The 72,089-nt window shown below is 43.8% G+C and overlaps 2 protein-coding genes across 2 annotated transcripts; both read right to left on the reverse strand.

Annotated features, from left to right (window-relative positions):
* Positions 1 to 35,635: 35,635 nt before the first annotated feature.
* LOC115312896 (piggyBac transposable element-derived protein 4-like) lies at positions 35,636 to 37,369 on the reverse strand. The gene has a single exon (XM_029971840.2). It carries the CDS (start codon positions 37,367 to 37,369, stop codon positions 35,636 to 35,638), a length of 1,734 nt encoding a protein of 577 aa, XP_029827700.2.
* A 1,378-nt stretch (positions 37,370 to 38,747) lies between these two features.
* Positions 38,748 to 41,032, reverse strand: LOC120845203 (tissue factor pathway inhibitor 2-like). Its single transcript, XM_040217012.1, has 3 exons — positions 40,966 to 41,032; positions 39,796 to 39,966; positions 38,748 to 38,779 (listed from the first exon to the last, which is right to left on the reverse strand). The coding sequence occupies exons 1-3, from the start codon at positions 41,030 to 41,032 to the stop codon at positions 38,748 to 38,750; spliced, it is 270 nt and encodes an 89-aa protein (XP_040072946.1).
* Between the last annotated feature and the right edge of the window lie 31,057 nt (positions 41,033 to 72,089).

Raw genomic sequence — 72,089 nt, forward strand, 5'->3', positions numbered from 1 at the left:
AAATAATTTTTTTATATTATATATCAACAATTTTTCTCATTATTCTACTTCGTGATCAGCGGTTTTCACACCTGACTTCAGAGAAAAAAGGAGCGCGTATTTATGGCAAGACGCCTTTCGTATGTGCGAGCAAGCTTCGTTTAAATCTGTCTGGTGGAGGTCTTTTTTAAATAGCTCTATATCCTTAGTTTTTCGTGTGGTCCATTGTTCGCTGAATCACTTTGGGTGGATTTGATTTGAGAACAAAAAGGTTCAGCCTCTTTTTGAGCCAGTTCATGCGACGGGGCCAAACTTTTGTCAGCTTTCCATTAAAGAAGCACACTGGGACAGTACATATTAATGTGGCGTGCACTGATTGGCTCGCTGGGGTTGCACCTTTTGCCGTTTATAATGTTATGATCGAATGGAATATACAAAGTTTTTCATCAAAGTTTTGCCAAGACTTAGAAAAAGCAGGTACACGCCACATATGTGTCAGACCAGTGCACTTTGTTTCACAGTCATCTTGAGCAAGTCAAGATATATTACCACGTCCCGCTGAATAACTAACCAAGATGAATTTGCGTTTTTGTAACAAAGCATGTCCACAGCATGTCCAAAAAAATACCATTATGCCGTTTTTGTCTAATTTTCGTTGCACTAAAGAAAGCCCACCTAATTTTCAAATATTTTCACGTGCTACTCACAATTGAACTGCACATCAGTGCCCTTAGTCATGTAGGATTTTTTTTTAAATGTCGCTCGCTTGGATTGCGCTTTAAAAAAATTAGACACAGAAACGCTGCCTTGATGAAAACAACACGATGAGATATTCTGCAACACGCTCTGGAACAGATTTCTTAGAGGCTTGGAGCGCAAATTAATTTTTAAAAAGGTAGCTAGTCATTCTGCATGAAGTAGACAGTTTGGCACATTGCAAAACGAATATTGACTCCTTCAATTGGACTGTGGACAACTCTGGGCTTGTTCCACATGTGTAACATCCATCCGCATTTTTTAGGTCAAGGCATTAATTTGCTAAAACACCTTGTAGAATCGCACACAGGTTGGAAAGACCTGGAGAAAGCGGCATTCGGACGGCATTCTCGAACCCAGCTCGGAACACGCTTGGTCAAGTTCTGCCGAGCATTGCTCAAGCATCAGCGTTTTTTACTAGTAATGATTTGTTAAGCTTGGTCCAATGTCGACCTACTGCTTGTGAAAGTTCCATCATCGAGAGTTTTCAATAGAGAAGGAATATTTTACATTATTTATTTCTAATTAATATCTAATTTTCACTTGGGATTAACAACAAAAAAAGTTTCATGACGCATAGCACCGTTTGTCCTAGCCTCGCATTATTTGAATTCGGATATAAATAACTGTTTCACTAGGTGTGGTCTTGTAACTGCCACAACCCCTTGACAATATTCCTGTATTTCATAGGGCTTTCACACCTAAGGTCACATTTGATGAAAACGAATAATGTAAGCGTTTTTGTAGTCCATGCTTTATTTATCCCAAGCACATTGTTGCAATTATATATTCCAGCCTAAAAGCAGACATCGTCTCCAGACCTAGTGTCGCTGGGCACTTGCTGTCTCCCTGAAAGTAAAATATTCATTAAAACTTCAAACAACTTATATATTAGACGGGCTCAACTTACTCGCGCTACACACTAGAAAATTGCGCACACGGTGTAAACGAGGAGTTCTATCGTGTATATCTTCAAAAATGCTGTTTACACCACGCTTACTAAAGACAATGCAAACAGCACTTGCTCACAGACGCAGGTCTGTCTAAATGAGATTCTGGCAAAGTGTGAAATAAATAATTTCAAAGGAAATATATTCCTACTAAACGAGTAGAACGTTTCAGGGGTATACATCACCGTTCATAATTACCAACAATATATTGTACTCTGGCCGCGCTATAGAACGTAACAGATACTCAACAAAGTTAACGTCATTGGGTTCATGTTTGAAACATACAATTGGTGTTTCGTGCTCAGCTTACCTAGCGAAAAGCTGAGCACATGTTTTAATGTTAATCGCAGCTAGTGCTGAGGTTTCAATGAAAAAACGTCTCTGAATTTATTCTGCCCTGTATGTCTAGCGTATTAAAACCATCCGCACTACAACTGCAGTTCGAACGTATGGGCGTGGTTTTAGTGTAGGCCATAACTGATTAATTGAATCTTTGCTAAGTAGAGTTTCATTTTTAAGAACGTTTTACTGCTCTACGTAACCATTTTATTTTGCCTGATGCGAGTTCTCGACTGTGGCTAAAAGGCTTTATGTGCTGATATCTTCTCCTTATATAAATAGACAACAAGGCCCCCGAAAGCAAATGTAAATCGACATCAGTCTTTGTAAACACTACCAAAAAGTTCTCGCGATAAACGTTCGCTGCCTTTCTTTTTTTTTTAACATTTTAAATGATAATAAAAATAAAACTTTGGCGAACCTGGTCGCTCTCGTTGGATAAGAGATTGGATTTTTCTGTAAGACAATGGTTAATTTAACTAACTTACCATTCGCCGGGAGATCAGACTTACGAAGTGTTTCGTCCTGCAAGTACACATAGGTTGGAATCAACAGAAGTGAGGTTTGAATCATAGATATGTGCCCTATTCGCGGATTTTTTTAGAAATAAGCAATGCTCGATGGCGCGGGCAACTGTTATTACAGTACACTCAAATACCGGTGCGGCTCGCCAATGGAGATTGTGATGCCGGGCGCGTAGACAACGCGCAGACATCACGAGTTGTAAAGGTAGAAAGTCGCTGCAGCCCGGCTAGCTTGACAGAAACTCTGCCCGCCGTTCACAGCTGTTCACAACGCTGTTCTTTTTGTTGCGTTTTTTTACGCGCCGATTTCTTCTGTTAGCTGACCATGATTCCATAGTTCCCTGTGTTTGATCAGAATGTCTCAAATTTGCTGTGTTCTGGCTGCGCGGATGGTGGACACGTAAAGGTAAAGTCAACAGACCGTAGGAGACAGCGAAAAAATATCTGCTATGAAAAAAAATTACGAAACTGCTCCGTTAGAATCTGTTTCGACTTTTTCTTTTAAGCGGGTGTATTTCTCTTTGAGCTGGTGACCACCCTAGAGGGAGACAAAGACAAAACTGCTCTTCAACGGCCGTTGCCATCTTCACGCCTGAGGAAAAAAGAAGCAGAGTAGTCCTCGAAACGTTGGGTCCCTGATCCCAGCTCGTTAACTCTACAGTTGAAACTATATATTACCTGCGCCATTGCTTTTCTAATTAGATTGAAAAAAAAATACTACATAATGACCTTGAAGCTGGTAGATTATTACTACTTTAATTTTATTATAGCATGGACGGGAGTCTTGGGCGATTTATATTACCAGTGTTTCGGCCTCCTTGAATCGCCCTTTTCGATCGTCCGATATGTAAGGGAAGATGGCGGAACTTTTCATTTATATTCAGTAGGTGATGTCCCTTTAACGTCGAGGTAAACATATGTCCATTCAGGCATACACTTTCTCAAAAACTGTATATAAAGCGTCGATTCGCCGGGGAGTTGCTGCTGCTGAGACACAGAGCGGCAGGATAAATATTAAAACACAAAGCAAACTCACAGTATGGACATTCTTTTTGGCATTTTTCTTTAGTCGGGAAGTTGTTCGGGCCACTGTTGCAGCCACTTTCTTCTTCACATCTACCAGTGTCGCTACTGAAGTAATGCTGAACCGTCACAGTAGCATCGTTCTCGCAAATTGTTTGAGGTCGGGGTGCTCGACATTCTTCCTCTGAAAAACGTTTTTTTTTTTTTTTTTTAGTTTTTAACATTGCAGTTTTATGATTATTTTACTATCATACAATAAGAAACTTTATATAGCCCCAGGCGTACAATATCATACTTTATCATCTTATCTGATAAAAGAATATGATCTGATAACTTCAATAGGTATCTTCTTTCATATCTTACAGCTGAACACAAGAAAAAGCAGCGTCCTTTAGAGAAGGTAGTTGGGGAAAGTATAACAGGGAGGCATTACTTTTCAGAGAGGAAAACAACTTACGTGAAATCAACCAGCAAAAATCGCCATTACCTTAAGCGAAATCTTATGTTTTATATTAAAATTATAAATAAGAGGTGTCCCACCGCCCATTTCATATTTGAATTTAAGGAAAAGCGTTGACTTTTCACTCCAGGGTATTTGGTGTCCTGATACTGTATTGTTTAGCCATACCCAGGCAATAATTAAGACAACTCTTTTGTTTGCGCTGATTGCAAACACTAGATAAACAATTTGTGGGCAAACCAGTCACACATTAGTGCTTTTGCGCCATGTCAAATGCATTTCTTTGGTACCAAATTGGGACACTCCATCTTCTTAATTCTTCCCATTAATATTGTTTGTAGATGTTGCGCATAGTTAGTTGAATGCCTGCTTAGCAGAACAATATCATTACTAAACACTGTCTGTTGTCCGTTAACAGGGCATTTGTACTTTCAACGTCGATCCCCTCACGGTTTAACCTAACAGGTGTGCAAAGTTCACTAAATATTCATATTTCTTCTGATACGAAGACAAATCGAACAGAATAAGCATACCATAAAATCTAAGCATGAAGTACTGAAGCAATCGCATCGAAGGATCGGCTAGAGCAGATAGCAGTGCGCCTCTCAATCGAATACTTTTAGCATTTTATATTATACAGCACGATATGTGAGTGCCAACGCACTTTTTGCAGAAGAGATAATTCATCTAAACTGGTCGTGGGGATGTATACTACTATGCATACACACTGGCACGTAGCCAGAGGGAGGGCCCATTGGCCTCCCCCCCCCCCCCCCCCCCCCCGCCCCGAAATCTTCCATTTTGCTGGAGCCTCCTCTCCGCCCTCCCCCTCATACAGCATTTTGTCATGGGCGGGTCCCCCTTCGAAACAAAATCCTGGCTATGTGCCTGCACACACAGTATCTCTATTAAAAAGAGAAGCAAGTAGTTTTATGTCTTAAAGTGGTGTATAGAAACTAAAGTGGCCTATGATTGTTCAGGAATGGGGTTGCAAACCTTAAGGGTAGAAGCAACTTGAGAGCGTTAGAAGAACACAATGTTCTCTTTTAGAGGGAAGACTCACCAGAAATTGCAGAGATGAGCAGGACTGCAGAGAAGACACAGATGACTGCAATGGTTGCCTTCATCTTGAACGATTGACGCTGATGATGCGTAACGAAGTCCAGCATGTGTTTATATAGCCCCTTGCAAGCTTAAGGAGGGGTTATTTTAATTTTGTCATATAGTTATTCACGCACCTGCAATGACGTCTACAATAATTGTTATGCAGTTTTCTCGCAAGAATCAAATATGACATAACAATGCCTCGTGTTGCTTGTGGCAGAAAAACATTCGTTCATTACACCCACGCTGAATGTGGACAATCCTTAGTGCGTCAGAAGTGGCAAAACTTATGAGTAACTACCCAAAGTACGTAATGCAAGTTCTCGATGTTTCTTTTCTGTTTTAATACACTCAGATTAAAGCCTTCGTAGATAAGGTAATGATTTGGTTGAATACGTATCGGGATGCTGTTATTTTCGGGGGAAGAACGAGGTGTTTTTACCAACAAACAGCACTGGATTTTTTCTTAGTTGAGTGAACCCCTATGGCCATGGCTACTTATGAGGCGGATATTCTGCTTAGCTGTAGGCCAACCACAATACAAATGTTCCATGATTATTTTCAATGATATAAAAATATTTTAGCACTTAATGAAATTGCGCGCGCAAAACAACGAAGAACGGGTGAGAAGAAATACACAGGACGAGCACTGCATGATCTCCCCCGGGACATTCCATGCAAAAGAGACGTGGCGATTCTTTTATATCTGCAATTAGCACAATACCTTCTTATGAATAAAAATGAACTCTAAAGTAACACAATTATATTTTTTGTAAAAATATTAGTTTGGCTTTTACTGATATGCTCTAAATTCCGGAATTTTGAGAAAAACGCAAGTAGTTAAATAAAATTGTTAAGGAAACTTAAAGAACCACAAAAATTTAGGTGGGCGCCAAATTGCCTAATATTCCCAATCTTGCTATCAGTACACATACCATAGGACGCCATTTTGGGCCCAAAAAGAAGGTAAGAAATTATTTATGAGAGATATATTTTTATTCAACTTGAAGCTGCGGGTAGCTAAAAGTTTTTTTTCGTCTTTTGTACACTTCAAACGAATAATTGAATTGATTCTGCTAAATTTTCATAGACATGTTTTGTTGCATTTAAATTAAATGACAAATCTCTCGTTTCTACAGAAACCGCCTTAAAGGGTAACTACGAAGAAAAAAATTGTTTTTTAACAGCCTAACTGGGACAAGCCTGTCACAGAACAAATATTGCACAAAAAAAAAAGAACTTTTAAAATATTTACGTCACATGACGTAATTTACTTGGAGTAAGAACCTCTCCACATTTGTAACTCCCGCTCTTGTAACCAGCGCGGTGGAGTAGTACGCCCTGCCCCTTAAGCGCCATACGCACATTCGCGTTTGAACGCGTTTGAGTGCGTTGCGGAGTCCTTGCGGCCAGGCGCAGTCGCTTGCGGACCGACGCGCGCCTTCCCGCAACGCTCGGTAGCGCGACGCAAGCGAGTAGAGACTCGTTCAACTTTCCGAAGCGTTGCGGTGCGTTCGGGCGCGTTCGACCAATCAGAAGCCGAAAGAGGCGAGGGGGTGACGTGTTCGCTCGCCCCACCCGGCCGACTCGGCGAGACGTATCCGGTTCGCCGGTCAAAGTGCTTGCTTTTGTCGTTTTGGGGAGTGGTGGAGACTGTATTTTCCAAGGCTGCGATGGTCCAAGCTTTACAAAACGTCGGGGAAGCCGGCGAGAATCCCAAGATCGAACGCTTCGACGCTGTCGCCGTGCGCCGCCATGTTGCCTTGGATTTCGCTTACTATTGGTGAGCCACTAGCGACGATAGCGCGTTCTTATTGGCTCTTGACTGCGGTTGACTGCGTGTCAACGCAACTGTGCGTACAAGTTTGGCGCAAGCGCTCCTCGCAACGCAACGCGTCCGCTTGCCGCTACGGAACGCACCGCGCTCAAACGCGAATGTGCGTATGGGCCTTTACCCTTAGGTTTGATCTTGGATTGACTAGGCTGCGGAGTCGTACGCAGCGTCGCGACTTCCGGGGTGAGGGGTAGGGTGTGGAAAAGAAAGGGAGGGCAGGAAGGTGGGGATAATGCCGCCGATGTACGCTGGAAGCTAGAGCCGGTTTGCTTTCGTTGCTTTTGTTTGGTCGGAGAAAATGAAAATCTGGCAACAACTCACATTGAACATAGCGCCTGTAGTGTTTTGGTTTGACGGCACGCGAGAAGCTCCGTTCGGAGTTTGTTGTATCCTTTCTGTTGCCAGCCCTTGTGATGTTCCCGGAAGTAGGAAAGTATCATCAGTAATCGTCGTATGTGCTTTGAAAGCAAAGGTAATCACAGGGTCCACGAATGCGCAATTCTGTTTATTGAACAAGCTGAATACATTCGCTTTTTGAGGAAGCTTAACCTTAAGTATGCACGGCTCTGCATCACGCCCTCACTGTGTATTTCCCCCAAAACATCAAAACCATAAGACACATTTCAATTTATATAAAATCTAAAGTCCATATTTCTTGCAATCTTCAAATCAGTCACAAATACATCAAACACTGCGATTAGTCTCACGCATAAAGTGATAAAAACAACTGAGCGTCCCACGTAGGACCTTCAGTGTCAGGGATGACACATTCAGCTTTGAAAATCGAAGGGATAACAGAAAATCAGCAGACCTGGGACAAACTAGTCCTCTTTCGGTTGCTGTTACGGCATGGACCGTCACCGAGGACGCCGAGAAAGACAACGTAACAGCCCTAATAAAGGCTTCACCAGAATACCTAAGCATCTTATTCTCGTTTAAGGAGTTTAATGATATATATTCCCCTACCACTTGAATATCAACAACCGAAGCTTTACTATATTTTCTCAAACTAAATCTGGATATCTTACTTCATTTCCAACAACCACCCTGGGCTAATCCGTGACAATTCATCCCTCAACTCTAGGCTTTTCTGCCACCCAATTCGCAACACAGTTATGTCGCTCCAGTCTCGGCGCATAGGTTCTTGAGCATACCTGGACAACTTGCGTATGTGTCTCGGGGAAGAGACAACCAGCCCTGCAGCGTGTATCCTTTGCCCGGCCCCTCGAACATCTTGTCTTGGTCGGGAGCGCGTGGCCTCGAAGGTTGATTAGATCCACGCACTGCCACCCAGTCAGAAACAGCGGAGGGTCACGGGTAAAGGACGTTACCACGCTCGAACGTGCTTCCGCCAACCCCTTAGTATCCACCATTTTCAACAATTGGCCTCGCCAAAAGTGGCGTTCCTGATTCCTTGTCTCTATAGACATATTTTTAAACTTTACATATTTCACTGCCCTCTCTACCTCCTCACTCCAAGTGTGCATGGACACAAGGCTCCTCAACATTGCATCATCCTTCTCAGTCACAGCCAGCACCCTGGCACACCGAATACTAGGGATCATTGTCACAAGACAATTGACCCCGAGGCCGCCGTCCCCAACTGCAGCATAAAAAAATGCCAGCGGTGTGTCCCGAGCAACGAGGTAGAGGGGCTTAGAGTGATAAACCGGAAGTTCGGAAGCGGCACCCCCCGGATGCCGCCATGTTGTACGCAAATGTGGCCACTTGTCACGTGACCTCCCAAGAGCCGTGACGTCACCGGTAAGATGGCAGCGCCCAGAGCTGGCGCATGCGCGTTTGTTTGGTGCGCGGTAGACGTGATGTGCAACTGCTTTCCGACGACTTCGGGCTTTTTCGTGCTCGCTGACGCAGGTACAATGTGAAAATATGAAGGAATGAGACTTTATACCCTTTCTGCGCAAGATCACTCTGGATCATCTGGATATTAACACCTATAAGACAGCATTAGCCGTATCGTCGTACCGGTGCTTGGTTTCCCGGATGTGTTCGAGGATCCACAGAACTTTGAGTGTTGTAAGCCTGAAGTTTTCGCATTCTCCTAGCTTTTTTCGAACGCTGGAATGTCTGAGAATCGACGCGAAATGTATGCGTTGGACTTATGGCCCAGGGAAATTTGTTTCAGCCCTAAACAACTGCATAATCGTAGCAACTTTTAGAGAGGAAGCTCCTGAAAAAGTTGAAAAATGTTGACTACCATCCCTTGCAATCTCTTCAATAGACGTTTTTCAAAAGTGTGGGCCGTCTATACTTTGTTTCACCATAACTTGGAAAAGGGCAACCACCACAGCCCCCTCAACCCAATCGGAGTGACGGAGTGAAGGTGTGTGACAAATCTGTGCAAATGAGCACTGTGATGATATGTTGTCGTGTGCCTCTCTCCAACGTACATACTGACTGAACGAGACTGTAGCCTTCGCTGTTTGCCGAATTGTGATGAAACGGGTTACAGTAACTAGAACTTTAATTACCCAAGGCCTTCATACTTTGGGCATTTGTTCGACAAGAATGTTATGTCAGCCATAACTGTAAACTTCGCTCAGCACCTATTGGACTCGAATGCTGAATTAGCCTTCGACGTGCACTGGGACCCATTCGTGTTCTTTACGACGAAACAAATTGGTGTCATGTGTTGCTTGATGGGATTTTGTAAAGGGTCTATTGTGTCATACGTATAGGAAGTGTCCTGCTAGATAACAATCCATTCGTACTATTAAACTAGATGCTCAGATGTGTGTTTGTTTTTGCACTCAACAAGTTGCAGCAATATTTATTTCTTACGAGTGTAATATTTATTTTCGGTAGCTGTGCCCGGTTTGTGCTAATTAATGTCCCTGTGCCTTGATGTTATCATGTGTGTACATTTAAGTATCCTCTCTGCAATGCCTACAGAGGCCCTTCAAGGAACTAAATTAATAAAGAACATTTTCACATCACTGGAGTTGGTTTTCGGATGCGCCACATGTTGAGAAGTGGAACGAGTGCAGCCCAATACAACCAGTCTGCCAGTCTGGTATGTCCCATCTATTAATATTAAGGGATCAGAGATGCGGGTTTCCTCAAAAGGCCCAGCATGTGTGGTGAACATAATTCTTTGTGTAGAGACTCCGAAGGCATAAAGGCGAGCGGAAATATGTTTATCTGGTTAGTGTATTAAATATGTTTATTTCCACCTAATTTCATAAATATTGATTCTTAGAAAATGATTCCATAATGAGTTCTTTCTGCGACAGTCTCGTGTCAGGCGTTCAGTCGTAGTACCTGTGGTCCTGGTTGTCGCATGACGCTCCTGCAACGTCTGTGTTCAGTTTGGTCGAGTGGCAACTTTGATCAATAGGTGCGCTCTTGTAATAATACGTCACGTGCGGCCACTGAGATTTGATGCACTGAAGCTGCAGAGCTGGCTTCCAATCAGCAAATTATCCTGGTAGTTCTCTGCGTCAATGCAGCAAGCTCGGGCATTTAGTGCTTACGTGGCTGTGACTTTTTCTACACCGTTGACTTGATGACTGGCAACAATGTTTGTTTGCTATTCAAGAAATTTCACTTCCACTTTATAATAGTTATATTTTCTGCATTCCGTGACCACTGCAACTTGTGTAAGTCTCGTGTGGCAAAGTGAAGTCGGGTGATGCTTGGTGTCCAGTTTTGAGAACAACCAGCCATTCTGTTTCTTCAAGTCACTCAGCGGCATTCTCCCTCAAAGATTTAAATTGTGTGCTTCGTTGCATGGACACAGATAATTCGGGTCAGCATATTATTAGGTATTTTCCTTGGACACCAACCGACACCAAATCAACTGTCCTTGCATTGCCGCTCACCTGCTTTGTCGTGCTTTCCTCCCGTCGAGGTGATGGGGATCAGGAGCTTCGAAGTAATGTCAGCACCAGGGGCAAAGGCCACCGAAGATAATCCTCAATGTCCCGCGAACGCTCCTCGAGACGTGGTCGAAGGTCATTCGGCACAAACTCTTGCAGGCCAATTCATTGGTACGGGCACCTCAAGTAGACATGGTCGGCCTCATGCAGTGGTAGCAGAGTGGTTTTCCGTCGACCATTCAAAGCACCACCATTTTCCTCGGTGTACTTTGTCCAGTGAGAACCTACACTGGTTCTTTCCGATGTTGGGAATGCTTCGGCGTTGGGGTGTCTCGTTGAATTGGCATCGAATACTAACGGGTAGCCGGTGGTGGACGTCATGACCGTGTGGCATAAGTTGCCCTCGGTTCGTCAGATGCCGCTTTGCTCGAAGTCTTAATTTAAATTTCCTGTTGAACTTGTTCCGAAACAATCTTGATAATCAAAATAAAAGCTGGGAAACTAATGCCAGAAAGTAGCTTCCTGATCTCCTCCCGGACAACATTGTGGATGACGTTGCGGATGCCTGGGAGTCTGGCGTCGAAGTTGCAGCTGAATGACTCGAGTGTCGAGACGCTGGGGAGTTGTTGATAGTGACAGGCTCGGGCCTGCTGTGTACATTCAATGTTGGAAGACTTGGTGATATGAACCCTTCGACTGTTGTCGTGGGGTTGCGTACAAGGCTGCCGAAGGTGCTGTCCTTCACATGAGGGGCATGGGATTCTTAGCTATTCCACATTACGTTGAGGATTTGTGGTTCTCAAACCAGTGCCTGACAGTTTCTTCCACGAGAAGTATAGGTTCCGTATGAGCTGGTTGTCTGTCCACCCACTGTGGCGGGCAGCACGGTCATATTGTTCAATCCAGCCCTCGACGCCTTCATATACCATGCGTGAAAGGGCGTCGGAGTGTGAGGTGCGACGGGCCTGCAAACAATGGTGGGAGTGGACGCAATTCGCTGCTCCAGGCTTGTCATTGTTGGCTCAGTCAGCTACGGTGTTTTTGTCAAAAGACCGAATTCCGGTGGTTCCTGCTGGTAGCAGCGACCGGCTCGGATTTCAGGTTCTTCGTAGTGTATTTTCGAGGTTCGTCCTTGTGGTACTTGCTCGTCTTGCGGTCTTTCTGCTGGGCTCGGGACAGGACTTTGTTTACGGCTCGGCGGGGGTTTAAGACGCGGGATAGTCCGCCACCCGTGTCCCGTTATCGGGCAACGTTATACCTACGTCAGATACCACTTTGAACTCTGAAGTCGCTTTCTACCGGCCTCATATGACGGCTTCCGCGTCTGAAAACAACTCGCCGAGACGAACGACAACCAACAAAGCATCCGACAAGCTCCGGCGCAGCTGGGGCAGCCGCTGCATGGGCGCTGCCATCTTCTCTGTGACGTCACGTATTTGGTTTGATCATGTGACGAGTGGTCGAATTTGCGTACAATGACAGCCGCCTTAGGGGGGTCACTTTGGAGTGCAGACCGGAACCTCGGTTTATCGCTCTAAGCCCTCTACCTGGTTGGTCCCGAGGTAAATGGAGGAAGACCCTCACTGCGGCTCGAATTCTACGGTCCAGTGTAGCCAAAAAGGCCTTAGATTTCACTCCCGTAACTAAACCGTAAATAAGACGTGAGCCAGGTAAAACACCAAAAGAATAATCTTTTGTTGGGCTTCTGCGGTGTCTTTTCCAGTCTCGAAATTAATTTCACAAAATTTATTTCCTTAAGCCGAATCTCTCCAACAATGAATCTCTCCGACAATGAATTAAAAAGGAACTACACTCTAAGAAAAATTTGAGGAAAAAAGTAGCAACGGGGCGTCTTCCTCCCTTCTACTGACGCGCCCCCAAGCAGACACGAGAAAAGGGGAGGAACGAAACGTTTTTCTCCTTCTCCAGGCAGACGGGAGAAAGCTTTCGCCCTCCCCACTTATCCTTTTTCGGTTTCGTTTTTTTTTAGCAGGTCGCGCACGATGTTTAATAAATAGCTGTTGAGTTGATTGAGATTCAGCGGCAGCGAAGGCCGCCAGTAATTCCGTCTTCCAGTCTAAACGTGCAGAACATTTTGGTTGCATTTACGTTTTTATCACTAATTTTATCAAACGAGCAAACGAAGCCACTAGAAACACCGAAGTTCCGGAGCAGTACCAGCAGCGCCACGTACGCTGGGTAGGATGGCCGTCTCCGGATTGCGGGACTCACACGGCACGGAACGGGCCCAATGCGGTGATCGTATGCTGCAGGTGCAAAAAATACATCATATAATGTCTTTCCGGAAGTGATATTCCAGTATTGCTTTCTAACTTCTAATAGCAAAGATGGTTTGTTTGAACTAAAGCCTCGCTTTAAATTAAAGCTTTGGTTCGAGTGAAGCAATATAAAGTTTACACAGAGCCGCAGATTTTTTATTGCTTGGCACACAAAATGTGTTTGTGTTAATTTAGATTAGTCTAGAACTATTTATTACATGCATTGTGGCCCTGCCGAGACAAGAGAAATTAAAAAGAAAGACTCGAGCGACAGGAACGCATCAGCGAAACACAAGCAGAACGAACATTTCAATACCCAGCGAGATGAGCTCAGAACCTATACAAAATGCGTCGTTATGTTAGCTTCACATAAATATAGTGAATAAATTTGTTGAAGGTGAATAGACTCTAGATATACGTTATTGACAGGCATATAAAATATTACATCGATAATCTACTTCATCTAAAAATATTTTGAAATTGTGCTACTATTTAGAATGAAATTCCACCAAGATCAAGTCTAGAGAAGTTTTAATTGGAGTCTTAATAAAATTTGATGTAGAACTTAATTTAAGCTTAGTAGCTGAAACTGGTTTTTGGACATTATAATTTCTCCAATCCTTCTGCGTTGATGGATTATTTCACGCAACCTTTGGAAACAAAATTTGAGGAAACCGCCTTTTTTTAATTTGTGTAGCCAGAACTGGGCACAATCCCTACGGCATCAAAATCTTCAGAAAAAACAAAAACGCTGCTAAAGAACAATCCATTTTTTCGTGACGCAGAGCTTAGGAGCTCTACGTCGTGATAAGCTTCTTGCACCTGGAGATCGGAGTCCAGAAAACAATAAGCATTGTTTTGCAATACGTAAACCAATACGTGAAACGTTCTCAAGGTGAACCCTGCTCGATTCTTGTCAGGTATGACGCGCTATTTACGATTCGAAGTACATGAAACATTATATCTTTTTTTTTTTTACAAACACACGGCGAGGTAATACTAACAATGTTTCCTATTTCGAAGTAACTTTGACAACAATGGGCGCGGGCCGAGCTGCTATGCCTTGATTGAAGTAAAGAAAAATTTAAAATAGGGACTACCTTTACTGGTGGACATGCCAAAATTTATAGAAATTATTTACTCAAAAGCGCTTCCCACACAAGCAGTAACGCATGCCTTCGTTTTAAATTCTTTCTAACCTTGGTTTTAAATCTGGCTAAGTGGAACAAGGCAACGTCGTTCCGCTTTGAGATAGACACTAAACGTTTTGGGTGGTACACATGACCTCGCAGCCAGTTTCTATCAATCTTACTTTTTGTGTACTAGAATGGCACATGATGATACTACGCGCGTGTTAGCGTGTAACTTGCTGATACGGGATTTAGCGAACCCTAAAATAACATCTACACATGACAGTACACAGCCCAATCCCTCTAGGGAACCATATGTGAGTTAGCTCCAGAAGTTTGCTTTTCGCTAGCCTGCTAAAACTGCCAAACGAATTAATTTTTTCAAAACATATATTTTTTTCTAGAAAATAATTTTATATTTGGTTTTCTTCATTAGAGCCGGTTTACGTGACGATTATTAGGTGGCAGGAGTCACAAAATAGCTGGTTTTAAGAATATCTAAGAGAAACTGTGTGAATAATCATGTAGGACAGCTGAAAGGCTGTAGCGCAAAACAAAGCAACGAGGCACACCCCGACACGCGTGCTCGATATCAATTGAAGCATCGCCACTACATTTTGTTCCATACCTTCTATAGAGACGACCGACCAGGTTGATGTCCGAAATCCAACTGGGCTTTTTATTCTAATCCCCTCGCGCTTCGACCTTCTCTTCTTTTTCTAGAGATGTCATAGTGGCGCGTGGCCACAGGATTCCCCTCCAGAAATCAAGGCTAATAGGCTTGTATTCTGATGAAGGCAGGGGAGTTCTGGCGAAGGTGGCGCGAGGGAGGTGCGCATGGTGTTTAGGGGGAATCCATGTCGTGGGCTATGAACGATGGAGTCCCAAAGTTGCGAGCTGAAGAAGCGATGCTATAAATACCACGAAACCTGCTTGATGGGTCGACCAGGAAGATGTGGTACGCTGTTGGCGAGTGTGGGGCCAGCGCAATCCATAAACGCAGGTTTTATGCGGTCGGCCGCTACAACTTTTTCGCGACCGTTGATGTCCAGCGTGAATGTTTTGGAAGACCGCGTCAGAACTTTGTAGGGACCATTGTACGGTGGAGTGAGGCCCTTCTTTATTCCTTCCTTGCGTAAGAATGCATGGGTACAAGTGGTAAGGTTTTGGCTGGTGAAAACCTTTGGATGAGCTGGTTGGCGTGGTGGCACAGGTTGCAAGCGACGAATGAAGTTTCGTAACTCATCGAGATACTAATGAGGGGTAGGGGCGTTGCCGTGGTCCGGTGTGGGAATAAAGAACTCGCCCGGTAGACGTAATGGTGAGCCACACCAGCTCTGCTGATGTAGAGCTGAGGTCCTCTTTGAATGAAAAGCGTAGACCTAGGAGCACCATGGGTATGTGGTCTACCCAGTTAGCTCGGCCTTCACGTGCTACGATGGCGGTTTTGAGCTGCCGATGTAGGCGTTCCACCATGCCGTTGGCAGAGGGGTGGTAGGCCGTTGTGTGGATGTGGCGAGTTCCTAGCAACTGTGTTAATGATGAGAATAAAGCGGACTGGAACTGTTGACCTCTGTCTGTTGTGACAATGGATGGACACCCGAAACGGCTGACCCATATGTTAACGAAGGTCGCCGCAACTATCTGTGCCGTAATGTCTGGAATCGGCGCTGCTTCCGGCCAACGAGTGTAGCGGTCGACACATGTTAGAATGTAGGTGAAACCGCGGGATGGAGGAAGAGGTCCCACAATGTCAACGTGGATATGATCGAAGCGGGCATCTGGGGTGCGAAATGGCATGAGAGGTGTGTTGGTATGTCGAGTAATTTTTGATCGCTGGCACGAGAGACACTGTTTAGTCCAATCTCGAACGTCAGTGTTCATCCGTGGCCACACGTAACGTGCACCAATAAGGCGTTGCGTACCTCGCACGCCCGGGTGGCTGAGGCCATGGAGTCGTTCGAAAATTTGTCGACGTAATTTGGGAGGAATGTAGGGTCGGTTGGTCCCCATGGATATGTCGCAGATGACTTTTGTGGGACATTGTGGGAAGAGTATCTCTTTCAGCTGCAAAAACGTGGATGTGTCTCGGAGATGCTGAAGTTCAGAGTCTTCCTTTTGCGCTGCAGTCAGTGTCTCCAGGTCGAGGTCTACGCAGGGCGAGGACATAGCCCCGACACGTGACAGGGCATCAGCCGCTGCGTTATCTTGTCCTTTGATATGACGAAGGTCGACGGTATATTCTGAGATGAAAGCTAGGTGTCGAATTTCCCGTGCAGAATAGGCGTTGTGGTTACCTTTAAAAGCAAACGTCAGCGGCTTGTGGTATGTTAGGACATAGAACTGTCTTCCTTCGAGGAAGTATGGGTAATGCCTCAGAGTTAGGTATATGGCTAGCAGCTCTCGCCCGAATGTACTGTAGCGTGTTTCTGCTGGTTTTCACTTCTGGGAGAAAAAACCTATGGGCTTCCACTCGCGGTCCAGATATTGCTGTAGCACCGCGCCTACAGCAGTGTCGGACGCATCAGTTGTAACGCGAGTATTAGCGTCTGGCCGCGGATGAACAAGAAGCGTTGCACTTGCCAGAGCGTCCCTTACCGATGAAAATGCTGATTCAGCGTGTTCGCTCCATGGTAGAGGCGCTTGGGGGCCGTTTGTGGTCTTTAGAAGATCCGTTAGTGGTTGCAGGAGGCCGGCGCAGTTAGGTATAAACCTGCGGTGAAAGTTGACCAGGCCCAGAAATTCCTGAAGTTTTTGGAGAAAAGTGGGGCGAGGAAATTCACGGATTGCCTTAACTTTTTCTGGAAGAGGCAAGATTCCTTGAGGCGTGACGCGGTGACCTAAAAATTCCAAGTCGTTGACCCCGAATTGGCATTTGCTTGGGTTGACGACAATGCCTGCTTTTTGAAGTCGATCGAAAAGCAGGTGGAGGTGTCGTTCGTGCTCGGCCGGGGTTGAACTGGCTACGAGGATGTCATCGACATAGGCGAATATGAAATGGAGCCCTCAATGAACCTTTGAAATGTCTGGGCCAAATTCCTCAGACCGAAGGGCATTCTGATATATTCGAAAAGGCCGAATGGGGTGGTGATAGCTGTTTTAGGGCTATCACTGGGCGCCACAGGAATTTGATGGTACGCCTTGACTAAGTCTATCTTGGAATAAATCATGGTTCCAGAGAGGTTAGCAGAAAAATCCTGTATATGTGGGAGAGGATATCGGTCGGGCACTGTGGAAGCATTGAGTGCCCGATAGTCTCCACACGGGCGCCAGTCATTTGGATCCTTTTTCGGGACCATGTGAAGTGGTGATGCCCAGTTGCTAGAAGATGGCCGGATGATGCCTAACTGTAACATGTGTTTAAACTCTCTCCTCGCGATCTGCAGACGCTCACCAGCGAGTCGACGAGGTCGCGCAGACACGGGCGCACCTGTTGTGGTGATATGGTGCATGACTCCATGTTTTACAGAAGACTCCATGTTACATGGTCTTGTGATAGATGGGAACTGGGCAAGGATGGCTTCATACGCTGATGGAGCCAAAGATCGTCGTATTGGGGAAACTGTCAGGTTTGATATGATACCCTGAACAGACAACGTTGTGGTGGTATCAGTCAGTGTGCGGCTGCTAATGTTGACTGTAATTCCGAATTGATCCAGGAAATCAGCGCCTATTATGGCCTGTTGTAGGTCCGCGATGACGAATACCCATCTGAACGTCCGCCTGAGCCCAATGTTAATCGTCAGGGAACGTTGACCGTATGTTGCTATTGCGGAGCTGTTGACTGCCCGAAGAGACGGTCTAGTCGGTTGTAGCTTGCGGTCAGCAGGGGAAGCAGGTAACACGCTGACCTCCGCGCCAGTATCCACGAGGAACAGGATGCCTGAGAGAGTGTCGCGAACATAGAACAGGCGGCTGCTGGGTTGGCCGGGATCACTCGCCGCCCTCAGTGTCGGGCCTCGGCATTTCCCATCCATGAACAGGGGTAGGTGCAGCGTCTTGCTTGGTCACCAAAGGTGCGATGGTACCAGCAGATGGACCGGCCACCGGAGTTGGTAGTGCGGCGAGAGGGTGATCGGCCACGAGAAGAACTGCGCGGCCTTGATCGATCTGGTCGGTCCTGGGCAGGTCCGAAGGCGGCAATTGCAGCAGCCAATTGCTCGATTTTCGATTCAATTTTGGCGGCGGCCGTTTCCCACGATTGTGAAGCAGGTGTTGTGACTGCACGAACAGCCGGAGCGGAGTAGTCAGCGGTTCGGTCTGCTAGTATTGCGAGACGATCCAGCGACATGTCGTCTGCAGCAGCTAGGATCATTCTCATGCCTTCTGGTAGCTTTTGTAAGAAGAGCTCACGCAGGATTGCGTCATGACCGTCGTGGTTATGTGAGCCGAGCAGTTGACGCATCTGATGGAGGAGCTGCGACGGCCGGCGATCACCAAGCTCTTGTGCGGTCAGCAGCTGTTGGATCCGTGAGCGCTCTGTTGCCATTGTCCGAGTCAGGAGGACAGACTTTAGATGGTCGTACGCGTTGTCGGGTGGTGTTTGCGACAGCACGTCGTCTATTATGTCTGCAACCTGGGGTGGTAGGCTGGCGACGACATGGTAAAAAAGGGATATCTGCGTAGTGATTTTTCGCAGATGGAAGTGCGCCTCCACCTGTGTAAACCAAACCTGAGGGTTTTTTGGCCAGAATGGTGGTAACCGCAGAGGCAGAGTTCCGGTCACTTGAGTCCCGCTTGCTTCGTCAATGTCGCCGTGTGGTTGAAGGGTGGGTGGACCAGTGTTGCCAGGTTGGTGGCCGGTCGTGCCGCTAGTGCCCGGTTGTCCTTCGTCGGTCATGATAGAGTAGTTCGGTTGATCACGTCCGGGTCACCAAATCTATAGAGACGACCGACCAGGTTGATGTCCGAAATCCAACTGGGCTTTTTATTCTAATCCCCTCGCGCTTCGACCTTCTCTTCTTTTTCTAGAGATGTCATAGTGGCGCGTGGCCACACCTTCCAACATACCTTACCACATATAGCGAATATTTACTCAAGAGCGATTGTTTTTACTCAAGCTCGAGACGACTATAATACGTTGTGGGTTTTCAATAAATGTTCCTAGCAAAACGGACTAAAATGTCCGACAAAAAATAGGACCAAACGCTGAAAAAAAAAACAAAAAAAAACAATGATACAGTAGTGTTTTTCAGTAATTGAAAGGCAACTCAGAGCTTTAATAGTACTTTTTTTTTGTTAAACAAGTTTCTGAAAATAAATTATGTATTTCGCGTGTTCCAGTAGAGGCGTTTCACGTGGCGATGTGGCTGGAAGCGCAAAACAGCTGATTTTATTAATACTTCAGGGGAACTGTGCGGATATTCATGTGGGTCAGCTCAAAAACTGAAGCACAAAAAATAACAAAAATATCGTTCGGAATCATTATTTTTTTAGGGTAGCCAAGCATCTGTCATGAAAGAATTACCTTAGATTTGAATTGTCAATTACCATTTTTAATCAATGGATTAAAGTAACTACATTAAAGTACAGAAATCAAAAGTAATGTTGCTTGAAAAAGCATGATGTATATTATATATACTAACGAAATTGATTTATTATTGTGAAGAAACTAAGATTTACCCTGGGTGGCCTTACTGTTTCTAGACGAACAAGTTTGCGTTTTTGCCTTAGGAAATATATTGTTGAAATTGACGTAATGCCTTCATGTTTCACTGAATTGTGTATTCACTAAAGCGTTGAACGCCCGCTCACAGCGAGCTCCACAATTTCCGTATTAAAGATATATACTTTTTGAGACCGGGAAAACGTGAAATCACTTGTATTTAATCTATCTTTGGAGATATATTAATGACAGAACCTGAAGAAATGACCAAACTTACAAAAAATATCTGGTTGCTACTGAACAGAGTTTGGTATAACTCATTACTAAAATGTTTAAATCGCAAGAGATGTAGCGTGCTTGAAACAGTGGATAACCTTAGTCTGATGCTCGGCAGTCGTCAGTCAGTAACGTGCGAATGAAAGAGAAGGCAGAGCCCACAATAATGCACGCGAGGTTTAACCTAATTCTTTTTATTCGAGGAACTGTTTGAAATGATGGAACGGGAAGGACGGATCATGGCCGTCCCTTAGAGCGATTTATTTTCACTCGCTCTCGTAAACATCTGTAGTTTTGTCCAGTGTGTCTGCCCTGATTCTCAAACATTCGGGAGCCTCACAGTGCCTTCCTACTCGTCTGGTCTTGCAGTGAAGGTTAATACACTAAAACAGCCCTAATTAAAAGGCGTAATTTAAATCTGGGAATCCTCTCCCTTTATAGCAACAAAAAGAGCTTAATTCTTAGGCAGAATTTTTGTCACTTTTGGTCCTTGTCACTTCCCTTTACTTGGTACTAGAATTGGTTGTATATATCCCCGCAAAAAAATAATGATTCAAATGATATCCTGCAATTAAAATATATAATTGTTTTTGCTCGCTAGTTTGTCTTTGTAATTGTAAAATTGAAATTGTAAAAACACGACCTCTGAAACAGTGAGAATTTCAATCTTCAGTGCGCTCCATTATGCATGAAAACGTATCTAAAAATTTGTACGGGTCGATTTTTTTAACACGTGAAAGTTACATATCCAGCATTCTTTGTGGTGGACGTCTCTGGCGCTGAAAAACACCAGTGCGTGACCACGATGAGAAGGAACAAAATGATACAGGTGCGAAAGGGTCCGAAAATCAGGGTCTAATAAAAATTCTGTATTGTCCCTTCACAATTTGTTTTATACGTATACTTGTTTTATGCTCTTTATCTGTTAGGGTTGACATTAAAGAGGGCAAAAGATATGCTCCGGATATGATTCCGGTCCAAGGATTACAGCCACGCAGTATTTTATTATGAGCCCTCACTCAATCTGCCACTGTGCATTCATTCTATCTGAGTATAGGCTGAGCTTTAGTGCCCAGTCCATAAGCCGTACACTACGGACTTACCCCAAATGACGACCACTATTTCAAGTGTGTGACCGCATTAAAGGGGCCCTGCAATCATATTTAAGCGTCTACCTTTTTTGCGGTTTTCACGTCTCTTGAAGTTCGGGCAAGCCAGCGGGCACGGAGAGAGTAACTAAATATCAGTGCGTCATATTTTAACCGGACGACGCGGAAACCTCCTCCACCGACGAGGGCGACCCGCGGTACCGAAAGCGCGCGAAATGTGACGTCTTTGGCCTTGCCCTTACTACTGGTCAGAGCCACTAAAAGCTTATTTTTAGTCAAAATACAAACTATAAGTGGCGCGAACCGTTTCAATTATTTATAAAAGTAGTTTCTGTTCAGTAGTTTAGTTTAGAAAAGAAACGAATGCAGTTTGTAAAGTACGGAAACAAGAAATGACCCGTCGACATACCCGCCACCAAGCGGTGGAAAAGGCGGCGCGTACTAGAAAGTAGTAGTGGGATCTGGCGCCGGCACGGAAAGGTACCGGATGTACGCGGCGGCGCTGCGGTCGTATCGACAGGGGGATCCGACCGGCTCCGAACGTTCGGAAGGCCTTCGGTACATTCGGCGAGAAGCTTTGTCTTGCGGTTTGGCCGTTTCGCGGTATGCCAGCGCGAAGTGTCCCCCATTCTGAACTGAACTTTACCCCATGTTTGCTGTCGTTTGTGGCCAATGATGTGTCATGCCTAATTAGTGTTTAATCGCGCAGCAAATGCAATGAGAGCCGCTCTGGCTGCCCGCTGCATACAGCCTATTCAGAACATGCATTAGTGGCGCCCTCTCGCGCCGTCGACACGGAGTGCGGCAGCCGTGAGCGCTCGCTTAGCTCACTATCCCTCCTAGTTCACGGCCACTCAAGCAACCAAGGACGTCATGAGGGAGGTTATTTTTTTGCTTGTTTTTGTAATTTTAATTTGCCTATAACTTTTAAAATAAAGCGAATTTCGAGGAAAGAAAAGTTTCACTGAGTTACTACGTTCAGTGCGCTCAGGTTCGGTGCAAATTAAAAACCAGTAAAAAAGTCCTTGAAGGGCCCCTTTAAGGTACAACTCTGCAAAGAAAAGGCAGGAAAAAAAAAAACACTTTTCTGCAAGTGAAATATTCTCGTGGACAAATGCGCCATTAGTAGGTCAGTAGCGTAATCGCTGGTGCCTGTGAATTTGCTGTACCGCACACAACACATGACGTTAAGGTTGTCTGTTTCTAACGCCTTAAGCGTGCTGTTAATATTTTTTGAACCTGTTTCAAACAAGATTTGACTCTCCGAGGGCCAGCGGATAATTTACGTATGTGCTGCCGCCTCACGAACATTCGCTCTTCGCAACCTAACAATGTGTTGTTATGCACCGAAACAACAACAACAACAAAAAAAAAAGCTTTAAGCATATTGTTGGGAATAGTAGCACAAAATGTAAATTTGATAATCGAACACGGACTTTTTTGCCAAGAGAATCCTAACCGTTTTTGAGATTTCTGTTTGTATTTTATTTGTGCAGCGAGCCCCATTGACCATGACGTTCTATATCCGAAATGCGAAAAGCCGCCTGCCCAATGCCTTGGAGATGATTTTACGGTTTACACTTACAACAGGACAAGGGGATGTTGGCCATCTATACTCTTTTTCACCCCAACTTGTGCACCGGAGGCTCCACCTCTACAGGCCGCGCATTGGCCAGTCACCGTCACACCACCACGAAGCGCTCCTCCGCCATTTTTGAAACAAATATAAACAAAAAAGTGTCTACAAAGAAAAAGTTCTATACGAGCGTCGTAATCGTGATAATCCAATCATCTTAAATAGGGCTTATGATGTAGCACGTTTTGAGCTATAATTTTTCATATGTCCAAATTTATTGGTGTGATTCTTTTTAAAATACGAATCGCACGCAGTCGCAGCGTGGTGACTGAGGCCCTACTGACTGCGTTCGTTTGTTCACGGAAGAGTGAGTCGTTCACAAACAGAATTGCTTTCTTAATAAATCCAGCACTCCCGACTTAGCTAGCATCTTTTCTCAAATAAAACAATTGTACCGTCAAACTGTCCACTTAAACGGCGCAAGACTTGCAGCCTGAGTGTCTATTTCTTTACTTCTGTTGAATTTACGAACGCGTCCGCTTAACTCGGTGACGTCATGTTGTTGTTGTATTCGGGGAATCGAATGCTCGACGCGCTCGGCCCGATTGCGTTCTTCTTCTTCTGCGTGTTCAGATATTTTTTACAACTTTATCGTTCTGTTTTATTATTCAGCGTATTTCCTTTGTGGATATCGTTCAGGTAGTTTCCATGGCTCCATCCTCACCGCCGTCGAGACGTAAGCCAGCCGCCACGACACCTATAAATTTGTGGAAGAAGCATCGGCAAGGACGCAAGCTCTCGAGCGATTGCACGCCGACGCCGCTCAAGCCGGAAACGAGCCCCTAAGAGCTGCGCTCTAAAATATCAACATCACAATCGCGTATAACATTATAGGCAGACTGCATACGACACAACGGCGATGATTCACAAATTCTAGTAGGATCAAATGTTAGAAAATGGCGACTAGCTGTGATTGGCACTTGAAAGTCTAAATTCATGAGTAAATTTTCAGTATTAACAGTACCATGCACTACCTTATGAAGAAAATGAATATCTCTAACAGCCCTCCTCGTTGATAGCCATTCAAGGCTAAATAAAGGCGGCAACGAATCGTAACTAAAAAACAGTTTCCGTCCAATGTATCGGTCATGAATAATTCGCCTAAACCCCTTATGCACACGCTCAATGATTTCAACTTGTGTTAAAGATAGTGAATTCCAACTAATCGAACCAAATTCAAGTCCTGAGCCAGGGATGGGCAAAATACATGCAGATATGTATCGAAATACAAATACAAAATGCTTCGTCAAAAATGTATTTAATTACAAATCTAATTACATTTGCAAAAAAGAATTTAAATACAAGATACAAATACAACCAAATGTATTTGGTCTCCTCCAAATACGTTTCCAAATACATTCCTCAAAATTTGCGTCAGCGACATCAGGGCACCTGCAACGGGTTTCTGCGTATCTCATTTTAATTTTGCATCGTACACTCGGGAGTTACTGAGCGAGGCTCTAGTAACGTAATAGAAATATAATCACACAAAATGTAATCAGCTTGGTTGTAATAGGTGAGAAAAGTACAGAGCTTCAAGCAGCTTTTTTGTTGATTACATCTTGGTATAGACCAACAAAGAACCGAGACGACCAAGTCGCACAGCACTAGCTAGAGAATTTTTTATTGTTGCAACTCGCACCATTTACGAAAATCTGGACGAGCCGCGCATTTAGAATGTTCTAGGCAAAAATATGGATGGAAATCAGGCTGTAAAGCATCACAAGTTGTCACAGGCACTTAATTATTTAGGCAGTCTGCTGGTGAACGTCGATTTCGTCACTATTCTTGCTTTGGACTAGCACCGTAATCACAAAGTTAGTAAACACTTGTGCTTGATTGAGAGACAGTTTTCTTCCTGTTCTGGACAGTGACAATAAATTTGAGGGATGTGTTTTCGCCCAAAAAACTGTATTTAATTGCAATTGTATTTGAAATACCCACGTTTTAGTATTTAAATACACACGTCAAATACATAACCTAATTTGTAATTAAATACAAAGGCAAAATACACAGCGTATTTAAAACACGTATTTCAAATACTTGTATTTGAAATACTGCCCATCCCTGTCCTGAGCGCACAAGGCTACAATATAAACGCACTACAGATAATGGTGAAGTAAAAGAACTCGATAAACGTGTGATCATTTCCAACTTTCTTATCTCTGATCCAACGATCTTAGAAACGTGCGCAGTGAATGATAGAGTACTATCAATATACACGCCAAGGTCTCTTACCAGAGATACACGATCAATCACATTCCCCTCGAGCACGTAAGAATAAAAGAAAACGTCCCGCTTTCTCGATAAGGAAATCACTTTAGTTTTTTCAGGATTTAGCGGCAAAGCATTTTTTTTCACACCACTCAGAAATTGCACCAATATCAGTTTGCAATAGAGTACAATCACTATGGTCTTTAATACATAAAGAGAATTTTATGTCGTCAGCAAAAAGAAGGACGTTTGAATGATTGACGCATGATACTATATCATTTACAAACAAAATAAACAACAGTGGTCCCACGTTCGAACCTTGGGGTACACCAGAAGTTGATGTAAAACACTTCGAAAAAGAGTTGCCAAAACGAACAGTATTACTGCGTAAACTCAAGTAGCTCCTGAACCATTCATAAAGTTTTGGGCACATGCCATAAAAAGAAAGTTTGCAGAGGAGTAAAGTATGATCTACACGGTCGAAAACCTTCGACATGTCAAAATATACGGCATAAATTTGGACTCTGTTTGTGACTATCGGCACAGAGAAATCTAGAAAAAAGCACAAATTTGTTTCAACGGACTTTCCCTTTAAAAAACCATGCTGAAAAGGACTAATTTTTTTACTGAGATAATTTGAGATCCGGTTATGCATAACCATTTCGAAAACCTTCGCAAAACCGCACAATAACGAAACGGGACGATAGTCACTAACTAATGACGGATCACCAGCTTTGAATATGGGCACAACTATAGAAGACTTCGACAAACTAGGGAAAGCCCCCTTCATGAGAGATATGTTAAATATATGTTCCAAGATGGAAGCGAATATATCGGAACAAGCCTTAATAATAAAATTGGGTATACCGTCAATTCCCGTTGAGAACTTAAGTTTTAATTTTTTTATCGCCTCAAGAACTTCTGAGACATCGACAGTAAAAGCAGATAAAAATTCTGTGTTGTTAATGTTGTCTGATGCACCGGCAGTTCTAAAACTAGAATAGTAGTGACTAAAGTAATCAGAAAAAACATTAGCTATGTCAATTGGCGAGGACAAATAGCCAGTTGATTCACGTAAGCATAAGGTTTGTGCATTGTCGCGCATGTGGTTTTCAGCATAGCACCAGAATGTGCGAGGTTTTTTGTTTTTTTTCTCCGGTTAAACTCTTTTCAACATTCGACGAGTGCAATAGCTTTTCCTTTTTATAGACTTTTTTCACCAAAGCACGGTAAACACTGAATTTATCGTACCAGACGGTTCGTCCTGTTTTTTTATACATTCGATTACAGTGAGACGTATTTCGAAAAAGGCGTTTTAGCTCTCTAGGGAACCAGCTGGGATACTTAGGTGTATGTGCTTGCTGTTTCGGAATAAAAACGCTCATTGCAGTACACACTACCGTAGTCAATTTTGTAGTGGCTGATTCAGCATTTTGATCCGATAAAACATCAAACCAATTATGCTGAACAAGACTATCGTAGGAACCGCCATAGTCTCCATTTCGATAACAAAGCGACAACAACTGATGATTTGCACGGGGCCTACATGACAAACAAAACTGAACTACAAAAGGAGGATGATATGCATCGACAGGCACCAAAGGTATAACAGCCGGAACAAGATACTCTATAAGTGCATTTGATAAGCATAAATCAAGCACGTTATCAGCAGTATTTTTGCAAAAGTTAAACTGCGTAAACCAGCAGAAATTTGAAAAACAAAGTAACCATTCCGCTTTTCTAGAAGTAACACTATTCATATGCGACACCGCTCCAGTCGACCAATCAATACCAGGAAGGTTAAAATCTCCATATATTTGTACTTTGTATTTAGAAAAGTCAACAGTATTACAGAGGGTCTCAAAATGGTCAATAAACGCAACGTCATCAAAAAGTGGAGGGAAATAATAGTTTCTTATCAAGTAGTGGAAACCGTCGCTGGCAGGAATTTCCACCCAAATACACTCGGCATAGGCTTAAAAATCATCTCTTCGAAGCGACTGGACAGCACCGTCAACAGCCACCCAAATCCCGCCTCCAAATTTTTTACCCGTGTTTGCATAGTCGCGATCTCTCCTGTGAACAACGTAGTTTGGAGGAAAGTATTCAACAATAGATATTCTGTCACAGAGCCACGTTTCTGTCAGACAAACTAAGTCTATATCAGTTGAAAGAATACTCTTCATCAATTCCGCTGCTCTTGTTCTTAAGCCACGAGCATTCTGATAAAAAAAACCTTAGGACATAGATGCATCGTCGTCTAAGCTTTCTGTCTCAGGTACATATAAACGAGTCCTGTCAAGTTTGCCATAAAACTGATGAAAAATAGTCCCCTCAGGCCACACCTCAGGGACGTTTAAACTATCAAACAAAGAGTAGTCACACTCGAGATGAAAAGACGCATAAGAGTTAAATTTAGGTTGTAGCCGCGTGACTGTTAGAGACCTGACACCAAGACGGGGCTGGACAAGGTCTCTTATGTCATCTGCTGTCGTTCGGGGATGAAGTCTCAAGAGAAACAATGCCTTAGGTTGACGAGGAGCAGACGTCACCTTGAGTGTCCTGGCCGTTCCAAGCTTCGGTGGATTTCGCTTCTTTTTCGCTACCATGGTAAAACCGTCGTCCTCCGGCACATCAGGCGTTTCATGCCAAGAAGGATGTGCAACCATAGACACAGCAGCACTGTGGCTGGCACTTTCCTTGCTAGGAGCCGGTTTCAGGCCGGAGGTTACACTTGCTGCTGGTGAATCGGGTACAACCGATGAAACCCTCGAGGATGCCAGTGCCGCTGAGTATGAGCCGAGCGGAGCCGATGCAGAAGGAAGTCGATCAAGCATCCTCCTGTTCAGCAACGTCAGCTCGGAACGCAATAGTCGATTTTCAACCCTTAGGCACTTTACCTCTGCGGTTAGTGCGTCCAACGTGACAGTCATACTGCTGAAGAACCGAAGAACATTAGGGGGAAAACACTTGCCGCTAAGTTGGTCGGCTGGCTGCGGTGACGGAGCTGAACCCCATTGAGTGGTTTGGTTGGTATCCATGTCACATTCTGTTGAATTTCGTCGTTGCCGGGTACAGTCCTTGCATCTAAAGGCTCTAGCACCATTTTCAATAAAGATGTATTCTTCCGGGCCGATGTTCAGGCATTTGCAGTGGAAGCGCCGGTTGCAACCAGCCGAGCAGATTAGATATTGCTGTTTCCCATAGAAGCGAGCATCACACGTGCCACATACGCCCATCTCGGGAGCGCCGTCAGACACGTCAATCGATTAATCGGAAGGTTGATCGACCGATCGCCGAGCCCTAAATAAATCGCTTTCCCGTAGCACGTGGTCGTTGGGGGGCCGAACATCCTTGGAATGTTTGTCATAACAGACCCATTAGAAGTATGCCAGTCTGTGGCAGAATGGCTCGCTCATATAATTATTAAGGTCTGAATGCTAATTTCCACAAGGCGACGCAGGGCGAAGCCGGCAATCATATTTCGCATTCTCGCACTTTCACACCCCTTACTTGCTTGAAAAGTTTGCTGCACTACCTCGCAGTTCTGTTCACATGGACAAGGCATGTGGGCACATGGCACGCATCCCCAATGCAGAGCAGAGTGGTACAAATTATTGGATTTGGTTACAGAGGTGAGGCCAATGCTAAGATGAAAATAAATTTGCATCGTAACTTTTACATTTGTTTATCGTGTACCGGAGGATAGAGAAAGCTTCTGCCTTCTTCAAAATGTCGTGATTGTATTGTGTAATTGCAAAGCAAAAGGCTTTGCAATTACACAACACGGCAAAAAGATTACATGACGTCGCCCAGGCCGAAGCTGCAGCTTAACGCCCGCTAATGTCAGCAGAGAGAGGGAGAGTAAAAGTCCTCCAAGAGATCATCACACAGGAACATACGCGTAAAACTAATTACGTCATTAAGTTGGTGACCCTGAAGACTGCGAGTTAGTTGAGGTGTCCCAGAAATGCCAATATTTCTCTTTCTATACAGCTGGGACACGCAGGCGAAATCGGTTCTTTGTTCTTTACTTTGCGAGTGCCAAATAAGGGCAACTTCCACAAATATCTGACCAAAGTCCGGAAATCGTTGTACTGCCCCTTTAATTGGCTCTGCAAATATGTTTGATGTGGAGTCTTTTAAAGTCGTATGTTGATTATTGTGTGTCCTTTTCTGTTTCCGTTCTTCAACTGCACTACGTGCCTACGTTGGGAACAGGCCCAAGGAAGAAGACAACGCTAGGCTGGCCAAGACGAACACACTCTTGGCTACCTAGGTACAAGACACATTCACTAGGTGGAAAAAAGCCCAACGGAAGAAGGGCCAAGAGGCAGCAGCAGAGGCAGAGGAGATGGCACTTTCGTAGACACTGTGTCCCTTAAGCGCCCTCTCTCCACTTCTGGTACTGGAGAATAAAGGAAGTTTGACTTTCTGAGGGATTCATCTTTCTGGCCAGCATATTGACGTACACGTCTGGACCGACGTCTTAAATGTGCTCGCAATAATTAGAAACTTCATTACTTATGCGAAACAAGATTTTCTAACATGAATTTCAGAACACGAACACAACAGCTCAATAACTATCTAATGGATACTCCATGGATCAAATGAGAATCTCGTGGAACAAGAAATCTTATTCGTCCATGTGTCAAATAAGAATCTAATATGAAACGAGGATCTCATATCACTTCTCGAATAAAATGAAAAATCGTCTAATCACTTAAATAAATAAGAAACTCGCATCTTTCTCGTGTCCATTAAACACATGAATTTCTCGTAAACCTGATATTTTTTCCAGTAGGGCTACCAGAACCAATCCTCCATGGTAGACCTTGATCATGAAGCTGTGCCGCGCCAAGCAATGCCAAGACAGCCAGTGCCGTGCCAAGCTGTACTGAACATCCCCAAGACCGCCACGTACCCCCAAAAAACCAGAAAGTCACTTGGGCATCTTAAGGACTCCGTTTGTGGATGAAAGCTGAACTTTGTGTGAACTTCTTAAACTTCATTCGTTTTCTTTTTTACTTTTTCTTCTTCTTCTTCTTCGAGGAATGAGATATATTTAAAACCTTTCAAGGAGGATAACTGTAGTGTTCAGAGTATTTGCAGGTAAACAACCCCGGGTGGGAATTTTCAAAATGGCGGGAATGAATAACAAAGAGTTGTTGCTGTTGGCATGTAGTATAATCTGGAAACATCGGCCTGTACAACACCACTGCATGTGCAAATAGGACATTCTCTGTCTGGAATTTCTCCGGTTCGCTCTTTAACCGGAGTTTTCAATGTCCGCTTTGTACAAACCGGAGATTGTCTCCCGGGATTTTCTCCTGTGTGATTTTAAAGGGCAACTCCGCTCAATTCCGAAGATTTCGGGATAATGATTGACTTCGAATTAAAAAGCCCTAGTAAAACACACTACGTCGTTTGCTTCGCGAAAAGTGGGATATATATTTTTAAATCTAATTTTAAACACGAGCGGAAAACAGGCAACCGCGACGCAGATCACGTGACCTGGAGGGGGGGAAGGGGTATGACGTTTGGCCTGTCGCATCGGAAGGCTGGGGACCCCCATAGCCAATCAAGTGCCAGTTCAGAGGTGACAATACGTACTGATGCACGCCCAAAGTGCCTGGTGATGACACTTCTGACTTGCGCTTGACTGGATGAAGAGGTCCCTAATCTTCCACAGCGATTCAACACACGATGAAACGAAGTAGGTATAAATACAATACATAGCTGGCCAGTATCGCCAATGCAGGATACTGACTGATATTTTAACTTACTGCTTTCGTTTTCTGGTTATGTTGGTAAACTCTTGATCCTTGCAAAGGCGCGTACAACGAATCGTGAAAAAGCGCAGAGGTCGGTGGGGCTGCAGTTCTTTATCGGTGCGGCTGCAGTTTTATTATTTTGCTGTCAACCACGTGCTACAGCAGTATTTACTAAATAAAAACCGTATATATATCAGGAAAAAATCGGGGTAGGCTGTACCCGGTACAATGGCAACTGTTTTACTTGAAACATGTTTGGTGCCCTAAGGTTGTGAACGAAATACAAGGTTTGTTTATTCAATTTAGAGTGCCTTGGTATGTGTTTCTCTCATGGTGAAGCCAGCGAGTGCTGGAACACTTGTTATCACCTAGTGAAAGAACATACATAAATAAGCTGCTGGTTTTCGAAAAGGCAAAGTGAGCGCGTTTAAAAAGAAATAAAAAAAAATGTTGGGCAGTAAAATTGCGGAGATGTCATAACTCTACAAACGCACGTGTGCATGAAAACACTTCAATTTAACCTATGCTCTCCAATTTGTATGGCTCTTAGTCGTTTATAGCGGAGGTATTTTGTTTGCTTCCTTATATTTGTTCCTATTTTTGGTTGACGCCGTGCTTGTTTCAGCTTGGGAGAGAGTACGCAAGCTCGACCTGTCACGCCCGGCAGTAGATGGAATCGCCAGAGGCATATTGTTGCCAGAAGGTTCGGCTAATCTCGTTTAGCAAAGCAAAGGGAATCCTGCTGTTTAATTTTCTTCTTGATTTCCACTTGAAAATGCTGGGAACCTCAAAAACAACGAGTACACAACGCATGAAAATAGCACCTCCTGAAAGTTAGACCGCTAGGAATATAACACCTCAGAGAATACACATACCAGCTTTTTGCTTCGGGTATGTTTTTAACTAATCTTATTCACGATGCGAGCAAATGCCGATGCAAGTACGTAAAGCATTTTTGCAAATTCGACGTTGTTGTAACTTGGTAAGTTAAATAACTATATATATTATTTTTTTAAAGAAAGTAAAAACATTATAACCGAACAGGAACTTCCGTGCTGAAACGTGCAAAGCAAGGTGAAGACAAATACTTTCAATTTAATGTTCCCAAAACATAGGCCATGCAGCATTAATCGTACCGTTTCCTTTCGCACATTATGTAATGTCCTCTAACATTGAAGTACAGACGTAGAAGCGCTGTGGAGGTGACACGAGAAAAATAATTTAGAAGTAAAGCGAGTCTTGTTGTGGAAAGAAAAATGATGATGTTTTACGGTAAGCACTTTATCTGTCAACAGAACTTCAACGAAGTGAGGGTTGCCATCTTTCATGTCCATTTCAACGAAGTTGGGAGAACATTGTATAGGGGGGGGGGGGGGGGGGGGTGTCTTGTAGATACACATGTGGAGCAGCATGTTTATTTTAGAAGCATTGTGTGTAATCGTTGCACAGTACCTTACAAAAGAAGATATTATTTGAGCACAGTCTCAACCGTTTCCGTCTACGTGTACTACGAATACAGTAAAAGTTTGGGCTAGTTGGTATTTTATGATTAAAGATTAAAACAGCGCAAGGACACGGACAAGAACAAGAAGGTAGACAAACTTCTTCTAGGGACAGCAACACTGTCCCTAGAAGAAGTGATGAGAAAATGGCGTGCCCTGGATGATACGGTTGTGATTATAAAATTAAATGTTTAATCAATCATTATTTACGACCTGTTCGGTCGCCTGAGACCCCGACGACTAATATCGTTCTCTGAAAAGTCCAGTCTAATATTTGCACATTTTGTGGACCTCATCAAGCGATTATGCATGTTTGAACGATGAGCTGAACCTACTTGAGTTCCCGAATTAAAAAGCAGTGCTTTGGAATTTTAGCACTGTAGAAATTTCCTCGAACAGCGTATATATCTGTGCAAATACTCGCCTAACAGTACTGCAACGTTGAAAACCATCGGAATGACTCAGAATCACTGCAGAGTTCATACTCGGGGAAGATAAGGCGGGGAATTTGGTACTTGGGGGAAACGGACCGTGGCGTTTGAGACAGGGGGCCTGCCCCGGGACAAACGTTCTACAATCGCATACTCCTCCAAGGTCAAGGCTTGAGGAGCGCGGGCGTCCAGAAACCTGTCTTTCTTCTTGTCTTTCTTTTTTTTTAAAGGTAAGGCGTAGGGGGGGTAGGCTCTGGTTGTCTTCCTTTTGTGGGCCTTTTCACAGAACCACAACAAAAGACTGGCAGAACAAACGCACGTGCGATTATAACCTTGCAGGAGCTCTGGGCTTGTGGATCACGAGACGCACGAGCCCTGGCATGCGGGGCCGTCTGCCTCTCGTGAACTATTGTTATGACGGCGTCACGCATGCGCCGAACGCTTAAAACGATCTATTCGGTAGATATACTTTGTTTCATACTTAGTGTGCCACGCTGTCAAAGCTACTGGCACGAGCGTGGGCTTGATCTCGTCGATCATTTGCACGCGTTCTCGCGCAAACAAAACCATAGATGAAGCCACGCGCTCGCGCCAGTAGCTTTGACAGCGTGGCACACTAAGTATGAAACAGAGAATAAATATCTGACATGGAATTTTAGCTGCCAATTTATATTTCTAAAACTCTCAAACTGTAATGAAAAAAAATTACCGGGAACCGCTTTGAACCGATTACCGATATAATGATTTTTTTTTCCGGTTGAGTTCCGGTTCTGTTCCAAGAATTTGGCGACGATTTCGTTTGGGAATTCCGGTTAGATAAAAATAACGGTTCGGTTCCGGTTTTCGATTTGCTTCCGGTTCGACCCTGCACATATCAGTAAAGTGAGGAATAAAAATGTGCTCGGTACCGTGTATATTCTCACATTCTTTCAGAATGACATAGCCTGTGTATCAGCTCTTCAAAGAAGGCATCCCTCGCGAGAATTAAAGCGATGTTTCGAAAATGTCCCCAACATCTCACAACGTTTCCAGGAGAAATATATTTGATCTATCTTGCTCGAAGCTGTTTTTTTTTTTTTTTTTTCAAAGAAAAGAATGTCAAATCCGACAGACGCTAATATTTTGGGATAAATCAACAAATTTTATTGAGCGCTTCGAAAACACAACAGAAAGACCTAGGTATAGATTCAATGACTCTAATCACGAGACTCTCTTCAATAAAAACTGAAAGCAAAGAACAGAGACTAAAACGGTGTTTGTTTAATGCTCCATTTTATTAGGTTTTAACGCCTTGTCGGGTGTTCCAGCCGCTATATCAAAGATGTTCTCTTGAGTCAGCGATGGCGCACTTTCGGATTCCCTGAAATTAGAAAGAGGTTTAAGCCCGTTGGTTTCACTTGAGTGCGTGTGCAATGTATAAGAGCGCCGACTTTAACATTAATTATGTTGCAATATTTGCCAAAACAGACTGCGCACAACGTGAGCAATCAGAGAGTACACCTATTCTAGAGGTGCAGCTATAACGAACGTGCTTTTTATAGGGCATGTTTGTTAGATACAATACATTACACCTTCAAACGAGAAATAATACAGGCGTCCGGTTTTGCAGTGACAAGTTTAAAAGTATAAGATGCACTAATACAAAGTATAACATATTTTGGTAAAATTACTTTGCTGAAGCAATTAGCGTTATTTGACTTGGTATAACATAAGCCCGTGGACTTCAATGCCCAAGGAACGAAGTAATTATCGGTTTCAGTTGAGCTAGTTGGTATAGGAACAATGATAATGGTCGAGCAGCTTGAACTTTAAACGATTACGCAGAAACAGTATAAGAAGCACACACGAAGCTGCAGTAATGGTGGGGAAACAACTTGAACATTAAACGATTACACAGACACAGAAAAATAATCGATTACACAGACACGAAAGAATCACTGAATTTCAAAATGGCACGGTGTAGTCGTACTGACGTCAATGATTGCGCCTTGGCCCATTAATATATTAAAGTGTTTACTCAATATTCGCTCCGTCGTATTCACAGTGAGCTGCGTCTCGAGTCTCATGACGACAGCTATCGCAGTTCATGGACAACCAACAATAGTGGTTTCTGCAGTCAAATGTTGTCGTGCTTCACGGGTGAAGAATTAAATATACAAGCTTTACGAGCGTAAAAGTTTGAAGCGCCTAGGGAACATTTTGCTTCATTTTAAATATAACGTAGGGGTTCGGGGTGTTTAGAAATCGTATATAAAAGCACTGCGGTTTAGACGTTTTGAACTTAGGATGCAAATCATATCCTTATGTGATATATTCCGGAGTATCACACGGATCGATCCTTGGACATTTGCTTTTTAATATTTTTATAAACAGTCTTGCAGCTCTTGTCAGCAATTCAGAAACGCTACAGTTTGCTGATGACGCGAAACTTTATCGTAGTATTCGCAAGCCTGCCGTTGTGACCTTTTCCGCAACGATGTTTGTGGGATTCGGCTGTGGTGTTGTACAAGCTTGCTCCTTTTAAACACCTTCCAAAACTAAGCCTGTATCTTTCTCCCTTAAGGAATATGTTATTGTTCGTTCCTTAACCCTTTAAGCGCCAGTCAGTTTTCGAAGAAATGTAACCAAAATGCAATTTTTTTTTTATTGTACACTTTGATAGAAGAATTTTTCCTTATTTCAAGCATATAAGACATGGGCATAAAAGTTTAACAACTGAAAACCAAAATTGATCTAATCTTAGACCATATGAGGCAAAATAATTAAAAACGGGAACCGAGACGGCATCAGGAATTCCGTAGTTGGAGAACAAAGTTCTAAAAACTGGAAATGCAGACTTCTACACCCGTTGGAGAAGAACTCCATAAACCATCAAAATTGTGCCTTGGTGTGGTACACCTCGAAGCATGGGATGGCGCACAGTCCCACGCCACAGTCCTTGCACCAGTAGCGCGTTTCTTTGCGCACCTTCTTGTCCCCACCACCTCGTGCCTTGCAGCACACGACGCACCTTCGTGTTGGCAGCTCCTTTCCAGGTGTCGGTGGGATGTAGGACACAAAGTGTCTGGCGGTCAGGCGCAGCAAGCTGGTGTCGGACGGCCTGCCTTTCTTGAGGGTTCGGTTCGGATCGTGGTACTTCTGGACCATTCCTTCGACCAGCGCCAGCCGGAACTCCAGGTGGCTCAGTTTCCCGTCTTGTTTCTGGTAGAGCAAAAATGCGTTGAAGGCTGCCATGTCTAGGAGGTGACGGAAAATCTTCTTGTAATAAATTTTCTGTCGGCTTCTGGTTGTAGGGTAGTAGGAAAGCATCTGATCACTCTTGTCAACACCACCCATGGTGTGGTTGTAGTCGATGACTACAGCTGGTTTCGACACTGTCTCTTTCTTCCTATTTACCATTTCTGTCATGGTGGCGCCATGCACAGTGGACAGCAAAGTCACAAGCTTTTTATCCCTCCACTGGAGTGCCATGCACTTTCCACGTTGATATGCCACAATATCTCCCTTTTTGAGATTAGCATCTTTGAGAGGTGGCATATCTTTGCGGGATGGTCGCACAGTGCCGTAGACGTCAGTCTTGCGGCTCAGAAGTTTTTCAACCAACTCCGGCGACGTGTAGAAATTATCCACAGTAAGGCAATAGCCCTGGTCCAGCAGTGGCTCCATTAGTCTCATGACGACTTTCGTCCCCATGGTGCTTGCCTGACCGTCGACGTCGGTGCCCTTGCCTGTGTAGATGACGACGTCCCATATGTAGCCGGATGCTGCCTCACACAGCACATAGAACTTCACGCCAAAGCGGGACCGTTTTAGCGGAAGGAACTGTTTCCAGAAGAGTCGTCCCTTGTAGAGCATGAGGCTCTCGTCAATGGATATATTCTCTTCTGGCATGTAGCTTGCTTTGAAGCGCTCTTTCATGAGCGACAGCACCGGCCAGATCTTGCGAAGTTTCTGACGCGCTTGCCCCACTTCACCAGCATCATCTTCGTTGTTTGCGAAGTGGAGAAACTTCATGAGCAGAATAAATCTGCTCTTACTCATCACCTCTCCAAACACTGGGGTTTCAATCACTCTGCGCTTTGACCAATACCACTCGACAACTGGCTTGTCTACTATTCCCTGTAAAAGCAGCAGGGCGAAGAAGACTTTCATTTCTGCTTCCGTCACCGGTTTCCACGCCTTCACACGGGAACCCCTTGAGATCGGTGCGGTCGCCAAGTGTTGATCGGCATACCTGTTTGTTTCCTTGACGATCTGAGTCATTACGTCCGGGCTCAGCAAGAGTTCCAAGTACCCAACAGCGTCGAGGGTGTCGTTTTCGTCGAGACCAGCGGAGACACCCGGCGTGGCAGTAAACGGAAAGCGGGGAGGAGCTCGTGGAGGATTTGTCGTGTCCACCTTTGTCCAGTCCCGCGCCGAAGCAGGGACCTCATCGCCGCTAAGGTCCGAGTCACTGGAGCTTTCAAACTCTTCCGCGGACTCTCCGCTTCCGTCGCTATCGTCTAGCGCAAAGTCATCATCATCCGAACTAGAAAACTCATCATCAACTAAAGATACGCGCTTCCGAGACGTGCGACGCATGCCACCACTCAAAAGAGACGCCATTTTTAAAAACCCATGTTGCCGGTGATGCACGATAGATTCTCAAAATGATAGCAAAATTAGCGAAATTTCGGTTCGCTTTTCCTCCTGGAGGCTAGCGGGAGAACTATTCTCAACGTAAAAATAGACTGGACTAGCGTGCCTCGACGCTGGCACTACAGATGCGGGCTGAAACGAGCGGACTAGCGACGCTCGTCCTCGGCATTTTCGGGACGAACTCCGTGGAAGAGTCAGACTCGTCCTCGGCGCTTAAAGGAAATTACACGGCTCAAATATTTAAGATGCTCTGTGGTACGCGACCTTTGTGTTTTGATTGACTCACAGCCCAATTTTAAATGCCATGTTTCAAAAATTATCAATTATTCAATACACATCCTAGACGTAATTGCACGCATTACCCGTAGTTTCCGCAGTTTCACCTGCATACTGCACATACTTCGGTCGTTAGTTTTATCAAGGTTGAAGTTCTGCTGTACTGTGTGGAATACCCTCGGACTCAGTTAAATGGTTAGGATAGAGTGCGTACAGTGACGAATTGTAAGAATTATCTATGATCGCAACATTGGACCTAGAGTTTTTTATGAATACGTACGTCAATTGGAGACACTTGTTATTTCGTTTCTTTTGAAGAGACGATTAATACGCGACATGTTATTTTTCAAACATAAACTGCTCAACGCTGCTACTGATTCTCTCGTGTTATTTAGTAGAATCTCACTTCATGTTCTACAGCGACAAAATCGGTCTACGGTTTCTGTTTACACTTTTAATTTAAAATTTATTCTACCGTCGACTCGGATGTAGACCAGGTATGAAAAGTGTTTTAACCCTGACCTGGACTTCTTCACTACCCTTGCATGTTTTAAAAAATAAGTGTAATACTGAGTCGCACATTGCAGAGTGAAAATATTTTTGATCCGATAGTCTTCCACTTCGTGCAAGTGTAACTCTCCTAAGGCCATAGCAGCTGTTTGGGACACAATAAAACACACACACGTATACATGTGTTTACATATATATATATATATATATATATATATATATATATATATATATATATATATATATATATATATATATATATATATATATATATATTACAGCCAATTGGTCTAATACAAATAGGAACATATATTTAATTGAAAAGAAAATAATTTGGTCGAGAAATTCACCACACAAGTACTTTTTTATGATAAAAAAGGCTTCTTACATAAGAGTAAATGCTGGTGAAAATCAAGCCGCACACAATCACTACAAGACCTTTAGATTGCATGATGCAATGCACAATAAACGAATAACAGCTGTTCGTATGACGGATATGGTTTTGTTCAGCTCGCGACATTGGTTGGTGAGAGTTACCGAATCATTGGCGAGTAGACTTTCAAGGCTTCGGGGACTTTGGCTTGTGTATACCTGCGCGAGAATACAAGTGTTACTCAGCGTCAAACCGGGACTGCTTTTCTTTTTGTTTTTATTCCTTGATTTGTACTAAAGAAACATAAATTAAACATAATTGTTTGGGGGCCGATGAGAGCAACCCCTGAAATAATCTTACCATCTATTTTTATAAGATGCCAGTAGGAGTTGCTCGTCATTAGAACCTTCCTATAGCTTGCAGAATGCACTGCTTGGTACCAAAGGCTGATTTGGCCATATTTATGTTTAGGTGCACTTAAAGAGTAGTAGCAAGACGAGCATTGACGTTAGGCAAACAATGATCACGGTGAACAAGGGTAAAATCGTTATTTCATATGCCATACACAATAGTATTTTTAATGATATGCTCAAACATTTAACATTCTAATGATTGCGCTTTTCGCGTTCGCCTCTCATAATATAAGTTCGGTGCTCCCCTATACACTCTAAGAAATGCCATCACGTCCACTAACCCGCACAACCTTCGAAGAGCCAATCTCTGCGATCTACGAAATAAGCTCAGCGAATGATGAGGCGGAACATCTGTTTATACATTAAAATTAAGTCTGCGCTGTGGCATTACTCACTGCAAGCATGACGCTCTGCATTGCGTAATGCCACAGCGGACACTTCATATCTAAGTCTAAATAGATGTTCCGCCTCATCATTCGCTGAGCTGATTTCCTACATCACAATGATTGGCTCTTCGAGTGTTATGCGGGTAAGTAACGCGCAAAAATTTCGCAGGGTGTGGTAAAAGGCTCATGATATAGTGCGCTGATATAGCAAGAAATGCACAACCTAATAAAGCAATTTAAATTTTCAAGACTGCGCCTAGTTATATGATACAATAGTGCTTCTGTAAACAGACTGCGTAAAGGCAGTTGTAAAACCCACGTAAACGTGGTTCTTGTTTAATACGAGACACGTCACAAAGCTCCGTAGCAAAACAACAGCATAGACTGTGGCCCCTGTTAAATGGAAGAAACGAAAAGGAAATGCGCAAAACTTACCGTAAGGACAGGCCTCCATGCAGGAACGTCTGGACCCAAAGTCATTGCGACCCGCTCCACATCCAGTGTATTTCTCGCATTGGTCGGTGCGGTGGTTAAAGTAGAATATCAATTTAATCGGTTCACCAGGGGCGCAGGATGGCTCAGCATGTGGTGCTCTGCAGATATCCTCTGCAGAAAAATTCGGTGATATATTGAATATGAATGAAATTATTATAGATAACAATTTAAGAAAGACGCACAAACGAAAAACGGTTTCGTCCTGAGACAACTCTGCCTTGATATGTTATGTCGAGCACCACTCATGTAATATTCAAACTATTTCATAGTATTGGTGTTGTAAGGCACGGGGAAATGAATTTGTCTTCGAATAGGGAAAAAACACTCTAATTTCGTCCGGCAAACAGTTTCTGTTGTTTTCAGATCGTGGCCTTTACGTAAACTCTAATACCATTTACGATTGTTTTATCATGTTATCACAAGCGCTAATTGAATTTCCTTTAATAGAACCATTTTTTTTAAATACTGCAAGTTTTACATTCTGTAAAATCTCTTTATTAAATGCGTTCACGGAGAACGCCAGTTGGAAAATTAGGTGGCATCGGGAAAAATCAAAAAATTAAACGCCCCCACTCCCCCCCCCCCCCCCCCCCCCCCCCAAAGAATCACAAAACGTTGATAATAAAATTATCAACTTTTTGTCATTCTTTTTTGGTCCCGTGTTAGTTTTTGCCTTCTAGAGGTACCAATGCGCTGGTCAGTCTGCATAAAAGCAAAGCAGTTTTTTGCATTTGTTTCCCCCTTTCCTTTTGATAAAATAAACAGTGTTTTATATGTTTCAAAGTAGTGAAGCAGTTACTAGTGCGGATGGAATTTTGTATCCTCGAGTATGCATTATAATACTAATAAACTTTGAAATTTAGTTTGTTTCCGACACGCCCTTTCCGACAGGCCCCTTTGCATGTAAAATCCGGTTCTCGCAGAAAGACCAAGCAACTAAATCTGGCGGCTGAGGTATACGAAACTTTATCGTTGGTTTACGTTGATTCGGTACAAAGCAATAGAACACGATGTAAGAGCTCGACAACTGTGATGCAGATTGCGAGCCTAAGAAAAATATCTTAGAGCTGGAGAGTCACAAAAATGCAACAACTTCGGTAAGAGACTTACCAGGCAGCACCGCAATAGTGCACACCACTGTAGCTAGGAAGCAAACGGCTGCAAAGGTTGCCTTCATCTTAGACGTTAGATGTCGACGATGCAGTCATGGATTTCGGAGTGAGTTTATATAGTGCTTCGCCGGTTTAAAGAAATCATTATTTTTATTGATATTTTTTTCGTGAAAAGAGACACGGCCTGTCACACGCATTGTTCTCAAAGTCCGTGACAGCGAGCTAATCACAACAATTGAATTTCGCACTGCCTATGAGAGATATTGACAAAATATTTGCGTCACAAGCTGCGGAAATTTTTTCCCGCCTGCCGGGAGGCCATTACTCTTTTTTATTGTCTTTTCTGAATATTGGCAAAAGATTTTGAAGGATAACAGAAGGAAAGCCTCAAGAAAGAGAGGAAGTTAAACACAACTTTAAAGAATGCAATTTTTATTGAGGCACTATACCAGTGGTACCAAACTCATTTGAGTGTGGGTTCCACACGGGTAAGGTCGAGAGGGGGAGAGGCCGGGGGGGGGGGGGGGGGGGTCTAACGTTTTAAAGAGAATAGACCTCGTGCTCCATGCATTTTATAAACTCACAGTTTTTCCAGTGATATTTTTAGATATCATTGTTTATATGTCTACTTTGGACCCTGACCTGATGTGATGACATGTATTAAAATGACACCACCCGTCAACCTGTTTGTATTTTTAATAGAGTAAGAGGGCAACTACAGTGTCGTTCCAGTTGCTCAATTCAATCAGGAATTAACCAAGCTCAACATTTCTCTGAAAGAAAAGAGAAATAGATCTGACATTCCTTGCTATTCTGATCATTTGTTTTCAATGCGAGGATCCCGAGCATCTAGCTTTATTTTTGACAGATGTCCTGCTGATCGAGAGTTCGCGCAGCCGAGATGCATTCTTCAATGAAGAGCTCGCGCTTGCATCCTAGTAGCGGAATTGTAGTACATTACAAGCTGTAAAGCAAAAAATACAGCGAAAACAAAGGGAAAGTGACCACAGGTAAGTATAAACTAAGCGAATACGTTAAAAGATCACAGCTACTTTTTGACCGAAAATGCATCGGCGAGATCAGATCAGCATGGCCCATGCCATTTTGGCGTTCGAGACTTGCTAACCGGGATTCGTATCAGTACGGATAAAAAGCAGTATATCTTTTCGCTAACTGGATTATAAAACAGAAAATCTAACTGGATTTCTCACTGGCAACCTGAAATCTAGTTTCAGACAATTGTCTGCAAACTGGACTTCAGGTTTTCAGCAAAAAAATTTAGTCCGATTTCCTCTTCCATAATTCAGCTATCGAAAGGTTATACTGGGCTGCAGGCCGAGTGTTTCTTTCGGCCCGCAAGCCGAATGTTTCTGACCTCTGGGCTCGACAGATCAGTTTATCATATATTAAATACTTGTATTCGCTGGAAAGATAATCCTACGTTGTAAACCTTGCCAGTGACGTATTCTCTAGGAGCTTACAGTTTGCAGTTTTTTTTAAAGGTTTATATATTATGGTTAGTGCAGTACTGCCAGATTATCCTTATGGGATCCTTAAGTTTAATCTGATGATGAATATTGTGCTTTAGTCATGCCTGAACATTAATTCCTAAAAAGTCGCTTCACAATTTGTAGTATGAACATCTATACCCGTTCATATTTGATATGCAACCTGCAGCTGACAAGAGTGTTGATGTTGTGTTCATTCAATTTTTCTAATCATCAATGCTCTGGAGAACATTGATAAAATATAAATAGCGTATACAGGTTTGATTTTAATCAAAACAGACCAAAAAATGAGTGGGAATTACGCAAGTGCAGTCTTTACCATGTATCTATCTTTGTCGACAAACATTAGACGAGGGAATACTTGTTATGACAAGTTGAGCAACTAACTGTATCTGCTAATTAACTGTTGTATTTTTTTCTTGGGAGGTCATGTTGCAATTTCAGTAATGACGGATATTACCATCAGAGACAAAGCCAATTAACATAATTAAAAAAATAAAGGTAAAAGATCGGGCAATTATGTTATGTGATAGCCTTACTCTGAAGCAGATGGAAGGGAGGTTTAAAAAATCAGTTGGCCTGCATCTGGACATATTTTTCAATGCAAAGACGCATAAGGACCTGTGCCCATTTAGGGCCATTGTTGCCGAGAGGGGCCCCTTGGCAGCGTCAGATGGCTTCCTAACTCCAGAAGCAACTGTCGCCCTTAGCTATCGGAGACCCTTACCAGGTGCACAACTCTGAGGCGGTAGTAGAGTTCTTTAAAAGATATAGAGGCAGGAAAGTAGTCGGCCTTTAGTGTGGATGATGAAGACTTGCTTTATTCTTTGCCCCACGACCAGCTGTTACCCTCGGTGAGGTCATGCATTGAACCTAAGGGGAACTTGGATACAGAAACGCTAGCGGTGTCGCCCTGGAAGGCTTCCTTGGGCTCTTACAGTTTTATTTGAGCTCTATGATGGTTGGCAGGCGCGATAAGGCGTTTCTTAGGAAGAAACGCGGGAGCATTGGGTCATGGGTGGCGCAAGTCTTGAGTGATGTTTTCTTTGCTGGGGCAGACAGAGCTGTAGAACGTACCATATGTTCTTCTGCGGTAAAAAAAAAGTGTTCCGTTCGTGGACGACTTTTTAGTCCGCTGTAAAGGAGCTGATGGAAGTGACACTCGGAATATGGTCTTGGATGCTTTTAGTAAGTGTGCTGTGGCACTCAGTGTCACGTTTGAGGAACCTAAAGAAGGTCTACTCCAATTCTTGTACTTGACGGTCAGCCGGGGTGTAGAATCATATGTGTTGGTCTTACAGACCAACACATATGATTCTATCCGGAAAACACCCGGGGGTGTTCGGGTTCGTGGGCAGGCCGTTCCGCGGGACAAAAACAGTCACCCGTGATCAAGGGACCGAGTTGGTTCCGAAACGTCGGGATTTTTGCTTTTTAATAAAGCTTGGTTAGAGTTTCTAAGTTGAAGATTTATTAATCATTCCTAACCAGACGGATGTCCGTCGAAAATGTTTACATTTAAGTCTTACAGACCCTGTTCTAAGAAACTTATTCTGGACTAACGGTCTTCGCATCCAAAGTTGTGAAGGGACGGATTGCTCTCGCCTGTCTTTCTTCGGCTTTTAAGACGTTGTGTGTCCACACGTCGCATGACAGTTTCCATGAGCAGGTAGGGAGGCTAGTGATGTCGGGTTTTAGGGTGAGCCTTTTGACGAAGGTAGCAAGTTCGCTTTTGAAGAAGTCCAAAGGTGTGGAGAAGGCTAAAGGGAAAATTGACAGAAAACGCATGGTCATAGTTCCGTCCTTATGTCGGGTTTCTCATAACCTGAAGGGAGGGAGGTACGGCATATCAGTAGTCTTCTCGGTGCATCAAAAATTGAGCCAATTGTGTTCTAGGGTTGGTGACGGGGCTAGTCACCAAAAAGGCATCCTCCTACAGCGGACTGAGAACGGTTCGTGACGTGTGTTTCGTCCATTTTTTTACGAAATCCCCTTCTCTTGTAATATGTTTTAAGTGGGGCAGTCGGGGAGGTGTCACGATGACAAGCCTAGAGTGCATTCCTGTTCACTGGGGGCCACTGTTGGGGGATATTTGGCAACAAAATACAGTACAGGGTGTCATAAAAAGATTAACCGTTTTTTTTACCGCAAAAATAAACTAGTCATAGTCGAACGCTCATTCTCCGCCCAAAGGTAGCCCTAGAGGTCACAACCAGATGCCAAAGTGTCAGCCCGAACGGACACCTTATTCAAAAGCTATGTGAATTTTTGAAAATTTCAATGGGAAAATGGCGGCCGATTGAGTTTTCGAATACATGCAATACATGCATACAAAACGGGCAAAAATGGGCTCCATTTTTTCATTGAAATTTTCAGAAAATAATTAGTTACTTTTGAATAAGGTATCGGATCGGGCTGAAACTTTGACATCTGGTTGATACCTATAGCGCTACCTTTGGGCGGAAAATGAGCGTTCGGCGATTCCTAGTTATGCTTGTGATGAAAAAAAAAACTCTACTTTTTTATGACAACTTGTGCATGCGAGTGCGTTCCGGATTTCCGTAAAGTTTATGTCCTGGCCAGACACAGCGCAAAAACAACAAGAAATTATAAAACTATTTTTTTATTTCCTTTTGGGGGATCTATGTGTCGGCGCTTCGTCGGTGGCTTTGTCAGAAAAAGAGGTTTGCCTTTATATGAAAGGTGGTTTTTGAGGGTACTCAGGACTTATGTTAGTGTCGTGCTTGATAGATGAGTAGGTGGTGGTTTTTGGTGTCTGTTATCTGTTTTGCATATGCGTCTTCCTATAATCTGTTTAGGGGCGAAGCTCCTTAGGGGCTAGCCCACTGATCTCTATTGTAGTAGGCTGGACCGCGGACCGCGGCCTCGGTCGCCACCGGCGGCCATTGATTGACACCAGCCAATGCGTGGGACTCTATGGGAAGAACGAGGAGAAGTGACGTTTTCCCCTGTTTCTAAGCTGTTGTTAGCACTGAAACTCTTTGGATGCTTTTCGATAAGCCCGTCAAATAGCTTGCGTACAAACATTAAAACTGACAGCCCTCGCAGTTCCTATAAATAAATATTTTGTGGTCGAGAGTGACTCCACTGTAGTGCAGCTCAATGAGGCGAGAGTTACTTAAAGTTACCGCTGAGTCGGTGGCGGTTTCGTTGAGTAGGGTTTAGCAGACGGCAAGCTCGAAGGCTTTGCTACGCTGAATTCGCTCAACCCCGGCAAGTCACTGCCGAGATGGAACTTCTTTGTCATTCATCAACTTCTGGGCTTTCCTAAGGACGGTCTTATTGACGGCGAGTTCCTTTGTTTACTCCACTACGAGAGCAAGCTGGCCAGCTCAGCCGTAGGTGCTCCGGTACGTTTGACTTTTTTGACAAGTTCCGATTAGATCTACAAACACCCGACATAAGGATCACAGCGCACCATAAAATACTCGCCTCCGAGCACTGCGTACATGCTTCAATATTCTTACTTGTGTGCGTTTCTTCCATAGACTTGTGTGTATCGCCTAATGTCAAGCAATGGCCGCCGGTGGCGACACCGACGGGCTCCCGATCCGCGAATCAGCCTACTAAAATAGAGATCAGTGGGCTAGCCATGTCCGTATGTCCGTCCGCCGTCGGGTGCACGTGCTCCTGCTCGTGGGCTAACGCGCTCACGTGGTCACGAGCACGTGAGCACGTGCTCCCGTGCACGTGTAGGGCAAAAAAAAAAAAACCGCGTCTCCACGTGGTGAATGATGTTGATTGGGGCGAAGCTCTGGTGGTGCTTGTCTGCGTAGACGGTGAGCCGCAGCATGCCGAGCCTTTGGTTCGTTTTCATCCATGTCAGAAAGAGAAGGTGTGGTATGGAACCTGGTTATATACGCATTTGAGCATTTGACCGTAGCGTGACATGGATGAAAACGAACGAAAGGCTCGGCATGCTGTCGCACAGCGTTTACGTTGAAAAACACCACCAGAGCTTCGCCCCAATCAACATCATTCACCACGTGGAGATGAGTTTTTTTTTTTTTTTTTTTTTTGCTACTAAAACTTTAGTTCCGAACACAGCTTCGTCCTGTAGGGTTTTTTTCTTCTCTTCGTCTTTGTTTTTGGCTTTCTCTTTTCCTTAATTTTCTTTGTTCATATCCAGGTGCAGTGTAAACAATTATTGTTGCGTTGTACCTTCCGAGGATCCTTTACGCTTTGCCTGACGGACGTTGCCCCCTTCATGTATATTTCTGATGATTTTTTCATTATGGTTTGCGTCAGCATGAAGCAAAATTACGAATACAAAGAAAGTGTTTTCAGCGACTGTCCAGCTTCTTTACACGTAATACTATTGTGTTTTCCTAGAAGAATAATGATTGTTTTCGATTGAATGTCAACCCAAGGTGAACGAGCCTTTACATTACGTGAATTCGCTAGGCTCAGTTGTTTTTTACAGCATGCTACTGTCATAATATTCTTTTCCGACGACAGCAGCGATTTTAATCTTTCTCTCAAAAGCCAAGACTAAAGTCACTGCATTCTGGGAAATATAGCGCCCTTGCCTTCCTTGCCAGATAGTCGGACACAATCAAATACTAACATACAGAAAACTAAACCACGCGAGCTGATTGACTGGTTGCTCTTTGCCTTGACAATTGCCATCGGGGTCCGTCCAAACCTCCGAAGCTTGGAAAGGGTCGTTCTGAACGAGTCCAAGTTCGCTTTTGAGCATCATCGTCCTGAAAGCGGCTCATTGCCAAGATAAGCGTCTTTGGCACTACGTATCAAATCAAGTTATCAATAAGGCTTATCTCCGCAGAAATCTCAAAATTATATTGCTCTTATTATGTCTTTCAAGACAAATTATTTTTCAATGCTTCCAACCACCGAGGCCGCACGTCGTGCGGCGTCGGGGCTTGGAGGCATTGAAGCTTCTCTACAAATATGCCCGTCACCAGCGAATATAAATAGGCTCACAAAGAATGTTGAGGTCAATGAGAAACTGCTCATTTCATGAACCGAAATGGCGACAGTGAGGAGAGCTTGGCGCATTTTCCCCAGGACCCAGTGTCAATTTATCTATGACAGCTGAATTCAACGAAAGTACACACACGCGCATCCGTGCACAGACACGCATGCTCACGCGCGCACACACACGCTCACAGACGCGCGCATGCGCACGAACATACATACACGCGAACACGCAGATGCACGTCAAGGGTCATGCGCGCACTAACGAACGGATACACTAGTGATGCAAACTATCGACAGCAGTGTCGATACTATCGATTGTGGAAGCCAAATATGACTTTGTATAATGAAAAGCTATCGATAGTGCTAACGATCGTCGACTACCTTAAACCGATCAATATTACTATCCAATGTACACCATCGATTCTACTATCGATAGCAGAGTATCGTAAAACTATCGATAGTCGATTATCGTGAAAGTCGATAGCATACTATCATTCGTGGACTATCGTGGAACTGTTTATTGTCAAATATCGAGAAACTATCGATATTCAACAATCGTAATGCTATTGATGGGGTCTTATTAGGTGACAGACGAAGAACTTCCACGAAACGTAGTGTATGTAGCTCGGCGTAAAACACAACTGCATTTCTGAACTTCCGCGTAATTTTCGAGGAACCTTCTAAGACCTTTCGGAAAGCAATCACAAAACTGTGGAAATCCTCCAAAGAAACTATTGACAATACACTATGAAGATATATGTTGTGTATTATTGAAAAACTGTGAATAAAAATTACCGCATCTCCACGTGGTGAATGATGATGATTGGGACGAAGCTCGGGTGGTGCTGATGATACTGATTTTGGTCATAGGTAGTGCTGATGGTGCCGTTTTCATTAATGTCAGTAGGAGAATGTGTGGTTTTCTTCTTTTTCTTTTTGTAAGAAGACAGATGGAATGGCAACTCAGAAACCCCTATTTTTTATATATATATTTTTTTTTTTTTTGCTCTCGCTGCTGAACTCACGAGCAGGAGCTCGTGAGCTCACAAGCAGGGGCACGCCGGACGGCGGACAGACATACGGACATGGCTAGGCCCTAAGGAGCTTCGCCAATAAAATATATGAACTTGATAGGCTGTCACTTTCTGCCTCATGTGTTTTAAATACTGGAGTGCCTCAAGGGTCCAATCTGGGGCCGTTGTTACTCAACATTTTTGTCAATGATTTGGTAGACTGTGTTCAGCTTTCAAAGGTGCTGCAGTTTGCAGACGACTTCAAGATTTATCGCGAAATTCAATCAACTGCTGACTGCCTAAGGATGCAAGACGATGTTCAGGCAATCCTAAACTGGTGCTTGAAAAATAATTTGGTACTTAAACCCAGTAAGACCAAGGTTGTTTCCTTTACCCGTAACACAAGCTGCATTGAGTGCGCGTATACCATGTTAGGTTCAGCTATCCCGAGGTCAGATATTCTCGTTACCTGGGACTGCTGTTTGATTTCCGCCTTTCGTTTACTGAGCATGTTTCGAAAGTTGTATATGATTCTTACCCAGGTGCTAGGCGTTATTTCCCGAATGACGGGGAATTTTTGTACTTAATCTAGCATGATTCATCTATTTCGCGCCCTTGTTTTGTCTAAACTTGAGTTCTGCTCAGTCGTATGGAGCATTATCGGATCGACTCAATCATATATTTGAGAAAAAAAAAATCAGCGTTATCTCGTGCGTATTGTTTACGATACATGAATTGGGAGGCGCATTTATTTTCATTATGAATACTTTCTTGATCTGCTTGACCTGGTGGCGAAGCACAAAAGAAGATTAGTGCGACACATTACTCTTTTTGTATAAGACAGTGAATGCTACAATGATGCACCTTTACTTTTAAGTGCGATTTCTTTCAGTGTTCTTCAAAAGCGTATAAGATTTTTATTTCTTTCCTACCCGCAGAAAGTTGGTGTTCAGTCCCGGATGACACGCCTTCAGCTTCTTTATAATCGCGACAGAAGTGATTTAGGATTGTTTTCGCCCCTATTAAAGTTTAGAAGATCATTGTTGGCCGCTAGACCAATATCTGTGCTCTGTTGTTCTCCGATGTTCTCCGTCGTTTTTTTTTTTTTATTTCCTTTTATCTTTTCTAAAAAACTCCTTGTTCGTTTGTCTGTATCCGTTATTTTATTGTTTGTAATATGTGCGAACTAATAAGACCTCGGGTTGTTTGCGGGCACATTATGCAGAATAAATAAATAAATGTTTCCAACCTTCGAGATTTTGTTAAAAATAATCATCGGCAGAAAAAAAAAATTTCTTAGCACAGGGATCATTTTCACCTATCAGTGTTCAAGGCTATGAAAAGCATTATGTGTCAACTGAATAGTAAAGGCAGCAGGAGCGTGACAAAAAAACTTTCGAAACCCTGATGCTAAATATCTTAAGCGAGAATTTTCCCTAGCTCCAAGAGAACAACAAATGCTGAATATACTAAATAGATTTACAAATTCGTGCATACTAAAGTGCGCCTGATATCTGAACCCCAATGATATACATATGTGCAGGAAAACTAGCAAAAACCGACATTTCTGTTTCACCTGTAAATTAATATTACGAGATACAATTTTGTGCCTTGTTTCCTTTCAAATTCATATCTGACATTCATAGTCAATTTTTCTGTTGTTATGCATCTGTCATACAAAAGCGCCCAAACCCACCTACTCGTACACGTTCGCACACTCAAGCTCAGAGACGTGGTTGTAGACAATAAGGTTTTTTTGGAAATACGTGATATATGAGAGCCCATGCAACTACCCAGAACAGAATTGGCGGCTCGAAATCCGTTTTCTTTCCGCCCAAAAACCGTTGATAGAGAACGGGTCGGTTTAAGTCGCGCCCACTTTCTTCCCTTTGGTCATGGGCCGTTTTCTAAGGTTTCGACACACTGACACAACCACCAAATTTAATCAGTCATTGGTCATTGAAGGCTCACACTCAATACTAAAAGAAAAAATATGAAACCCAATTTGTGTGGCGTCTAAAAAGCTGCAAATACGTTGACTGAAAAAAAAAACAGTTGCACAGAGAACCGGAAGCGTTGTGTGTACACTGCGTAATTTTCAACATGGCGTCGTATCGCGTATCATGGGAGTCGCGGATGGCAGCGGACGACGGGCATGAAAATTCTAGTTCAGAACTGTCCTTCGCGGTACCGGCGAATCTATCTTCCTTCAAAAGAAGAATTTTGGACCGATCAAAGTATTTGGGATTCATCCCGTACGACACGCCCGACTACCAAGACGATTTGCACGAAGACGTCGCCGAGCCGTCGCCTTCTTGTCGTGGCTGACGACATCGCTGGCGCAAGCGTAAAGGACGTAGTGCGTACTTCGAGATGAATAAGCACGCGTACAATTTCTTTACTATATTTGACCAATGCGTGGTGCTGCCGCACTTCGAGCCTGGAGTGCCTTTGCTGGAGGGAAATCGTCAACGAACCTTCCGACCTTTAGTCAATTGGCGGTATTACTACGAGTAGTGCCGTCAGGCATGGCGAACCCAATGTGAAAGAAGTAGAGATTGTATTTGCTAAGTGTGAGGCAAAGCCCGAGTGGTTAGGCATTTCTAAGAGGCTGCTCGATATGCGAGCTTTTTCACATGTTCTGAAAAAATCCTGTAGAGTTTTTGAAGAGACTTGACATTTTCGCTTTTTGAAATAAATAAAAAGAGAAAAATCCGTGAGTAGCTCAGTTGAAAGGCGTCCGCTTCGCACACACCGGACCCAGGTTCAATCCCGAGTGAGGGCGTGTCAATTTTTTTTTTTTGTCAAACATTTTTTGATATCTACTTTTTTTTTAAATTATCACTGAAAAAAACAATCCCGTGCCCGCAACCCCGTGCGCTCGCAAAAGTCACGTATTGCGGATCCATTACAGATCCCGCCGAGGCAAGACAAACAAGTAGACAAACGAGCTGGGCCAAGCTAACACATGGAATGCGCAGTGTTTCCTTGACTTCTGTATTCTTTGTCAGCCGATCTCAATTCGCTGGTCACGGGTATTTTTATAGAGACGTTTTTTGTACGCCGAGATTTTGCTGTTCACACACCGGCGAAACAAGAGTACATCTTCGTACCGCCACCACATGCAATGTCGGTGGTTGGAGGCATTGAAAAATAAAATTTTTGCCTTAAAATACGTAAGAGGAGCGAAATATCATTGTAAGATATCTGGAGAGATGACCACGATTGATACGTTTATCACACAGATGTTGCCTAAGACACTTTTCTTGGCAAGGAACACTTTCCGTACGACGGTGCTGCCTATCGATCTTGGCCTGGTTCAGAACGACCCTTTCGGAGCTTCGAAGCTTTGAAGAGACCCAAGTGACGATTGTCTTGTCAACCGAGAACGATCAACCAATCACTTTGCGTGGTTTTGTCTTCTGTATGTTGGGTGTTTTGTTGAGTCCGACTATCTGGCAAGGAAGGCATTGCTCTATATTTCCCAGGGTTTTGTGACCTTAGTCCAAGCTAATGAGAGAAAGTAAAAAATCGCTGTGCCGCTGTCCTCCGAAATGGAAATTTTAACACGAACATACGGTAAAGTAAAGCTGAGCCTGGCGACTTTACGTAATGTAAAAGGACAAGCACCTACGGTTCGCATTCAAGTGAAAACAGGCATTGTTCTCCTAGGAAAAAGACGATACGTTTTATGCGTAGAGAAAATTGACAGTCGCCGAAAATACCCTTTCTTTGTGTTCACAATTTCGTCTCATGCTGATTCAAATATAATAAGAAATGCATGAAAAAATATGCATTGAAACGGGCAACGTCTGTCAGCTAAAGCGCGAACAATCGTCGCAAGGTACAACGCAACAATGATTATTCACACTGCACCTGGAAGTGAACAAAAATATTATTTTTGCCGAAAAGGTAAAAGCAGAATAATCCACACTGCCACCGAGACAGCGAGATATTCTTGAGCAACATTCATTCCTCCGGCAAAGTTCTGCAACAATTTGTTTGATTATCGTTACTGGTTAGAAGCTAAAATTAAATAAAACATATTAAGATCTCCTACTCCACCAGACGTCTGCACAAACCATCCCAAAATTCGTAACAAAATCGTCGACATCTAGCTTCAAGATAAGGGAACCATTGCAATATTTTCGCTCCTCCCTGCTTATGCGTCTCTAAGTGAAAAAAAAAAAAAACAGATAAGAATAGTAATTTAAGAACGCAATATTTTCACGATTTAAGTATTGGGACGTTCATCTTCTCATTTTCGCACTGGGCATATCAGCTGTTAAATTGTTGTAACGCTGGCCTTTCTTTTTCTGCCTCCTTATTTCGGACGAATCAATTCTCACTTTGAGGTCACTACAACCTACATTCTCCGCCCATCTATCAAGCACGGTCTCAGATAATACATAAGTAAACCGCTCATTGGCGGGTTTTAGAATATCGTAGAAAAACTTTCCCCGCACAACTAAACAGTATCGTCAACACTGCGCGCATTTGCCGACCTCAAACCGCACTTTGAGTTGGATCATGACGAAGAAAATATTTATTTGAGTACGAAATTATTAAGCTTGCTATGAAACCATCAATACCACATAAATGCTTTCCAGAAGAAATAAATAATATATATATAGCCCACTATCGTAAAGGGACGTGAATAGTTGCGGCTACCCTTGCCAGCAAGGATTACATCCGGACTGTTCTAACGTAGACCTTTGGTTGCTTTTGTTCTGGTGCGTTCGCAACCGCGTAGGTGCGCCCGCGCGTGCGTGCGTGCTCCTAACGATGCACGTGAATGTACATATGCGTACGTATACATGTGCACATGTGCGTGAGCGTGTTTGCGTGTGTATTTGTGCCTGAGCTCTCATATATTTCGGACAAGACCGAGGCAATTGCCAATTCCACACATGCACCTTCTTTTTGCACGCATTCTTATCCCTCATATCCCATTGAGGTTGTCTTCGAATGTGCGGGAAGCAACTTGGCGTTGTTAAGAAGGTATTTGAAAGCAAGCGCCATAGAATATGGCGATTGTTTTCAAATTTATAACCGCCAAAACTGTTTGCGCATCGGTTGGGAAATTGCTCTGGCCTTGTACAAAAAATATTTGAGATCTGTGTATCGCGAAATAGAAACGTTATTGGGTGTGGTGAAGAGAGGGGTAGCGATTGTTAAGAAGTTGTGGATGACATTTTGTGCGCGCGTGTGATGATTTTTTTTTACCTAAGGACATGGTGAGGTGAATTAAGAATATAATGCTGTAATTCAAGTTTTCAACAAGAACACCAAGTGGAGATATTTCACTTTTTTAGGAATTAAACTCATCAAAGTAGGATGTCTCTACTGGGTGTATGAGAAACCCTGTCGAAGCCACAGGCACGCCATTACAACAGGCATTACAACAGGAGTTGTAATGCCGGTGCTGAACAATGCTTTGAGTAAATAATGTGGGGATTGTATACATTTGGCATAGGGCAGTCAGATTTTACGGTTACAAAAGTCGGGGCATAAGCCATGATTACTGTCAAAAGTATGTTGGAAATTTTAGGTGTGCAATAGTGGGGCCCAGAAAAAAGAAATAGATTGGACAGCATCGTGGTAGTTTCCTGTTTTCAGGCGGTTTCGAGCAGTTTGAAGGCAGTACCGCAGCCGTTTGGCATTTGAGTAATTTTTAAATCAGACTTGCAATTGAAGTAGGCTGACGCAGTTCACGGGAGAAAAGGAGTGAGGTGTAAAAAAGCCTAAGAAAGAAAGGTAAGGTGCGAAGATGGGAATTCGTAGGTGGGTCAGACTCTGTAACATCAAGCTCCCAAAATCTAGAAATAGCAAGATATTTTAGCGTATGCAATGGTTGTGCCCTCGGGTGAGGAACTTTAAAGATGTAGCTAACAAACGTGATAATAAAACAAAATCTGATTGAAATCACTAAAATGCACAGTAAACCATATTGTATTAGCAATCCGTCAACTGTTATTGACTAAGCAACGAAAAGGTTTTTTTACATTTGCAACAGTGGTCCAAGCGTTGGTCCGCTTTTTATTCGGCTGGACACTTCATCGATTAACCTAACGATTGTTCAATTAATTCTTTAATCGCGATTAATATTTGAAAGGGTATCGGCTAAACGTTAAAAAATTAAACTTTTACAAATCTCTGAAATACAAAACAAGAGCGCAGCACTTAAATAAGAGGAGGGGAGGGTACGGAGGGTACGAACCTCCTCCTCTCCTCCTGCCACCCTCCTCTTTTCTTCCTTCTCCCCTCCTCCTACTTTCCTCCCCTTCTCCTCCTTTCGCTGAATTTCTTCATTATGCCGTGACACGAAGTCGCGAGGTAATTTTCCCCGCTAAAGTTAGTGGCGAAAGTGATTTGGTTGTTGATGTCACGTGACGTCAATTTTCCCGCTAAATTCAGTGGGAAAATGTTCTCGCTAAATTTAGCGAGGAAATTTCCCCGCTAACTTTAGCGGGTGAACGTCCCATAATATAAGAACTGAAATTGTGGTTTTACCAAAATTTCAGTTCTTAAGGCAGATGAACGGAAATAAAAAATACAGTCTTGAGGTCAGGTGCTTCAAACGCCCGCCGAACCTTGCATCGCGAAACAAAGAGTTCAAATTGTAATGAGCTGATGTTTGGTGCAGTCGTCAAATTGAGAAATTGCAAACCATCACTGTAAAGACTCTTTTCGTAAATTTGGTTCACGGCAAGCAATAGGTAAGCCTTTAAGGTATTCTCGATGACCAATGCGCTGCTAGTAAGAGTGATTAGGTAAACCTCAATGTACCTCAGTTAGTTTGGTATTTTGCACCTCCTTCTCAAGGTTCAATTCCTCTCAGAAGTCTACAAAAAATATTCATCTGAGCACCGGAGGCAAACCGATGCTTCGAAGCAAAATAATGAATTACATGCAGTTGAAAGGTTTGGATGTCCAACCGTTTAAGTGTCATCGCTAAATGTTTGAGTTGTACAACCAACCCGCTTATTCTGACTTTGTTGAAATATTTTAGGTTCCCTCCAAGCAAGAAGATTTGGAACATGCTTATTTTGGACATATATTAAAAAGAAAGACCAATATTTTTCGTAAAATGTTCCAAGGCTCTGCAATGCGTTGCATGTGAAGCACATATTAACTCTGGAAATAAAACAAGCCCTACTCGCAATGAAATTGCATGCCTGTATTTTTGTCTAAAATTGTTTGTCACTTTTTGGGATCCTAAATGTAAACGAAGACCATCTTAAACCTCATTCTAGCAGTCAGACAGCGGTTCTTGAAATATTTATTTACTTGGTATCTTAGCAAAATATAATGCACGTCAATTTTAAAACATGAACTCAAAGATGTGGTCGGTTTGCCTTGCTGCATACCCGACCCGGAGGAATAACACGGAGCCGACGGTTTCAACAACAAGAAACTACATTTAATTGGACATGGACAAGACGATTAACATTGCTACCGGCGCTGCCGGAGTCCAGGCAGCGAGTCTCCGTGCGCCGCCTCTGATCTGCCTTATCAAGGCGGCGTATCCGATGTGCGCGTGGCTGGCGTGACGTCGCCGCCACGCGGGAAAAGTTCGGCTTGAGCCTCGCAGTCGGGCAACTTGGCTTGGGAGCCGCCAGGGTGCCCACACTTCCCCCCCCTCAAGCTTCGTCCGGCATGTCCATGACGGAGACGTTGTGGGCGTCAGGGGGTGGATGGCGCTGTTGGGCGGACTGACGTTTAAGTCCGGCCGGCGCCTGCTGGACGAGCGCGGCGGCTGCTGACGAGCGCGGCGGCTCGGTCAGCTCCAGCTTGTCGCTTGTTCGGGATCAGGGCTCCACCAGGTGGCTGCTTTGCCCGTGGTCCTGTAGAGGGTGGCCGCGGTCCACGATGAGACCGGCCGCCGTGTCGTTCAGATGGCGGGTGTGGCGACGGTTTTGTCCATGAGTCAGCTTCGTAGAAAACATGGAAGCAGACGACATGGGACTCAGTTGAGGGCTGAGCCTGACGTTATTTTCGGACCCCTTCCAGAAAGTTTGAAATAACGGATCTGAGGTGGGCACACAATCTTCTCCCCCCTCTCTTGAAAAAGGGGCAGATCCGTGGAAGTAGAAAACTACCCCCAAAATTCGAAAGAGGCCAAGGAGACAAAAAAAAAGTTCCTCTCTCTTTGGTGTCACCGACGTCGCAGGTTATACCGCCGCCTTGGTGGAGACAAGGGGGTTTCCGGAACGGGACTGCCGTCAGTGTCGTTCCGGTCCTGCGAGGAATCTTCGTCTTCTGCTTGGAAAAATCGTTTAAGGTCGGTGACATAAACAGGTCCGGTTTCCTCACTAGACTCACAGTTAACTAGTTTGTAAGTGAGTGGTGAGCACTTTTCACGCACGCGAAACGGACCTTCCCACCTGTTGGCGAGGGAGGCTGCGAAGCCTCGAGCGGCGTCACTCAGTGGGTGAGTACGCCGGAGTACAAAATCTCCCACCTCGAACTGCAAGTCACGTCGCCCCTGGTTGTACTGTTCTGCCTGCTGTACTCGGGCGACGTCGAGATTTTCTCGGGCCTCTCTTAGGTTATCGGAGAAGCGCTTTCGCAGGTCCTCTGCGAACTTCACGTAGGGGCGAAGCCTTCCTCCAGACTGTGTAGAAAGGAGACTGTTAAAAAGCGGGAACGCAAGCTCCTTGCCGAAATTTAATTGGGCAGGAGTGAGACCCGTTGACCGATTAGTGGTTGTACGGGTTGCGAATGCCAGCTCGGGCAGTTTCGCGTCCCAGTCCTTGTGGCGCTCGGTGTAGGCCACTAGCATCATCTTAAGGTTCCGATTTACCCTTTCCGTGATGTTTGCTTGCGGGTGGTACTGGGAAGTTCTTTTGTGCTTGATTCCCAGCACCGCGCATGCGTCCACAAACACCTTACTCGTGAGATAGGAGGCATTATCGCTTACAAGCTGTGCGGGAAAGCCAAACCTAGCGAATGTTTCGAGTAGACACTCCCAGATTTTTTGCGAATCTAGCTTCCGCAAAGGGAATAACTCGACCCACTTCGTGAAGTGGTCGGTTACCACGAATAGGTACTGATTGCCGCGGGTACTACGTGGGAAGAGGCCCATGACGTCACAGCAACAAATCTGCCAAGGCCTCTGACTCGCAATTGGTTGCATGAGACCAGGGGGCTGACCACCACGTGGTTTTGCCTTCTGGCACACCGAGCAGCTACGAGCGTATCGGAGCACATCCTGCCTCATGCCTGGCCAGGTAGCAATTTGGGATAACTTTTCGTAAGTCTTGCTCCCACTGCTGTGTCCTGCCAAAGCAGAGTCATGCATGTATCGGATGAAAAGCTTACGTAGCTTGCGGGGTATCATGGTCCGGAACGCCGACAGGCTAGACGTCTGGCACCGTGGTGAAGTGGGATGCGGTGGTCGGGTTAGGGATGCAGTCCTCTCTTTTGGTAAACGGAGTCAGCTCCGGTTGTTGTCCCAGCCGGTATCCACCAACAGAAAAGTTGAGTGTCATGCTTTCGCCTGTAATGAAATCTCGGCCCAAGATCACGGGTACCACAAGTCCTGGCATATAAAGAAATCGCTGACGCCGCTTCTTTCCATTAAACCGAATCTGCAGCCTCACGGCTCCTCCAGCTGCTATCGCTGTACCAGAAGCTAGCTGCAAACGGGTTTCGCACTCCCGGAGGCTTAACTTTTTTGCTTTGCAGAGTTCCAAAACGAAATCCCCTATGAGCGAGATAGCGGCCCCGGAATCCAAAAGTGCGGCAATGGAAAAATCGAGCAGTGAAATCGTCATGCGCGGTTCAATGATATTAGGCTCGGGCTGGATTCGACATACCGATGGAATCTGTGCCACGGCCTCACTGCTCCCAGGGACTGCAACGGCCGTCGGCGAGTGGCTGTCTGGTTTCAGCGTCGCCGGCCGTAGTAGTTTCCCTGGTTCTGGTTCCGGCCCTTTGCCGCCGTCTCGTGTCACCTCTTGTTTGTAGTGTCCAGAAGTCTTGGACACTGGTTTCGGTGATGGCCGGGCTGCTCGCAGTGGTAGCAGCAGTCCGACGACAGTTGCCTGCTTAGGCCACCGGCACCGAGGTGCCCGTCGGACCGCCTCCAGTGATCGGATAAGGAACCACTATGGGAGGGCCTCCACCAGGCTTGCGACTGGCTGTTGCGGGGAGGGCTTGTTCCGTTGCGGCGGGGGTCAATGCTGCTGGGCTGCGGGTTTGCGACCGCACCGTGCCAGTTTTCGCCAGCACTTGCAGGAGCAGACTGATGAAGATGGTTCGCTTGGGTGGTGATCTCCGTTGGGCCCCAGCTTGCGATAGGGCACGGCCAACAACCTCCCACCTGTCGTGGCGACCCCCGCCCGAAACCCTCACGGGCCTCGCTGTGACCTCCGGGGACCTCTCGGGGAGAGTTAGGCGAACACACGCTTATCCCGCACGGGAGTTCACCATGCATGCCACGCCAACTCTCCTGGTTGACGTGGTGGGGAAGGGAGGTCTCGTTCGGACAGTCCACTTGCATGGAGGCCTCGGGGCCCCGCCATGCGCATGCCGGCTCGAGCGCGTACTTGGCTGGTGGCGGCGGCACGTAGTTCCGCTCGGCATGAAGAGCTTCCTCGATGAGGCGGGCGCCCCGGGCTAGCTCTTCAAGGGTCTCAAAGGTGCGGTTGATCAGGTAGCCATGGTACCTGGGGTGACACCGTCTTCTGACCCGAGCTACTCTGTCCGATTCCGGTAACTTCGGGTCCGCCCTCTTGAAAAGCACTTGCATGACCCGAACGTACCGGACCAGACTTTCATCCGGGCGCTGCGTCCTGCAAGCATTCCTGCAAGCACAAAAAAAGAAACGCCCCCAAAAACCCAACACAAGCGCGCAAAACGATTGCCGTGGTCACAAAAACACAGTCAGAAACACGCCAATACAACAAACGTGGACGTGACGGAAGCACGAAACAACGATAGGAAACACGGGGAATATGAAAAAGGCTTACCGAAAGAAGAAACCAAGCCCCGTGAAATTCCTGCGAGTGGGTAGCATACCACGGTTGGGCGCCATTGTGGTCGGTTTGCCTTGCTGCATACCCGACCCGGAGGAATAACACGGAGCCGACGGTTTCAACAACAAGAAACTACATTTAATTGGACATGGACAAGACGATTAACATTGCTACCGGCGCTGCCGGAGTCCAGGCAGCGAGTCTCCGTGCGCCGCCTCTGATCTGCCTTATCAAGGCGGCGTATCCGATGTGCGCGTGGCTGGCGTGACGTCGCCGCCACGCGGGAAAAACTCGGCTTGAGCCTCGCAGTCGGGCAACTTGGCTTGGGAGCCGCCAGGGTGCCCACAAAGAGAACCTTACTACGCTTTTCGAACATTATTTTCTAAAGACACACAATCCTTACAATAGATCGCGATAAACTGAATTAGTCACTTTAAAAATTACGCGACCAGAACTTTAAATAGTGACGTCGTTGTGTATTGCACTTTACCCCGCCCTCCATCCTCCACCCCCCCCCCCTTTCTTCACATAAAAAACAAGCCAAAAAAACAACCCATTATTCTGTTTCAAGTACATACCAACCTCATTGTAGCACCACAGAGGGAACGGATGTGAACGTCCAATATTGAAATAGCTATACTACGTGACTTGCTCACGGAGGTTACTATAAAGGTCCCGCTGCGGACGTATACAAGGGCACGTTTCGGCGAAAGTTCAGGGTCTTTTTAACTGTCTGTTTTGCGATGCAAGAATCTGCGGCAAGAACACTTGTCGTCGTCGAGTTATTTCCTTATTTTTTCCCACTGGCTTAGAGGGATGAAAATGTCAACAAGGGTCCTGATCCAAATAAATAAAATACTCAAACCACAGGTCAACTGGTGACAAGTTATTTTTAGAAAACCTCGAGATTTTTAAATTGTATAATCTTAAAGATATGCAACGCTTGCATTGGTACTTTTGTTTTTCCGCCTCTGTATATTTTAGATATTTTGTACAATTTCTGGTTGCTACAGCCATTGTAATTATCTTATATTACAAATATCAGAAAGGCACGACATAACACAAAACAATGTCAAACACATTATAGGGACCAAGAGCAGTGTTGTGTTTGCGTGTGTCATTTCTGTACATCTTTGTTTTTGTAGATTCCTTTTCTCTAATTTATATTGAGCCTGAGTATATTATATTTCTTGAAAAAAAGCGAGTTCACTATTATCGAAAATATAGTGAGAGTGCAGGCGAGCTGGTGTAAGTTGAACATGATTGTAAACCTGAGGCTGGGGCAGAAAAGAGAACACAATAGAAGGTGGAAAAAGAGGGGGAAACGTCTCAATTCTTTTTTTTTTACCTTCTGTTGTGTTCTCTTTTCTGCCCCAGTCTCAGGTTTACAATCATGTTCACTTTTATCATCTGTCAGTTTATCTTTCTACGTTGGGAAGTGACGAGTCATCAAGCACGCGCGGCGGAACGTAGCTGTTTTTGTCCTCATTGCAAAAAAAAAAATAATAATAAAGGCATGCGGCACTGACGCGTAAGCGTCTTTTTGCCGGCGACACTAAACATGCTGCCAGTGGACCTTCACTTCCGCAGCTCTGGCTTCGCAATCCCGGTGACACACGCTTGCGAGGCTGCACCACCCGTGGCGGTATAAACTTCTGGTATACCCCAACATGAGAGGGTCTCCTACCTTTGCGAATTCAAAATATCTAAATATATAAGTACGCGAAATATCTAAACCATCCAGCATCGGAACTGGAATTAATGTCACATCCATTTTGCAGTTAGTCCACAAGCAAGAGGTGATCGAGAGGAAATGGTGTCGCAGAGAGTTTAACGTTTATTTCCGAGGGGTCTAATTCTAAAAGGCTGAAAGGTTTCCAGAAGGGCGACAGTGCGGGCGTTGTGGCTGCAAAGGTGGGGGAGGCGAAGTTTCGCAGTCGCTGGTAACGGGGGGCTCGCGCTTGGGTGGGCCCGCTACATGTTTGTGGTCCCCGTCACGGATGCCTCGACGGTCGTAAGCGGGTTTCGCACGAGGACCCAGAAGATGCTTTTCTTTACTCCTCGCATCAAGATCTTAAGGTTGTTCGCTTCCGGCGTTTGGGGACTCGCGCGGTTGAATTGTCAGAGGGTGTCTTCGACGAAGCTGACTATACTTTCATTCGGTGCTTGAATTCTGGACCGGAGTAGTTCTTCGAGGCGTTCCTGACGCTGTTGGCTCGCAAAAAGCAGCTGTTCGTCGCACGTGTCCCAGGAGGTGATTGACGTCTTGCAGTTTTCAAACCAGAGCCGGCGGGCCGTTACAGTAAGAAACAAATTTTCTGGCCGCTCTGCTTCGGTGTCCATCGGCTGTGACATGCCACCCGTTCGCACGACTGTATCCAGTCGTCCACGTCTTCGTAAACTTCGCCGTGGAAGGGTGTCGACGTACGAGATGAAGCAGGCAGGAACATGACGGGAAATGCCGCAGCAGGGGTTTCTTTCGGCTGAACTTGCGGAAATATGTCCGGGTTCGTCGAATTTTTACTTGCCTGTTTTAACAATGGACCGAATTCCGACGGCTGGCCTTGCTCGGGCTTCGTCTAGCTCCAGAAAAGAGAGTTCTCCGGGACTTGAAATTGATCTGGTCCTGCGGCCCCTCGGAGGCGTACGCGGACGCGGCATAAAAAGTTACCCTGCACCTCCACCAGATATTCCGCGGATGGAAAAGAATCGACAAACGTACAACTCGAAATATAGTGTCAATTGGCAAATTTGTGCCACAAAAAACAAAGAAAGAACGAACTTTGACAAAGCAGCAGCAAGTGTTCAAGGCGGCAGATGATAGTGTTGTCGTGTCGGCGTGACAGCTTGATAGTTCGGGGTAGCACGAGGGTGCGAGATTCTGTCGTCGTCGGGAGAGAGTCGGCAAGGCCACGCTGCTCCTTATTTATGACAGTGGCTATTTCGGACATTCTATTTAAAACGTTCCAACATCGAATACTCGGTGGACTGACTCGGCAAGGTCCGCCTCCTTATATCTTACACTCTGTATCTCGAGCATTCGAATGAAACATCAAATCATTTCGGTTACGATTGAATGCAAATCTTCTAGAAGTACCGAGAAGCGTTTCCTCTCGGCTTGCATGCACGCGGCGATCTAAAATAAATTAAGTTCTTTAGTTAATGCCTATTGACGACTTGCGCGATCGAAAGCGTCGCTGTGATCGGCATTCCATGATTGGCCGAATGCTGACTATGACGTCAGAAAAGGATTTCTCTTCGAGGGAAATAAGAGGAATGGAAGAACTTCAACCTTGGTGGTGTTGGGAGAGTGGCTTTGAGGGCGCGATGATTTCAGGCTTTCACTATGCTCATTACAATACAAACAGCATCGAACTTGTTGTTCGCAAGGTAATGACGTCGCGAGAGGAAACCATAGGAGGGCGTCACCAAACCATCTCGCCGCTAATAGGTCTACGAAGTGTAGGCCTTGAGTACGGCCCAGAACATATATGTTTTATTGCGCACAAAAACCACAACTCACTCATGAACAACCAACTCACCCGAACCTCCGTTTTAACAGAACTCTCATTGTTTCTATTGAAAATAACAAAATTTGCACCTGAAAGTTTTGTGTGGTTCTCACAACATATTTTCGCTGTGCTCAGGTTTTAATTTCGAATTGTTCAAGTTGAAATAAAAAGCTTAATTATAAGCAATGAAAAATGAATCGAAAGAGGAGAATTGCCTTCATAGTTTTTTGCACCCTTTTAGTGTTGTAGATTAAAACGGCGCACTAACCATTTCGAGTCGAAAAGGAACCAGCAGAGGCAAAGCGAAGGATCAACATACTCGAGATTCATCGAAAACAATCCTCACAATGACCAATGCAGAAACAATTGCCAACGTCATAACGCGAGGTGAAAAACAACTTATTTGTCTTCTCGTCTTACCCGACACCTTCAGAAAACAATGCTCGTTTGCGTCATTACATTTACGTCAATAACACAAAACAAATAAGAACAAACTATCCTATTGATGACCGAGAACTATATTAACCCGCACCAAACTTTGTATCCGCATAGTCCACATCTACCGTCCAAGATGAAGGCAACTCCCTTAGTTTTTTGCTTCCTCGCTGCAGTAACGTTCTCCATGGGAAAGGCATGGGGTAAGCCCACGTTTTTAAGCGTTATATTTTGTTTCTAAGTGCATTAACAACGTTTTTTGCTCGCAATTAACGTCCTTGATTTAACGTAGACACATTGCGCTTCAGTGATATATTTAATTATGGACTTTATTAGTGATAGAAAAGCCAACATTTCACTTTTATTACGCCAAGTATATTACGACTAGTTGTAGTCCGCTGCTTCTTGTTTCTCCACAATTGCTTAAAGACAACAAGAATATTAATTTCTTCCCACAAATATGAAATGTATACCAATAAAAAGTATCTTATGTACCATTAGCCGCCATGTTGGCTCTTCGCGCCGTCCATCAGGAAAGTAAAAAATGAGTAGCATCATGGTATCACTGAGCGATGTTAATCTACCGTCAGGTATAAAGGTGTCGGTCACTACAGTCATCCAGCCAGCTGGAAACCCTTCAGTAACGTCGTAAAAGATTCTATGAAAGCAAGACACATGTCAAATCTTCCAGATTCAAAGGAGCTGCGTTAGTTATCTGATATCAAATTCTTCGGTCAAAAGTGCGCGTCAGACGAAACCAATTTGATGCGCAATGTTAAATTCACTGGGTGTGGATGCTGTGGATCCAAGCAAAGCATCACGTGTTAAATCCCTAAATTTAGGGAAATGTGGTAGTACGCTTGGATCACAGCGTAGCAACTCCCCCGCCTTTCATTGGTATTGCTACCGTAAAGCAATGCAAACTAAAGCAGACTAAATCTTTAAAAACCTATGTTTTATTTGAACACCGATCACATTATTGGTTTTAAACATAACAATCAAGTGTTAGAAGGCTTAAGTTTTAAATTAAGCGCTGTTCAGAATTCCGAGCTTTTCAGTAGTGCTAGATATTTCGTTATTTATATTTTGCGACTTGCGCACACCATAAAGCGTTTTGCATTAATAAGATATATTTAATCTGTATAATTGTGGGTCACGCATTAAGTATTAAACCACCAATAAAAGACAGCACTAACCAAGAGCGAAGTTAATTATTTTATTACTTTATTTATTTATTTATTACATGTCACCCCCAGCGCCAGGAGGCATTATTGCAGGGGGAGGGCGGGGGGGGTGGGGGGGGGGGAGGGAGGTGTGAGGATACATTTGCACAAGACTCACAGTCGCCAAATAGAGAAACACACGGAAAAAAGCGAAACAAGTGCGCAAAAACATTGTGCTGCAAAATTATAATATTTTAACAAAGGGATCCACAATGGTATTAAGGTTTAGCCACCAAGAAAAATATTATTTTGCAGTTCATTACAGTAGTTCACTAGTTCAGTGGTACCTGTGGAGGTAAAAATGAATTACGCCTTTCTACTGCTTTACAAAGTCAGCAATTTATATCAAATAAAAACTGGCATGTAACACGAATCGTATACATGCACGATGAACAAATTTCCGCTATCATGCTTTCCGGTCACTGCAGGTTATATACTTCTTTAACTATTTTTGGTCTAAGAATGTAAGCCGACTGGTTTAACTCACGACACACACACACTCAGAAACAAGTTGGTACGCCACTGGCAGCGTGAACCCATACTAGGGTTATCCCACTGCCCAGCAGCGAGCGAGTGTCAACGCGCACGCTTTACACGTACTATAGTTTGACCCACTCGTGACAGCTTAATCTTCCCACTTACCTCGGTTGTCATGCATCGTTGGTATGACGTCTCCGGTGGTAAAAAGCTTAGAGCAAGCCATCACCTGAATCAGACCTCAACTTCAAGAGCCGCTGTTTCCTCAGCGCACCAGCCGCTGGATATCGGTGAAAACTGATCCCCACCTCGGAGCAATATTAATGCACTGACACTGAGCAGTATGGGACCATTTTCTGTTGAAATTGCTTGCACATTACTGTTTAAGGACAATTAACGCGATATTCTGCAGGTTCTTGGCAGCGACCTTAGAAAGCCTATGGGCCAGAAATGTTCCTATCGACACAATGATGATGATGATAGCGCAACAGCAGCGCCACCTTTAGTTCGATCTCGAGGCAAATAGGCAAATGTCATTTTATTCTCGCCAAATGATTGATCCGGTCAAGCAGGGATTTGTAAAGGGAAGATCACTAGAAATCAACTTATGCACGTTTTTAGATTTCTTATCAATGGTGTTTTTTGAAGGACAAGTTTAAAATATGTTTAATCTGTGAATAATAATTATGACTGTAAATAATAACTTTATCATGCCATTATTAGCAGCACCGACTTTGCACAATTATAAACCTTTTTAATATTTTACGTTTTGCTTTGAGGAGGTACGTTTTACCTGTGTTTTGATCCACCTATTTTTTATGATATTTGGTGTCCCATGACTAAATTATTTTTCCAAGATGTGATGTACTTCTGCCTGCATTTTTACGTGCAAGATAGGCGAATGACGATGTATACTTCACTGCGATTCACTTTTTTTTTATTTACTCATTTTCTTGTTTTCCTATTTGATATGCGACAACCTGCAAGTTTCCGTGCATGATGTTATGATAAGCTGTGAACAATATATGGGGTTTCGTGTGCCTTCCTGCTAAAATCTCGAAAGGAGTAAAAAAAATACAATAAATCTTCACCCACCGAACCCTAAACCATAAGACACCACAATAATGACTGACCAACGGCGAAGATTACACCGAAATAGAATCGAGGGAAAATCCCCAAGGTGTATATTAGAAAATGTTGGTACTATCATGAATCAACTCCACCTTGGGTGTTTTGCATAACGCCTAGTTATGTGTGAAGTACGTATCAAACAGCTATTTAATAATATTTCAATTGAAATTATACACTTGTTATTCTTTTTTTTTCTGTCTCTGTGTAATCGAACGTTTTCTGCAATAATTTACTTATCTTGTAAAATTAGGGAGCCCGTCAGTAACAGCAGGTTTGAAAAAGCGGATCTTGCCAGAAGAGTAAGATAGTAAAAACAGTATCATAGTTAGTGAATTTCAGTATAGCTCAGATTCTTAAATTAAAAACTAATTATATAATAAAAAAGTGCGGATAATTAATTATTCAGTTTCACATATTTATTTATTTATTTATTTGGTGATACTGCCGGCATTCTGCAGAACGCCCAGGCAGGAGGTGTACAAAAACAATACTCAAGAACAAGCGGAAGCAGTGCTAACAAACAGACAGAATCACTATACAACATAGTGCGAGAGTAGGGCTTCACTAAAAGTGTCTATTGGTCTCAAATTTACAACACTTTCAGGAAGCTTATTCCACTCACACGTGGTTCTAGGAAAAAAGGATGCCTTAAACAAAGTGGTTCGACACAATGGTTCGACAAGTGTTAATTGGTGTTTGCCTCTCGTGAGCCTTGTTTCGTTAAACAAAGTGTAATCACAGAGATGCAGTCGCAAATTACCTTGTATCATATTATAAAGAAACTTCAGCCGTTCTGTTTTTCTCCGGGTTGCTAAGTCACTCAATCCCGATCTTGGATACAAATCTGAAACGGATGACATAAAACCAAAACGGTTGTGCACAAACCGCAATGCTTTTTTTTTTTTGCATAGTCTCTAACATATCAATTGACACCTTTGTATGAGGGTCCCATACAATACATGCATATTCTAGCATTGGTCTTATGATGGTCTTATAAGCAGTCAGTTTCGTTTCAGGTGAACAGAGGTTAATAATTCGTTTAAAAAACCCGAGCTTCCGCAATGCCTTACGAGCTATAAACTCAATATATGCACCCCATAACAAATCAGAGGTAATTAAAACTCCGAGGTATTGATATTGTTTAACAGTTTCTAGCGGTACTCCATTAATAGAATATGTAAAAAGCAAAGGGTTGTTCTTCCGCGTCACGGTCAATTGAACGCCCTATTTACAGTTCAGAACCATATTCCATTTTATGCACCATGCATGAACCAAAGATAGACAATAATTTAATTCTTCTTGATCAGACGGGTTGTTTATCTTAGCAAATAAAACACAATCGTCAGCAAATAATCGACTTAGTACATTGGGGTGTTGTATCTTTAAATCGTTAATAAAAATTAAAAACAAAAGCGGCCCAAGGACCGAGCCCTGGGGCACGCCCGAGAAAACGGGTGACCTCAGGGGAAAAAAAGATTCAACACTAGCACACTGCGCACGGTTAGTAAGATAGGAATCGAGCCATCGTAATATCTTCTCGTTATTGATGATGAAGCGTAACGTATGCAGTAAAAAGATGACATCTGTCTGTCCGCCGATATCAATGACAACCGCAAGTTCGTGTATCGTATGAACAAGCTGTGTTACAGTGGAAGAACCCCGTCTGAATCCATGCTGTTCGTCCTGAAAAAACATAGTGTCATCAAAAAAATGTTATAAGATGTTTGAATACGAAGTGTTCAAGAACTTTACTCGCTGTACACAAAAGTGAAACAGGTCTGTAGTTTTCGACGCATTGACTGTCACCCGATTTAAATATTGGTATCACCCTAGCCTTTTTCCATTCATCAGGCACGTCTCCTGTAGTGAGACTGTGGCAAGAAATCAAATGCAAAAACTTTGCCGACCATTCAGCATATCTAAACAAAAAAACATTCGGAATGTCGTCGGGACCGTGGCTCTTCCTAACGTCAAGGTTAAGGAGGGCCGCAAAAACTCCCTCCTCAGTAATGTTGATGTCCGGAATCACTATTCTAAAACTCTCATGACTTGGAACTATTCCCGCTTCCACAGTAAATATAGACGTGAAGTACTCCTTGAAAGCATTTGAAATTAACTGCTTGTTATTTGTTAGGATATTGCACAGTCTCATGTCCGAGAAATAACATTTCTTTCGTTTCAAAAACCTCCAAAACTTTCGGGGATCACTAGGCAGGTAGTTATGCAAGGTGACGTCAAAAAAACGGTGTTTAGCAATTTTTAACAGACGCCCTCATCTGTCTGCGCAAAAACGGTAAAAACGAAATGTTATTCCAGTACCAAATTGTGCTAATAGATGATTTTTAAACCTTTGGTAATCGACGGGTATTCCAATGCAGCTAGAATTGCTGAGAATATCCGGAGCCATGCGGACAATTATCTCTTTTGCGTGGAACGCCTATGCCTATTGGTCCTTGCTACTGACATTTGAATGCTATATTTCTTAGTGCAAAAACATCCGGGTTTTAGAAAGAAGCATAAACAAATATTTTTATTCACCGACGACATAGAGTTGCGTGTTCATAGACGGAATAAAACCTTCTCACCTTCGGCGACTTTAGTCACTTTTGAGGAAGCAATTGAGCCCTTTTAAAGAACGTGTGAGAGTATAAATAGCGCTGTAGAGTTAACAAGTCGCCACAGATTTTGCTTCTTTGCTTCACAAGAGAAGTGATGCAATTGAAACTACTTCTAGTGCTCACTCATAGATAGTACGGACCCGGTACGTAATCCGCGCCCCGTGCATAGTCCACACTTAGTGCCCACTCCGAATGTAAAAAGTATCATACACAGCACATGTACACCTTGACGGATGCCTACTGTTTTAGCATAAAAAGAAGCCTTATTGTACATATATCAACATTAATATAGTCTGTTACTCGTAAAATCCTGCAAGACTTGTCAAAGTGAACGATCTAGAAAAAAATGAAATCATTGCATAGTCCGGACCTCTAGACGTTTAAAATGCATAGTCCGTGGACTATAGTTCGGAAAATACAGTACATGCGACAAGGGGTCTAATTACTACACCCCCAACTCCTAAAATTTCAACTCCTTATGCTCTTTTGTTTTAAATTTATTTACATGCACGTCAGCGATTTTTGTTTCCGGCATTTTTGGGGTTGGTGAAACGTAGAAGGAAGCAGATGACTCAAATGACGCGAGAACGCGAAAGGTACAATCGAGGACGTGTTTGAGACTATTAAACCTTTGTTTATTTACACTGTTTTTCTCTTCGAAATCACCCGACAGCGTATATCGGGGACAGTTTTCCCACCGTCGAGTCAACTTCTAATTTCCCATTGCCCGGAGCAAAGTGTAAATGGAAATATTATTCCCTTTCATTCTCGGAAGAATGAGTATAAAATCCCAGGAGTGTGCAGTGCGCTAAAAGAACGCAGTCTAAGTTACAGTGAAGGTTAAAAAAAAAAATTAGCGGGTGTGGAGTGAACACAATATAACTCGCTCTAATCACAAAGCTTTATAAGTGTGATTTCCAGTATATCGGAGGGCTCCCGTTTACCGAAACCCAATCTAAATATTCGGCATTGCTAGCGTACTAGAATTGTTGCGACTCCTACAAACCCCACCACAACGCCCCCCCCCCCCCCCCCCACACACACACACACACACACACACACACAGACACACAGTGTGACATTAACAGCAGAGAAAATGACTAGTACTCACTCAGAGCGGTAAGCGACGATGACTAAGCTTGCGGATAACAACTAACTTCGCTCAATGCTGAACTTCTACGGGTACCGAATGCTTCGAGCTGAGCAAGATGAAATTAAAAATAAAATCACAGAGCCTGCGGTTTTACTAATCACGGTAGCAATATTATCGAAGTTTTGATTGGCGTTTCTTGATTTACTGCATGCCCACACGTGAAACAATGCAACATTTGCAGAGAAGAAAGTATTCAACTTAAAGAGGGCACGTAACATGGAAGCAGAATTTCGTTGTCTTGATCCATGCTTCCAAGAATGAATTCCCAGCAGAAGACACCACGACATCCACACAAATTGATGCTTACAATTTGTCTCGCATATGGTATGGACAGGCACTATGGCAAATGGGCAGGCCGGTTGACGGCTATACATATGTATGTTTTTTTACTATCTAGTATAAATTTCTTCTCGGTTCTCTCCAATAAAAAAAAGCATTATTTGCGAACACTATCAGTTATGCCTCGCGTGTGCCTTTTCTTTTTTGGTCTTTATTTTTTAGCGTTGTTGGATTTCTGTCATGGTTGTACAGAACATAAGAAAACGCACAAACAAAAAGGGCAGCAGCCAGGAAAAGGACGATTTGGGCGAATGCCCTTTGATAAGAACGGAGTTTCACGAGAAAACTAAATATCTGTCGGAAAATAGCAATTATGAGGAGGAAAAGGAAAAGCAAAACACAAGGCACGTAGTCCATATTTTTCTTCTATATCTTGCTCTTTGACAGTATCATCAGGAGAGAGCGCTTCATGATTCCGTGCGCGGCTCTGATGCCTACTTTGCGCTCTCCTGAATTTTGAAACTCCGTGTGGGCGAGAATGGTAATTTTACAATATTTGAAATACATAAGAAATGTGAAGGTCGGCGAAGTCTGGGAGAAGTGAGGAAAAGACTGCAAATTATCAGTAAAAGTATTGAGGCGCGAGAGTAGCCATGTAGGCATTGATCAACCAGTCAGTTGTTTTTTGGTTTTTTTTTTTTTTTTTTTTGTCGTTTACCTTCTGATGCACTCGAGCGCCCCCTCACCCTTTTCTTACCCAAATGAAGGATGAACTCCCTGCATTTTAAGACCATGATGTTAATGCAATTAATGCAAAGTTGTAGGCGAGCTGGACAGAATGAACAATAATAATCCATGGAAAAGGGGAACAAGCATGACAAAGGACCAACACAAATCTCCAAACACAGCTAGGTGGCTGGTTAACCATTGTTGGTGTTTGACTGGTGACAGCTGATAAAACCCGTTCGCTCTACCAACGTCTAACTCCTGGTTAGGATCAAGTGGATTCTTTTCAGCGCGCAGCAGTCACCTAGCTGTGTTCGGAGATCTGGGTTTGTCCTTTGTCCCTATTGTTCCCCTTCTCCAGGGATAACTATCGTTTATTCTGTCCAACTCGCCTACACCTCTGCATTAATTGCATTAATATCATCGCTTTAAAATGCAGGCTATTTATTCTCGATGGTGTTAGTCTGGTGGCAGCTGATAAAACACGTTTGCTCTGCCGACGTCTAACTTCTGGTTAGGTCAGTTCATAGAGAGCTCCACTGTGAAAGGAGAGGTTCCTGGTTCGATACCAGAACCAGGAGGACTCCTTCAGCGCGCATCAGTCAACTAGCTGTGTTTGAAGATTTATGTTTCCCTTTTGTTCCCCTTGTGCATGAATTACTATGTTATTTTTTAATGAAATTAATCTTAAATTATTTCTGGAGAAGTGCGTGGGGACAAAAACGTTGAGGTTAGTTGTTTAGCAAAACGAGCAAATTATAATGCATTATTTTTTTAATTAGAATAGTAACGCCAAAACAATAAATTTAATCCTGCGATATTATTATTTTAATAAACTGTATCTTGTTCAAATAACGTACAGAGTGCTCTTTTGATATGGAAGTTCATCTCCTCTTGATATGCTTGGAAATTAACCCGGCGAACAAAGTGATTTATAATTTAATTGCAGTAAGCTTCTTTAATATTGACTTCTATGAAGGGGGAATCTTGTGAGCGAAGAGAAAAAAAAGTCTCATTGATTATATCCGGTCAACTTAACCAGCTTAGCAAGGAGACACCTTAAACTAAAACTACTTTGGTATTCTATGTGATTGTGATCAAGA

The sequence above is a fragment of the Ixodes scapularis genome, unplaced genomic scaffold (genome assembly GCF_016920785.2).
Source record: "Ixodes scapularis isolate PalLabHiFi unplaced genomic scaffold, ASM1692078v2 PGA_scaffold10__122_contigs__length_95168666, whole genome shotgun sequence".
NCBI lineage: Eukaryota > Metazoa > Arthropoda > Arachnida > Ixodida > Ixodidae > Ixodes > Ixodes scapularis.

Coding starts and splice junctions, on each gene's coding strand:
- LOC115312896 (XM_029971840.2), bottom strand. CDS start 37,369: ATGGCGTCTCTTTTGAGTGGTGGCATGCGTCGCACGTCTCGGAAGCGC.
- LOC120845203 (XM_040217012.1), bottom strand. CDS start 41,032: ATGAAGGCAACCTTTGCAGCCGTTTGCTTCCTAGCTACAGTGGTGTGC. Junction 39,967..40,965: donor CACTATTGCGGTGCTGCCTG/GTAAGTCTCTTA, acceptor ATTTTTCTGCAG/AGGATATCTGCAGAGCACCA. Junction 38,780..39,795: donor CATGGAGGCCTGTCCTTACG/GTAAGTTTTGCG, acceptor ATTCTCGCGCAG/GTATACACAAGCCAAAGTCC.